Source organism: Pipistrellus kuhlii, unplaced genomic scaffold (genome assembly GCF_014108245.1).
Source record: "Pipistrellus kuhlii isolate mPipKuh1 unplaced genomic scaffold, mPipKuh1.p scaffold_m20_p_49, whole genome shotgun sequence".
NCBI classification, from domain to species: domain Eukaryota; kingdom Metazoa; phylum Chordata; class Mammalia; order Chiroptera; family Vespertilionidae; genus Pipistrellus; species Pipistrellus kuhlii.
The window spans coordinates 1,012,193-1,084,281 of record NW_023425550.1 but is presented as its reverse complement, the minus strand read 5'-3'; the positions used below and the strand labels follow the sequence as shown (position 1 = coordinate 1,084,281).

The following is a 72,089-nucleotide window of genomic DNA, read 5'->3' as shown; positions in this document are numbered from 1 at the left end:
AAAGAAGGGCATTACAAGACTGAATCAACTTTAGGGTTCCAGGAAAATCAAAGACAAACCCATTCTGGAGGAATTCTTTCTAAATCCAGTTTCCACTGAATTTTATCATATAAAGCACCACTGAAGATGACTTCATCATCCAAAATTAGTATTTATGTAAGGAAATAATTCACCATATATCAGTATTAGGAAACACACACACACACACACACACAGCCATAGGAGACCTCCAAGAACTTCAAATAACTAAAATATCTGAAATCCATCCTATTTAATAAAAGCATAGCATGCAAATTGTCCCCTAGACCAGGGGGTGGGGCTTGCCCTGGGGAAGGGAGGGAGGCCCCAGCCAGTAGCTGTGGTGGCAGGCAGCCAGGGGAAGGGAGGGAGTACCTGGGCAGCCACTAGAGATCCTACCAGTGTACAAATATCATGCACTGGGACTCTAGTTATAAAATAATTGTTTTAAAATAAAAAAGACAAACTAGATAAAATTTAAAATATGAGAAAAGACCAGGTAAACAAGAAAAAGAAAAAAAAAAAGAAATTCTATAAAGGCATATTCAATGAAAGTAATTTCAAAATGATGGATTAAGCAATGTATTAAGGCACAGAAGTTTGGCTCAGTGTATAGAACATAGGCCTGTAGACAAGAGTCCCAGGTTTGATTTTGGTCAAGGGCACATGCTCAGGTTGTGGGCTTGCTTAATCCCGAGTAGGGGTTGTGCAGGAGGCAGCCAATCAATAATTCTTTCTCAACACTGATGTTTCTATCTCTCTCTACCTCTCCCTTCTTCTCTGAAACCAATAAAAAACATTTAAAAAAAACATACACCAGATAAGAAAATTAGTAAAACAGATATGAGGAATTTTACCATATTACCTTTATAGCATGATAATAAAATGGAAAATATTTAATATGAAATGATGTTATAAAACATGAAGACAGCTCTGACCAGTGTGGCTCAGTTGGTTGGAGTGTTATCCCATCCATCAAAAAGTGGCAGGTTCAATACCTGGTTAGGACACATATTCAGGTTGCTGGTTCCCACTTGATGTTCTGCAAATAAATGTTTCTATCATCTATCTATCTATCTATCTATCTATCTATCTATCTATCTATCTATTATCTGTCTATCTCTATCTCTACCTCTCTCTCTCTCTCTATCTCTCATTCTCCCTCTTCCTCTCTCTCTAAAATCAATTAAAATAACAACATAACCTCAGGTGAGGATTAAAAAAATTTTTTAACATAAAGGACACATAGGAAGACCTAATACATATCTAATAGGAGTTCCAGATGAATAGAATAGCAAGAACGGAAGATAAGCAGTAAAGAGTTAATACTTAAATTTTTTCCAGAATAAAAATAATGTGACCAAATATAGATAAAATAAAATCACATCTAGTAATATCAGAACACAAAAGACAGCAAGACCATTGTAGGCAATCAAACAGATCAGAAATATCAAAGAACAATGTCATATAGACCATATGCCCTGGACCTAATGCAACTGAATTAGAAATCAAGAACAAAAAGACAAAATAAAACCTTTCTGTCTCGGATATTTAAAATAATAGCAACACCACCAACAAAATCTCCTAAATAGCTCTGGAAATCAGAAAATATTCAGAACTGAAGTATTGTAGGAATACTACATATTACAAACTATAATATGAAACTAAAGCAGTACTGAGAAAATTGCACTTTTAAATGCTTATTAGAAAAAAAGACAATAAGTGAGCTAAGAAATCAATAAAACAAATTATAAAAACAAGAGTGAAGCTAAAGAAAGGAAAAGCAAGGATATAATAAAGATAAGACCAGAAAACAATTTAATAAACAATAAAGATATGCCCAGCTGGCGTGGCTCAATCAGGTTGTCATGGTTCGATTCTTGGTCAGGGCACATGCTTGAGTTTCAGGCTTGATTCCCCACTAGGGGTTGTGCAGGAGGCAGCCAATTGATGTTTCTATATATCTCTCCCTCTCCCTAAAAATCAATTAAACACATTTTAAAAATAAAACAGCATTACTAGATTAATCAATAAATAAGGGAGAAGATATACTGTGGAATGAAAAGTGCATACTTATGAATAAAAGAGATGGAAAACAGCAGTATGATCAACTCTGAGTCCATAAATTTGAAAAGAGAGAAAACAGCATATTTCCCAGAAAAATGTATTTTACCCAAAGCTACATAAGAAAACAATGAAAATCTGAATAAAGCCTGCAAATGTAAAGAAATTAATTCAATAATTAGAAATTCATTAACAGATAGACAACCTAAGCAAACATAAACAAAACAGCCTCATTGTTTTTCACAAATGGATGTTTCCAAACATTTAAATAACAGGAATTTCATCTTTTTTTCAAATTATACCAGAAAACATATGAGAGAAGCCACCCACCCAACTTATTTTATTTTTTTAAATTTCTTTATTGATTATGGTATCACATAATTGTCCTCATCCACCATTTCCATCCCATCCCAAGTATTCCCCCACCTTCCTGTTGTCCATAACCACTGGTTAGGCTTATATACATGCATACAAGTCCTTTGGTTGATCTCTCCCTCTTTCCCCCACACTCCCCTACCTTCCCTCTGAGGTTTGACAGTCTGATCGATACTTCCCTGTCTCCTGTTCTGTTTTTGTTCATCAGTTTATGTTGTTCATTATTTCCCCTAGATGTGTGAGATCATGTGATACAAGAAATACAAAATGAGACAAGCCATAATGGTTATGCTGAGAGGCAAATGAATTAGTCTGTGGTAAGTGGTGGCCACCTCTACCTCGACCCTGCCACCTTCTGGACGTCATTCCAGATGTCCTTCTTGATGACCTTCCAGATGAAGCCACGGTGGCAGGGTCGAGGTAGAGGTGGCCACCATGGCTGCCGGGGGCCAAGGTAAAGGTGGTTAGGGGCGATCAGGCAGGCAAACAGAGTGGTTAGGAGCAATCAGGCAGGCAAGCAGTTAGGAGCCAGCGGTCCCAGATTGTAAGAGGGATGTCCGACTGCCAGTTTAGGCCTGATTCCACAGGGATTCCTGTGGGATCAGGATCACTATGGGATCAGGCTTAAACCAGCAGTCAGACACCCTTGAGGGGTCCTGGTTTGAGACAAAGTGCAGGCTGGGCTGAGGGGACCCCACCTCCACCCCACCCCATGTACAAATTTCATGCACCGGACCTCTAGTATATATATAATAGGACTATAACATGAAATGATTTCTGTAATTAATCATACAGATACTTTCAAGTGTGGCAATTATGACATAGGTCATCAGTGCTAAATTGAGATAAGATCCACAATCAAAAGAATCTTCACTCTTAATCTCTCAGTATCAAAATTGCCAATACCAATTAAGTTATCTGTTCAAGCTCCATGACAATACCAATCTTCTATAATAGTACAAGTGACTTGCAGAATCTGAATTATTACACTCTGCAGCTGGGGAAGGGGAGAAACTAGACAGAGGAGCAACAGTTAATCAAGATCATGACTTTCTCTGGATGCATAGCTAGGGTTGTAGAAAAGTCTTAGAATAAAAACTACAAAATTATAATCCAAGGAATTTACTTAACTATCTGAGGGCTGATGACTTTTCCAACAAATTCTTTCCAAATTCAGATAATTACTTGGACTCATCTACCCATGCCTGCCTGAGGATTTATAAAGTTAATGAAGTTCCACATGAAATGTCTATTCTTATCATATTCTTCAATTTGAAAAAGATGAACATTTATCTAGGACTGCGAATTCAAGCTCCCTTAATCCTTCCTCCGGAGAGTACATTTCTAATTTCACGGAAACTCTCAGCATTTATGACACTCCCCAATTGATTTTTCATGTTTTTTAATCAATGGAGGAAACTGAAAAGTATGTTTGCAAAGAATCTGCATTATGAAGAAATACCTGTTATATTAGCTAAGAACGGGGTCACAGTGTTGTATATGCTATATCAATCAGCCTAATCATATAAAACATGATACACAAATGAATAAATAAAGTATGATGTAGAAAGCAGAGCTAGAGAAATAAAACATTCAGAGGTGTCTTTGGGTGATGCAACTATGGGCAATTAAAAATATTTTTTTTGCATTTTTTTTCTTTTCTTTTATAGTTTTTGTTGTTGTTGTTGCACTTTCAAAGTTTGCTATAATTAGTATGTCTGACATTCAAAATTGAGAAACACCTCTCAAAAATATAGGAGACAGTATTGAACAGTGAAGAATATAGCCTTTAGAATCAACTGGACCTTGTTTCAAATTCCAACTCTACCTCTTTATAGTTGTGTGACTTTTGGTGAGTTCCTTCACCTTCATAAGTCTCAATTATCTCAACTGTAAAATCTTGGTTTTAATATCTACATGTGAAGGTTTTGTTAGAATTAAGTTAATGTATATAAAGTGGCTGGCACCGAATCAGGCACATAGTAGCCATTTAATAAATTGTAGCTTTAATTACAACTACTAATATTAATACCAGTACAAAATCTAAAAGACTGTAAGATGCACTCTAAGAGAGGGAAGCAATGGTAAATATTTGGAAATAGGTTTCTTTTTAAAAATGTATATATTTTCATTAATTTCAGAGAGAGAAAAAAAAGGGAGAGACAGAAACATCAATGATAAGAGAGTATCATTTATTGGTTGCCGCCTGCAAGACCCCTACTGGGGATTGAGCCATAAATCTGGGTATGTACCCTGATTAGGAATCGAACCATGACCTCCTAGTTCATAGGTTGAGTCAGGCCAGGCTGGCAAGAGGTTTCTTCATACCATTTGTGGCGAGAATGGGAGAACTGTGAAATCAATCTCCATGCAGTGAGCCAGCTGGGTAAATAACATGCATGAATAAGTGGTGTCTCAGGCCTACATACAGAGTCAGGTTATAATGATACCTAACATATGCCCTCAGCGTGGGTAACATGTGACAGAAGAGCATGACCCTATAGTAGTACTGAGCTGCGCAGAAGTGACATTCTTCTCCAGCAGCACTCAGTAGCCCATATACTATAGGAATGGAGGAGGAAGAAGCTCAGATGTACCCTTAGTCAGAGTTTTTCTGGGCATGAAGTAGAACAAGAAGCTCTAAGGATAATGGCCAGAAAAAGAAGATGAAATTTTGGACTATAATACAAAGATTAACTAAGTCAAGAAGTTGTGGACAATGATGGGAGAGGTTCATTGAGAAAAAAAGTACAGTAGTCAAGGAACTGGAATAAATTTGAGTTGGACAAAGAATAGGAATATTAAAAGTATCACAGAAATAGCAGTAGAAAAATAGAAGGCTCTGGCATAATTGGAGAGAATCAGTTGAAAATGATACTTGTAGTTTCTGGTGATACCAAATGCAACCATGAAAAATACTATTTCAAAGAGAGTGAGAGTAAGAAAGAGAGCACATCTTCACTCTTCCACACACAAAGAGGCTGAAGTTAACTAGTTAGTACTCTATAATCAGGAACAGCTATCCTTTCTGTGGGGTTGCCTGAATCCTAGGCAGTCACTGGCAGACATATGAGCTATTCAGCAGATTTAGTTCTATTTCAGCAGTAGCCAGAAACCAGAAAGGTCCTCTCCTGATCAGTCTGTGCTCCCCCAACCCACCCCCCAACCCGTCTATTAGTCAATTCAGCTTACTGACAGAGAAAAGGAAACCCTGTGGCCTTCACAGTGCAATAGTGGCCAGAAAGTGTTTGGCTCATGTAAACATCATTTAAAATGTTTATATAGAATTTTAAAGAAACCCAGAGAGGATCTGAAGAAAATTGGAATGTAGAGGTGAATATATCTTGGACCATTTTTTTTTTTGGTTACTTTATTTATTTATTTATTTATTTATTTATTTATTTATTTTAAAGTAAAAACCTCAAAGTATTTAAAATGCCATTGTGGAAGATAGTCGGCCACATATTTATAGTTATAAAATTTTCTGTGCATTATCAGGAATAAACACTCTCTATACAGAGATATACATCACATTTTATAAATAAGTAATTAAGAAAAGTGGTCTTTCAAATCTCAATATGATTCTGGGGATTTTTTAAAGCTATAAGATCATGTTATCTCACTCATATAAGGTGTACTAAATATGTTTAATCAGTGAGAAATAATAAACATTTATAATTCTCATGTAGACAGCAATGATATTAAATATGTATAGCATATCAACCAAGTCAGTGGAATTTTCGAATTTATTTTCAATCAAATCTTTCTTCAAAAATTGTAACTCATAAAACTGTATTTTATCAGTTACTCATCCATCTTAAGGAAACATAATTTTCCAATGAATAAAATCAAGAATGGAAATTAACCAGAATGGACTATGTAATATGTGTGCCATGTATCACACCAAATAAGCCAGGAAGGGGAAAGTGGCAAAGTCATCCTTCAAAAGATATCCAGAAGCATGACCAGGCTTCTGGATTCCTTTGGAGTATCCCTAGTGAGTGGCTTTTTTTTTTCACAAACCTGAATTCCTTCAGCAGGCTCACTGCACAGGCATGAGCCCTGGCCTGGGTGAGGGCGGTGATGGGGAAGCCAGGCAATGAAGGAAATGAGCCATCTGCACAGAAGCACACACACCTACACAGGTAAAATGTCCACTGTTTCCTAGACCAAAGCTGAGGCTCATTCTGTGGTCCCTTCAGAGAACAGGGTCAAGTCAGTTTTGTTCATTATTGTATTCCTAGCACCCCAAACTGTTCCTGGCAGAAAACCCATGCTGAATAAATGTTGGGTGAATGAATAAATGAAAGAAGAAACACTGAGTTCTACCTGGAAAAATGCTGATGAGCATCCAAAGATTAATAAATACCTCCCACCCATCTAATCCTATTCTTTAAAAGACAGACAGGCAAAAAAAAAAAAAAAAAAAAAAAAAAAAAAAAAAAAAAAAAAAAAAAAAAAAAAGACAAACCCATGTCATCTCCAAAGGGGGAAGGTCAATGGTCAATTGGGGAATAGAGGAATAGAGAAGACATTGTACTATTATTTGTAATACTTTAAACAATAATAAAAAATAAAATAAAAAGTGTTATCTCCTTTGTTTCACACTTTTGGGAATTCCATATGGCATGTTCTCCTAGCCTGAGGCAATAAGGACTATTATGAAGCAAAAAGTTTCTTACAACCTTCAACATTTTGGCCAAATATTTTATGTTTCTACAGGGCTACTAAAAACTGAACCTGACCCTGAAAGAGATCAGCAATCCAATAAATTCCTAATCCTCGTTTTATTCCTTTAAGTCTCTGGATCTTCTACAAAATCCTTCCGTAGTCCCACAGGCTCTAAAATTTCAGCAATTTATTCAATCCCTGTCCCCTCTACACCTGGGCAGCACACAAGTTTACAGGGAAGAATGACACCTATGTAAGTCCATTGATTCAAGGCAAGGGGTTCAGCACTACTGGACTAGAAACTTCACAGAAGTTGGCATCTAAGATAATTGCATAATGGATGCAGAAGACCTCAACTGGTGAATGGAGAGAAAAGGACACTGCAGCAATAAAATAGCCTGAGTAAGGACACCGAGGTGGAACATCACAATATGGTGATATCAAATTGTTCTTACTGCTTCCTAGTGAACTTTGACCTTTAAGGGCCCCTCATCTATAAAATGGGTATAATAAAGCACCATTCATTACACAAGGCTGTTGGGATGATTCACTGGAATAATGTATAGCAAAGTGCCTATCTTGGCCTAGTGGCAGATACAAAGTAAGGCCTCAACCAAACTTCAATAAGAGTCTGGAGTAAAATAGTGGTTACCAGGAAGAAATGCGGAGGTATCATTTAATGGAGACAGAGTTTCAGTTTGGAATGATAAAGTTTGGAGATGGAGAGTGTTGATGGTTGCACAGTACTGTTAATTAACTCAACTGTATGCTTTAAAATAGTTAAAATGGTAAATTTTATGTTATGTACGTTTTACCACAATAAAAATGCAAAATATAAAAAAAAATAAAGTGCAAGGTCTTCCTAGCAAGCAGCACATTGTGACTGAAATAAATATTGGGAAGGTATGCTGAGACCAGAAGCAAAGAGCTTTGAATGTCAGGCTGAGAAGTGTGAACCTGATCTACCTTAGTGCTCCCTGGAGACTCTTGGAAGGATTATGATTTGAATTGGATTTTAAAAAGATATCATTGATATTTATTTTTATAAATATAACCCTGTGGCTCTTGCTGATTTGGCTCATTGGATAAAGCATAGGCCCACAGACTGCAGGGTTCTGGGTTCAATTCTCGGTCAAGGGCACGTACCTAGGTTGCAGACTCGATCTCTGGCCCTGGCTCAGGGTGTTTGCAGGAGGCAACCAATAGATGTGTCTCCTTCACATTGATGTTTCTCTTTCTTCCCTATCTCTCTCCCTCTCTTCCATTCTCTCTACTAGTAAATATAAATGGAAAATATCCTTGGGTGAGGATTAACAAATAAATTTTAAAAAAATAACTCTGTGGATGGATTAAATGATTAGGAAATAAATTGAGGCTGAAAGTAGGGATGCCCATTAGACTTCCACTATTTTAAAGTGTGGTCCCCAGCTAAGCAGGGTTGATCTTACCTGACTGCAAATTCTCAGCCTGCCCAGATCTTCTGAATCAGAATCCTTGTGCTACAAAATTTTAAGTAATGCCCATGCACGTGAACCTTTGAGAAGCACTGAATTTAAAGACCAGGGGAGTCCAAATAGGAGAGGTTGAGTACTTGCAGTGGAACTTTGACAAAAATAGGTGGAACCATAATCATCAATATTTATGGAACTTACTATATGTAAGCTAGGTTCTGTGTATTTCAAACACCACCAGTCAACCCTCAAAACAGCCCTGTGCAATAGGTACTATTTATTCTCATTTCCCACGTGGAATGTTAATTTGCCATGAAAAAGAAGAAAATCGTGTCATTGGCAACAACTTGGTTATGCCTTGAGATTATTATGTTAGATGAAATAAGTCAAACAGAGAAAGACAAATACTGTGTGATATCAGTTATATGTGTAATAAAAAAAAGAAAGAATAGAAACAGAGCACATTGGTGGTTGCCAGAGGTGGGGTCTAAGAAGTGAGGAAAATGGATGAAGGTGTCAAAAGGTATAAACTTCCAGTTATAAAATAAATAAGTCTTAGGGATATGTATAGCATGGTAACTATAGTTAACAGTACTGTATTATATATTTGAAAGTTTCCAAGAGAGTAAATCTTAAAAGTTCTCATTACAAGGGTGGAAAAAGTGTATAACTATGTTTGGTGTAAACTTAGTGCGGTAATTATTTTATAAAATATACATATATCAAGTCATTATGTTGTGCACCTTTGGGGATGAACAGGGGCCACATGCTAAACCTGACAAGCTCAGAGAAGGCCTGCATGGTGGCCTTACAAACTCAGACCTAAAATAACCTAAAAGATGGTCTAAAATTAAAAACTGTTTAACATAAAGCAGTTCATTGTGGATATTCATGTCTTAGGCTAGAATCTTCCCTGACAAAGGTCAATTTTCACCTTAATTAAGCCTGTCTATTGTCTTATTACATCTGTAATAGCACACCTTTGGAATGTCAAAGTAATTTCCTTTTTCCAGATCCCTCAAAGCACAGGTACCACACCAGTGCAGAGTCCACAAATCCCCTCACTGTTATTGAGTTAATTGTTGACTATTAACTATCCTTCACCCACCTATGTAAAAGAAGTATGTGTCTATCATTTTACTTTTCATCCAATCCCAGAGGTTTCCCCAGAGTTGCTTTCTCCTGCCTCCCTAATCTTTCACCAGTGGATTTCATATAACCCACTTACATCTCCTATTTTGACTATAATGTATAAAATAAGATGCAAAACTGCCATTCTCTGAAGCATTTTCTCAATTCATTGAAATTTTGCTTCCCAGAAATTGTAGACAGTTTGGTTCAGATAAACTCACAAAAATTCTCTACAGGTCTGAATGTTTCTTACACTGATACCTTAAACTTACACACTGATATGCGTCCATTATACCTCAATAAAACTGGGAATTTTTTTGAATTAGAGTTGAAGTAATTTGTCTGAAGTTACACTGGTAGCAACTGACAGAACTAGGATTTGAAACAGTTTGTAAACGTTTGCTTCATCATATCCTCTGTACTGCTTTTCAAACCTTACTTTCTTTCTGTGTTATTAAACTCTGAGATGATTACACTAGAGGCTCTCTAAACTATTTTGCAGGTCTATCTGAGGTGGAAATAGCATATGAATAAATGGAAAACTTCTGAGCTTTCTAGCTTACCATCACTCAGATTCAATCTTCTACATCCTGTCTCTCAGCCTTTGCCTGGATTGTACATGAAGCCTCTAAAGAATCTGCTTCTTCATTTGTGATCAAATTCAGTATCTCTGCTGTAACCCTGTCCTCCATAATCCCAAGACTATGTAGGAATTTGACTGCTCGGTGGCAGGAAGGTATTTGATGAATGTTTCTGCTCCTTCCTTATTTATCAACAGGACTCAACATGTCCTTCCTTCGGTAGCAACAACAAAAGTTCAGAACTAAATTTCCACTGTATTGTACAATTACCCTCTAAAAGGAGTAAAAAATCAAATTTGTCAACTTTACCAAGGTATTAGCAGAGAAAAATCCCAGTTATAGGACAAAACTCCTCAAACATAAGTATCATCAACCTATTCTTGCAAATGAAGGTTGCCAAGTTATCGTTCATAATTTTCTCTTCCTTCTCTTCCCTTGTCTGGGCACATCTGATTGACACTCATGGCCTCTATGGATCCCGCCTCTGCACTGTGACTCATGCCTACTTGCTCCTGCTTATCCTCATAGACTGACCTCAAGCTCAGGCCTTTCACTTTAATTCCTGCAAACACCTCCACATCATGGGTCTTCCCTCTTGCCCTGCTCCAGTCCATCCTCACCTAGAGACCAACATGATCCAATTAACCTACCTAATCCTGTCCCTTCTCCTAACGTCCTCCCCTCGGTCCTCCACTATCTCAGACTTACTAGGAAGCCCTAATCTCTGCAGCAAGTAACTTATTTGATTTTCACATTTCTGTGATGTATATTCTGATGTTATCATCTCAGTTTCTCAGGAAACTCAGGCACAGAAAGATAGCTCAAGATCTCCCAACTAGTAAGTGTTACATCAGATATTTATTCTAGAAAGTCTGGTATTAGAGTTAAAAACTATACTAGACTGCCTTCCATCCCTATGTCACTATTTCCAAGAAGTCTTCCCAGATTTCCCCTGTCTTTCCTTTGAAGGCCTCTATATAAACTGTGCCCTGTGTGCATTAAAATGTAAAGTCCCTCATGGAAGAGACATTTTATTTACTTTCTACATTCTAAAGTATCTAAAATCATTCTCAATATACACAAATTATTGGATACTTGTTTAATCCAAATTAATGTGCATAAGTACAAAAGACAATATGGAGGATTTATTTCCTATCGTGAAAGTGCCAGGAGCAAATTATTTCACCTTAACATCTCTCTGTGCAAAGTTCATAGTGGCAGAATATGGTACCACACACCCAGATAACAGAAAAGAATGGGATTTAGAATGCCAAAAATCAAAGGATGTGGTCCCTGGGAGTCTAAGGATTTCAGAGAAGAAATGTTTCCAGAGAAGTCCAGCCTATTAAATGTCCAAAGTTAATTTTGTGTGAGGCTTACCAAATCTATCATGTCTTAAACCATTTTAAAGAGTTAGAGGATGGGTAATGGCCTATGAAAACATTTACAAGACCAAGGATTCCAAGTTTCTCACATCTAATGGTTAAAGTGCTGTTTAGCATTATCTGTAACTGTCTAGGGCTACCTACAATCCAGGCAGGAACAGATAAGGTCAGCATTGGGCTCATTTCCACTAAATGAATAAGGCATCTCTGCAGGACTTAACTTCTTAGAAATGTAGAATTGATCCAAAGTCTCTCCTGCTCTTATGTGCACGTTATATTTGCTAGCTGAAATAGCTAGACAATGACAAAACCTTATGCACAAACCCTATAGATATCTAGGTGACAAACAAGATTTTAAGTTGAATTCAGTCAGCCTGTAGAATTTAATGTTTTCTATTATTCCCAAAGTATGTCCTAGTATTAAACACAGACATCAATCCTCATAGAAGTATTATAGAAGCTCTAACCCCTGAGATGGAAAAAATAAGCTTCAATAATGGAAGAATGATGAGGACAATATTTCTGTTTTTCTTCTGGATGCCCTGTCTGACACTATCTTTCCCTGTTTCTTTCAATCTCTATTACTTGGGCTAGCTTTCATTTTGCAGTGAGAGTGCTCTACTATAACATCTGGAAGGGAATTCTATTTTTTCCAGCTATATTGAAGTATAACTGACAAATAAAATTATATTTATTTAAGGTGTACAACATGCTGATTTTATATACATGTACATTGTGAAATAATTACCACAATTAACATCCATCACCTCACATAATTATTTTTTTTATTATGAGAACACTTAAGATCTACTCTCTTAGCAAATTTCAAGTATATAATACTATATGATTAACTACAGTCACACTGGTGTACATTAGATCTCCAGAACTTATTCATTTTATAATTGAAATTTTGTGCTGTTAAAACTATTGCTCGCCAAGTCCTTGCATTTTTAGCTATGCCACTGTATACCAATCTTTATTTTCTATTAATCCACTGAATTTAAATATTCTCCTAATTGACATTTTTTTAAAATCTAAGAACTAACAGGAAGCATCTGTATATTTGTATCATACTTCTTTTAGATCTTTTGATTTCCTCTAGACTTAGTCTGAATTCTTTTAGGACTAGGATACATTTCATAACTTGAAAAGCTAAAGTCATTCACTTATTTCCAGTTCATTCATGGAGTGCCTACTCTGTTCTGGGCTTGGCAATGCCGAGCATGGGAATCTAAAGATGAAGCTGAAGTAGGTTCTGCCCTAATGAAATTCACTGTCATTAATGGGGAGTATTTAAACCAATAGTTATAACCCCTCACTTAAAAAGAAATTCATCAAGTTAAAATATTAATAGTCTGTGAATTTCTAAAGCCATGTCAAACTGAAAAATACTGCCAAGTTTTCCAATTTAATTACCAAGAGTATATTGCTGTCCTTCCCTTTGAAATCACAAAGAAACTAGGGTGGGACTTATTAGGAATTTGTCTTCAGGTCCCTTGCTATCAGTTTCTTGGACATGAAAACATCCTTATTATACTATTATTTTTATATTTAACCAATAAATCTCCTTTGGGGTGGGGTGCATACTCAAGCACCTTTACAGAATTTAGCTTTATAAGTAGTAAGAAGACAGATTTTTTAAATTAAACCTAGTTGTAACATTAGGTGACATTAATTAAGCACTTACTATATCCCAGGCTCTATTATTATCTTTCACATTTTACATATGAGGAAAATGGGATTTGAAGAGATTAAATAACTTTCCAGGCTGCCCTGAGAGTCAGTGACAGTTACCTGAATATTCACTCACTAATAAACTGTCTCTCCATGACTTACCATTGGCCTTTCAAAACCCTGGCCCATCTGTTAATGCATTGTGTCATCTCCCACCTACCCCCCCCCCCGCCTCCATTCTCCATCTGTGCCCTTCTAGATAACTGAGAATAAACACGAACACCTCATGTTTCTCTCAATTCTGGTTCCCCAGCCCATTGACCAACTACTTTGAAGTTCTGTAGCAATCATATTTATGGCCAATTACCTTTCTGCAATTGATCATGTCCTTGAAACTCACCAAATATTATAAATATGCTGACAGACTGTCTAAACACATCAATGTCCTTTACTGAAAAATGTATGGAAGTTCATTTTTTATCCCTGTGAGAGCCCAGTCCCTTGACAGTGATTTGTGAGACCTAAGATTGAGCACTTGAGAATCTCTGCTCTAAAGCAAAGAGTGACAGCCCAGTATATCAATACTTTGAAACTCTAGACAGCATCAAGGCCGAAGTGCAGCAGCCCTCAAGCTTGGTAGGTGGTAAGAATCTTGAGGTGCATTCCATAGACTCTTTCCCAATTCTCCTCCCTCCAGTGGTTAGAGAGGATGGGTTCCAAGCCCCTGCTACACTTCTCTCCAACCCAACAGCTCTCCCAGATCTTCAGAGTGTTTATTATTATCTTTATCCAAGTGGGCCATAGCATCAAATGAAGTTGAATACTCTGAGACTCTGCCGAAACTGGTTTGGCTCAGTGGATAGAGCATTGGCCTGCAGACTGAAAGGTCCCAGGTTCTTCTATTCCGGTCAAGGGCATGTACCTTGGTTGCGGGCACATCCCCAGTAGGGGGTGTGCAAGAGGCAGCTGATCAATGATTCTCTCTCATCGATGTTTCTCTCTATCCCTCTCTCTTCCTCTCTGTAAAAAATCAATAAAAATACTCTGAGACTCACTGAAGACTCAAGAACACATTGTCGAAAATACTGCCCCTGAAGTCTCCTCGTCATATATTTATTTAGACAGAAAAATGTTACTGTCTATCCTGAACATACGTCTCCAAGGACATAAACTCATAACTTTGTCCTATCTATTTTAGCTACTTATTGATACTGTGCAGAACTGACTGTGCACTGCTTTTCTTGCCAGGCTTAGTCAAAAGATACTTTCTTCCTCTACCCTGATCATTTACTCTCCCCTTTTTTCATCATTTAGCCACCGTGTTCCAATATCGTTTCATCTCTAAAGAATCAACCCAAGCCGAAACAGGTTTGGCTCAGTGGATAGAGCGTCAGCCTGAGGGATCCCAGGTTTGATTCCAGTCAGGGACATGTGCCTTGGTTGTGGGCACGTCCCTGGTGGGGGGTTTGCAGGAGGCAGCTGATCAATGTTTCTCTCTAACTTTCTATTCCTCTCCCTTCCTCTCTATAAAAAAATCAATAAAATAGCCGAGACCGGTTTGGCTCAGTGGATAGAGCATCGGCTTGGGGACTGAGGGGTCCCGGGTTCGATTCCGGTCAAGAGCATGTACCTTGGTTGTGGGCATATCCCCGGTGGGGGGTGTGCAAGAGGCAGCTGATCGATGACTCTCTCTCATCGATGTTTCTAACTATCTCTCTCCCTTCCTCTCTGTACAAAATCAATAAAAATATATTTTTAAAAAATCAATAAAATAAAATAAAAGAATCAACCCAAGAATTTACCAAAACTGAAGAACAAGAAACACAAAAGTGTAATTGATAGTTCATCTGTTCTTTAAAAAAAAAAAAATAGGAGTAAAGAGAACTGAGCATTCTGTGATAGTGGTGCATAAGGGCAGGCCAAGGCCACAGGCATGGATTTCTGAGATACAACCCAGGCTTCCAGGGATTATCCTAAACTGAGTTGCTAATCAAGAAGCACCTTACAAAAGCTTATTAATAATTTATTTTGACTTGAATTCTACAGATCTGCATAACAATTTAAAAACTCCTCTGCTGATCAACCAAAAGACTTGTGTGCATGTGTATAAGCCTAACGAGTGGTCATGGACAGCAGAGGTATGGGGGCATGCGTAGGGAGGGGTTTGGGATGGGAATGGGGAGGATGAGGACAAATATGTGATACCTTAATCAATAAATAAATTTTAAAAAATTAAAAAACTCCTCTGCTATAACTCATGTAGGGATAAAACTACATTGCACATTACATTAGAACTTATAGATCTTCTTGATCACAAATAGCTTGTCAATCTTATTCCTGGAGAGTTCAAGAATGCCAGGGACAGATGCTATTGCTCACTTATATGAAATGGCTTAATGCAAATAACCCAGACTTTCTTAAAAGTCATTGCTCCCACAAAACACTAACACCAAAGGAGGTTGATAGATATGAAGCATTCCTTAGTTGGATATATTTGGAAAATTCTGAGTTAAATATAGTGAAGTAGATTTCTTGACTATGAGACATATCAGGACTTTTTACAAGTTTAGGACCACTCCAAGACACCTTCACAGGGTCTTTTTTTTTTTTTTTTTTTTTTTTTTTGCTTTACCTCCCATCCTCAAGCACCTTCCATGGCAAGATGAATTTTAGCTTATAAATGACAGAAAGGACCTTTAAAAACTTAACAATAAATACTTGATATCGGGGATAAAAATAACAGTCTAGGATAACCCCAAAGATTATGAAGGGTCCAGGGAAAGGAAAAGTGATAACTGCAGAGGTCATTTTATTCTAGTTTACTGGTTTAATCTAAGGTGCTCCCAAAAAGGCCCCCAGCATAACCTGCTCAAACATCTGGGACACAACTCTGAGGATAAAGGACTCTCACCTAGCGTTATTAAAAAACAAACAAACAAACAACAAAAATAATTGAACCCTCTCTGGTTTGGCTCAGTGGATAGATAAAGTGTCAGATTGCGGACCGAAGAGTCCCGGGTTTGATTCTGGTCAAGGGCACGGATCTCGATTGCAAGCTCCTCTCCAGTCCAGGCCCTGCTTGCAGGAGGCAACCAATTGGTGTGTTCTCTTACATTGATATTTCTCTGTCTTCCCCTCTTTCTTCCAATCTTTCTAAAAATCAATAGAAAAATATCCTCAGAGAGGGTTAAAAAACAAAACCCACAATTGCAAGGAGTGCTCAACTCGGTAGTACATCTGCTAAAATTGGAACGATACAGAGATTAGCACGGCCACTGTGAAAGGATGACACACAAATTCATGAAATGTTCCATAATATTTTATATCAGCTGAGACCGGTTTGGCTCAATGGATAGAGCGTCGGCTTGGGGACTGAAGGATCCCGGATTCGATTCCGGTCAAGGGCATGTACCTTGGTTGCGGGCATATCCCCAGTAGGGGGTGTGCAAGAGGCAGCTGATCTATGACTCTCTCTCATCGATGTTTCTAACTCTCTATCTCTCTCCCTTCTTCTCTGTACAAAATCAATAAAATATATTTAAAAAAATATTTTATATCAGCTGTACTTCAACAAAACTGCAATAAAAAAAGAATATGTTCTTTCAGCATAAAAAATAACAAATGCAGCGATGTACATTAAAAATGTATATCAGAATTATATATGTAAGTTAATGTTCTCCTTTGTGCAAAAAAATATGAACCATAAATAAATATGCACTTAATTCCTAACATCTAAATAACTTTTGAAGCAAGAACAAGGTAAAATCTGTTCACTAGATGTACTACCACACTGAAATTTCTATACTAAGGAAATATTCCCATATGGAACTTCAAGGATCCACAAAGACAATTTGTGTTTCTATTGAGATATTTTTATAAAATGAGCAAATTGGCATGAGATACATATGAGTCTTAATCAATTTTTGAAAATATATTTGTGAATTGGCAATTACAAAATAATCATGGGGATATAAAGTACAGCACAGGGAAGTCAACAACATTGTATTAACTATGCATGGTGCCAGGTGGGTACTAGACTAAAGGGGGAGGAGGTCACTTTGTGAGTTATATAAATGTCTAACCACTATGCTATAAACCTGAAACTAATATAATATTAAATGTCAACTGTAATTGAAAAGTTAAAAATTACATATATTTGTGGAACTGATGAGTTGTATACCTGGGAAAATGCCCCCTTTGAAAAAATATGAGATAATGATTATAATTATTACATCCTAATATGTATATGCCCTTTATCCACATTTCTTCAGTTTTCACCACAGAGGTATCAAAGTTACCAGAGAATCTAAAAACCAAATTACATGCATTGCAATATATATGTGTTATATTTTATACACCAGAATTTAAAGGAAATATATAAATTTACTTTCATTTATGAGAATATGATCATATGCATAACTATATAAATATATAACTAGATGCAAAAATTAACATTCAATCAGTTCTATTTGCATTTGTTCTACATGCAACACTCAAACCTCAATGATCTAAAATGTCTAATTTATCATAACCAAAACATATTTTATTTCCTTCATTTGATTTTATAATTTTCTCAGGGAAATGGGTAGCGTGCTATATTTAGAGTGATCAAATAAAATCTCTTTGCATTTTCAATCTGAAGCTAGTGAAAATCAAAGATACCTGTAATCAGATATTTTTATTATTTATGCTACACAATTCCACATGTATTTAATTAACAAGTGTTAAGAGTAAACTGTGGCCATAGCCATTTTGGCTCAGTGGGTAGAGCATCACTCTGAAAACTGAAGGGTCCCAAGTCCATTTCAGTCAAGGGCACGTACCTCAGTTTCAGGCTCAATCCTGTGTGGGAGGCAACCAATCAATGTCTCTCTCTCTCTTTCTCTCTCTCTCTCTCTTTCCCTCTGATTCCCTCCCTTCTGCTCTCTCACTCTCTCTAAATATAATGGAAGAATATTCTCAGGTGTGGGGTTAAAAAAAAAGAGTAGACTGTGACTGCTGAATGATGTTATATATATATTTTAAATATATTTTATTGATTTTTACAGAGAAGAAGGGAGAGAGATAGAGAGCTAGAAACATCAATGAGAGAAGAACATCGACCAGCTGTCTCCTGCACACCTCCTACTGGGGATGTGCCCGCAGCCGGGGTAAGTGCTTGACCGGAATCGAACCTGGGACCTCCCAGTCCCAGGCCGACGCTCTATCCACTGAGCCAAACCAGCTTCGGCTGATGTTATATCTTGATATGTGCTTTAAACCTGACTGAGCATGTCTTCATTATATGAATTATTGACTAATTCAGTATTATTATTTTAAAGTGTAGCTCATTACTTAGATTTTCCCAAATCACTTACAACTTGTTGATCACTTTCAAAACACAGGAACTCTTACTTTCATTAAATTATTATAAGTGTACATTAAGATATAAAAGGTAAGCATAAAAGAAAAGTCTAAAAGATAAAAAATTTTCTCTTACCCAAGAACAAGAAATGAAGAAACTGATGAATGTTGTCTGGAGAGTCTATCCAGAAGACCTTAAAAGAAACAAATGTTTCCAAATCAAAAAACAGCCCTTGCAGAAATACAAGGGAAGTCAATTATCATGTAACTGCACATCTTATATAATAAAAGGCCAATATGCAAATTGATCAAACAGTGGAATGACTGGTTGCCATGATGCGCACTCTCACCAGGGGGCAGATGCTCAAATCAGGACCTGCCCTCTGATGGTCAGTGTACTCCCACAAGGGGAGTGCCTCTCAGCCAGAAACCCTGAGCTGGGTTCACACCTGGCAAGTGCAGCAGCAGTGGAGAGAACCTCTTCCACTTCCATGGCAGCACTAATGATGTCCGACTGATGGCTTAGGCCCTGGAGGAGCAGGCCTAAGCCATCAGTCAGACATTCCTGGAGGGTTCCCAGACTGCAAGAGGGTGCAGGCGGGCTGAGGGACTCCCTTAAGTGCACAAATTTCATGCACCAGACCTTTAGTTTAAAATAAAGCTAAGAGAACTCTTTTCAACTACCAAGACTTTCCAGGTTAGAGAAATTGGAATTGCTCTTCACCCAAGAATGTTCTTCAAGTACTTCTAGCTTCTGCATGAAGTTTAATTTCTTTAGTCTCCTAATTCTAGCCCCCTTCAATCACCATGGTAGCCTCCTTGACCAGAGAGTCTAAGCTTTCTGATGTTATCTTGCCCAGTGGACTTGATACAAGGCCTAGAGATGATGAGATCTGCCTCTGTAACAACTCTCCTTTTGTGCAATTAAAAAAAAACAACAACAAAACAAAACAAAAACAAAAAAACCCTCTTACTTGTGATCCTTAACTTGGTTTATAGATACAGAAGTGAATGTTGATATTCACGAACTTCTAACAGGTGCTATGGAGTTGCTTTGCATTAGGCAGGGAGTAGTCCTGCCTTCTCTAAGGGACACACAAACCTTGAAACAAAATGGCATGGTCCTAAAATAGAAATCTGTTTCTGATGTTTGGCAAACATACTCCACATCATCTATGAGGCCTAAAGGTATTTGGGGATCTCTATACATGGGATCCAAAATGACATCATTTTCCCCAGTTTTATCAGAATCATGTAGAATGCTCTCTTGTGCATGCTCTCCACAGATTTCTCCTTCCTGAGCCCTCCAGAGCTCTTTGTCTACCGCTATCTCAGGAGATGTCACTTCTAGGATGTGTTATTACTATCCAAGCTCTTCTCAGTCTCTGCCACTAGAACATGAGCATGAAGACAAAATCTGGTCTCATCATTCCCTGTTCTAAGCACCTGGCACAGAGTAGAAGCTTAAGAAGCATCCACTTGCCCTGCCAGGGGGCTCAGTTGTTTGAGAGTCATCCTGTGCACCAAAACGGTTGTGGATTTGATTCCTGAGCAGGGCACATACCTGGGTTGTCTCTTAGATTCCCAGTGAGGGCACATGCCTGGGTTGTGGGTTCGATTCCCAGTTAGGGTATATACCTGGGTTGCAGGTTTGATTCCCAGTCAGGGCACATACCTAGGCTGTGGGCTTGATTCCCAGTTGGTGCTCATATGGGAGGCAACTAATTAACGTTTTTCTCTGACATCAATGTTTCTCTCTCTGCCCCTTCTTCTCTCTCTAAAATTGGTGAAAATATCCTTGAGTGAGGATTTTAAAAAAGAAGAATAAGCATCCATTTAAGGAAATCATAGCCATTCCTCTACAGATGACCTTGGTTCACATTAACCCAAGAGCATCTGCAAGAACTCAGCTGGGTGCCTGTGGTAGCACTCATGCACAATGCTTATTCCACTGGTAACTGGCATCTAGGACTACTTGTTTGGTACCATTCTGACCTTGAGAAATATCTTCTGATAAGATTGTCACTTGATACCATTATGAAGCAAGTAATGATGTTTATACTTTAGAGCCCAAATGCTTCCATTTACTTATTCAGTTATTTATTGTCTCAAATAGTTATCTGCTATAGGCAAAGCACTGTGCCTGTTTTCATTGCTGTTGTTATCACTGTTGTTAGTAAAACTAAAAAACCTATAGAGAAATAATTATTATTATTTTAAAGAAGAGTTACATAACTGTAATTTTTTTTTTACACTGAGCAGCTGGAATGTTGAGAAGTATAGGAATCAAATGGAAAAATAAATGCAGTCAGATAGGCTGGGTGCTATTTAAATTGTAAGATAGCTGGTCACTACTGCAAATTTCTGTGAAGGAACTAACAAGATCAGATGAATTTTGAGAAAGATGATGCAAGAAGATCAAATAGACAGGCTGAGAAACGTTTAAGTTTAGAAAGTAGTTGGAGGGGAAAGAAGAAAAGAAAGTTGTAAGAGAAAATAGATATCAGACATGCTATATAGGAGACCTCCTAATATGAGAAGGGACAATGAGTAAGTTAAGAGGTGGATGTGATGCCATTATGGGCTTGGGGACAATAAGGGCTGAAGTGGCCGAGGGTCAAAAGGCCAGAGCTATTCTTCTTATTTTTCTTTTTTTCAAGTATTGGGCTTAATGTCACAGGAAAGTCACAGTATCCTGCCACCTGTGAAGAATAAGCTCAAGTTGCTGTTGGATGTGTTATTCACAGAGGAGCCATTCTTCAGGCACTCTGCTCTCTTCCCACCCACCAGAGCTATTCTTTATTAAAGGGAAGCTGGATAATAGAAGAGTCTGGAGAGAAAATCCACCAACTAAGGGCTATTCTACATATTGAGGCATCAATGAAACATTCAGGAAAACCTACCCTATATCTGACAATTATTAATTTGACCATAAAGACATGATAGATAGTTGGACAGATAACTTGAAAATCTCTTCCAGTTTGGAGAGTCCATTATTGGGGAATGTATGGTCCTCAAAATCATTTGATCTGGCCCTGCCAAGGCATTAGGGATAAGTTCATTAAATGTTTGACTAAATATAGCAGGCTAATTTTAAGTTGGTAATTTTGTATGGCCCACGAATGACATTATACATAACCAAATGGGCCCTTGGCAGAAAAAAGGCTTCCCATCCTTGCTATAAGACATGTGGACCAAGAATATATGAAATTCAAGTAATCACTAGAGTGCCCTATGATGAGAGTGGCCTGAGAATGAGAAGATAAAATCCTGGAAATATTCAGTTAGAAGGACAGAGGAGAAAAGCATTAGCGAAAGAGAGAAGGGAGCCAAAGCAAGTGAGGAGGTAAGCACAGAAAAACAGCTTCTCCACTCCAGATAAAAACAAGGAAGCCCAGCATCAGAAAGGAAACAGAGAGAATTGGAAACAACAGATAAAGATATACTTTGCATAACATCAAAGAACAATTTCAGCACTCCTGAACTCTGTGCCACTCCAATATGTTCCATTTGAGGAATAATTTGTTCTTGACCAAAAATATCTTAAGCACAAGAAGGTTTAGCCAGTGTTCAACTTATTAGCAATACCATTTACAAAACCATTTTATTCCACTTGTCCTCCTAGAAACATCTAACCCAGTTGATCTCCCTCCCAGCCCTGCAGCTTGGGGCACTGGGGCGGGGGAGGCTGGAAGGAGAGGCAAGACTCTGGACAAAGAAGAGGGATTTGCATAAAGGTGGCTGGCTGAGTAAAGCCCCTATTTGAGGCTGCACAGTGCTGAAAGGGCCATTCTTTAACCTGGCAGTTTAATCCTAAAGGAGAACTTTTGTCTTAGAGGCTGTGGTGGGCTGCTTTATTCAGCTGACAACCCATAGTAAAAGAATGAATGAACCACTTCCTTTTGGTAAAGCGAAGGCAGCTGGCAGCCCACAGGCCTCACAGCTTACCAAATAAGAGGCAGGACCCAAAAGGTGCTCCTTAAGGGAGTGCCCTCTGCTAGTGTTCCTGGCTGCATGCTGGGTGTTCACCACTCAAGACAAAGGTCCCAGAGCCCGACCTCCACAGAGGAAAGGGGCTTTGGGACCTGGGAACTCCCACAAAGCCCTTCTGTACAATACTTCCTAAAGAGATCAAAAACCTTTCATCACTATGTAGAACTATATAATCATTTCCTATTAGAATGCTTGGAAAGATCCAGGCTTCTTGCTTCTTTTGCAATTTTTAAAACAAATTTATTTTCATTTTCCTATTTTTGAGTGTTAAATTTACAAAATAGAACAGAGAAACAATTCTATATACTAATCCTATACAATAAAGGAGTAATATGCAAATTAACTGAAAGGTGGAATGACAGGAACACCTGCAGTCCCTAACCCCAGCTGGCCCCGCCCCCGAGGGGGCACCCCCACCCTGTTCAGGGGCAGGACCGGCCAGCAAACTGCCTGTGGCCCCTTGCCCCAGCCAGCCCAGCCCTGGGTTGGCTGCCATCAGTGTATGAATTCATGCACTGGGCTTCTGGTGTCAACATAATTCTACCTCTCAATTGTAAATATTACCATTTCAGATTATTCCTTCCCAATATTTTTTATGTAACTATGAAAACTGTAAACACAGTTAGTTCACAGGGCAAGTCTAATTGGTCCCTATTTTTCAACTGAGGAACAAGCCCTTTCAAAACTAGGTGGTTTCTCCTAACTTATTTTAGCCACCTTGTCCTCAGGTAATTCCTCAGCCTACATGCCAGTTTGCTTGAATCCTATTACATGGTTCCATATACCATAGGCTGCCTTATCCAAAAAAGCAGGGAAATCATCTCCAGAATATATTGAATATTTTTAAAAGGGGCCATGTCCACTAATAAAAATCCATATGCAACAATTCAATATATGAATTATGTGCGAATATCGCGTAAAAGATAAAAAATCTGATATCACCTTAGTGAAAAGCAAAAAGGTGCTCAATGTATTAGCCACACAATTCTCAAATTAGAATTAGGAGCAAAAGGAACCTTCCATTTCCTGAATGAAAAACTGGACCTCCTCACTTAAAATGATCCCCCTAATTGTTTCTGACTCCTGGCTACACTTATGGCAGATCCTCTCCTCCCTATCCCACTCCCAGCCCCCGCTCCCACACAAATCCTTTTCTCAATACTTATAGCCACATTAAAGCAAAGCTACTCAAATGCCTGACAACTACAATATTCTGCTCAATGCACTTCAGATACCTTGTGTGATCACATATGTTGGCACTTTACACAAAATGTTCCAGCTTGTTTCTTGTGGAATGCATAGAAAAAATGAAACAGCTTTTACTGAGAGTTTCCAGATTCTTCATGGTGATTAACGTTGTTTGAGAATTTCACCTCAAAGTACAATCATTTTGTACAGACAGACCTTTCAATTTCCTGGTCAAACTCCTGTCTGTTACTTTAAAGCTTTCTCATTTCAAAGTGCTGTGTGGTCCATGCCTTAACGCACAGCTCACAACCTGGGTTTCTTGAGAAGATCAGAAAATAGAACTGATACCAAAGAAGGCAAAAGAGTAAACAGCCTTTATTAAGTTCTGTCTGCAGAGTACCCAGGGATGTTTCAAAGTGGTCTTAACTCCGCTTCAGGAAGAGAGTGAAGCTCCCACAACTTATTGCCTATACTAAGAAGTACACTTATTGCTTTATTCAAGAAAACAACAGCCTTACAAGTTCATTCTCCCAAATGGAAGACACAGAGGCTAGCAAACCAATATATATCTTCATATACAAAAAGCCAGTGACCATAATGCCATAAAGTCTAGAACAATCAGTTGCTATGACACCCACTGCGGCCAGCCAACTGGCAGGATCAGGGGGTGGGGCCAGCTGGTCAACTGCCTACAGCCCCTCCCCCCAACCACCCTGCTCCTGATTGGCCTGATCAGGGGGCAGGGCTCAGGGATGGCAGACCAACCTCCTGCAGCCCCACCCCGTGGCTGGCCCCACCCCTGATTGTCAACCCCTACCCCAATAGGGAGCGGGGCCAGCTGGCCAATCTCCAGAAGCCCCTCTCCCTAGCAAGTTCCACCCCAGATCAGCCCCACCACTCCAATCAGGGCAGGACCAGCCAGCCCACCACCCACAGCTCCTCCCCACATACAGCTTCATCCTGATTAGCCCCCATCAACCTAATCAGCCCACAGCCCCTCTCCACAGCCAGCTCTGCCCCCAATCAGCCCCACACACACCAATTGGGGATGGGGGACACTGGCCAATCACTCACAGCCCCTCCCCCCAGCCAACCTGGCCATGATTGGACACCAATAGGGGGTGGCCTGCCAACTTCCCACCTTCTCCTCCTCCTGAAAGGCCTGGCCCTGATTTTACCCGATTGGAGCCAGGCTGGCTGGACCCTAACTATGCACAAATTTGTGCACTGGGAGATATATATATATATATATATATATATATATATATATATATATATATATATATATATTGTATTTACTTTAATTCACACTTTAAAAATTATTAACCCACTGGCTTATCTAGTGGAAGTTGCAAAACTGATGGAAATCAACATTATTGAAGGCAAAATGCTTGGGATTCTGTCCCAGCTCTGCAGTAGCTGTGAGACCTCGCCTCTCTGAGTACCTGTAAAATGGTTCTAATCCTTGACTGCCCAATCCCATAGTCACTTTCAGGAGGATCGGATACCATAAATAAGGGGAACTTCGATAGAAAGTCTAAAATGCATTGCACACCCATGTATTTTGTGAGTATCTCAAATAAGGTTTACCTTAACCTTGAATGTTAAGGTTTATATTAACAAGGAGACTAACAGCATGATAGCACACTCGGCGTTCAACAACTCTTAGGTGGCTTTCTCCTGGAAAACAATAGCATTCATGAATTCAACAAATACTGCAACCAGTAAAACATTGTCAAAAATTCAAACAAGAAGAAAATATCTTAGAACACTGAGTGCACACATATATTATAATCAAATATCAATGCAGGGAGAACACACTAATGAAATACAAGAATTAATTCTTTAATTTCCAAAGCTAAATTATTAGTTTGATGGTGTAATATTTAGTATATCTTGATCCCAGGTATTAGCATATGAAAGATCTGTCCTTAACTACCTGTCCTTCTAAAAGTACGACTTGTATATTTAAATATGGGGTATATTTATTGGTGGTCATGAACAAACTATAATCAAATAACAACCTGTTTCTTAAGCAATGTGTTTGTTAGAAACAGAAACAGAAAAAAACAACTCATCAACCTCCAAAACATCCTTCCCTAGTGGGACATTGGGTAGATTCAAGTCAGGACACATACTCCATAAATATGGATCAAATAACAAGAAGAATATTCTCTCTCTCTCATAAACAGTGTCTACCAGTTCATTTAATATTTATGCAGTCTTTGAGAAAAGACTGCATAAATATTAAATGAACTGACCTTAAGCTCTTTATAAAAGACAATGGGAAAACTATAGTTTCTTTATAGAGTGTAATCTGGGAGGCCTATGTTTACTTGTCTTATTTAAAAAACTAACAATTGTTTAGCTCTTTGTCTTTCCAGACTAACAATTGTTTAGCTCTTTGTCTTTCCAGAAAGTTCTAGGATTGTCACTTAAAAAAACCCATTGGGGGTCTGTGGCACACACAGCTTACAACTATCAACATCAGACATAGCACAAGTAACATGGGTATGACAGGAGACATAGCAGCTTTTTATGGCTGCAGTGGGTAGGTATGACTCAGTTTCCCCACACCAGAGTAATAAAAGGGGTACCAAAAATCCACAGAAACCTCTGACAAAGCAAAACCTCCATGACTCTGGATCTTTATTTTAAGCACAGGCTGTTCCCTTGCATTCTGTCCCTGCCTACACATCCAGTTTGTGTGTGTGTGTGTGTGTGTGTGTGTGTGTGTGTGTGTGTGTGTGTTTTCCCTAAATGTCTCACCCACACCTCACACTCAGGTTCAAAATGAAACTTGCCCAATCTTCTCATGCTTCTTTGGGTACCCCCATCTTAGTGAGTGGAACTACTAAGGTGACCAGACGTCCCGCTTTTGGCGGGACAGTAGTACTGATTTTTAACAATTTGTCTCGTGTTCCGCTGCATTTTTAAAAAGTCCCGATTCTACCGGGATCGGTTTGGCTCAATGGATAGAGCGTCGGCCTGCGGACTGAAAGATCCTGGGTTCGATTCCGGGCAAGGGCATGGTTGCGGGCACATCCCCAGTGGGGGGTGTGCAAGAGGCTGCTGATCGATGATTTTCTCTCATCGATGTTTCTAACTCTCTATCCCTCTCTCTTCCTCTCTGTGAAAAATCAATAAAATATATATATTTTTTTTAAGTCCCGATTCTTTCCAAAAATCAGGACGTTTTTGAAATGCCACGGGACTTGGGACAAATTGTTAAAAATCGGAACTGTCCCGCCAAAAGTGGGACGTCTGGTCACCTTAAACTAGACACACAAGTCAGAGAGCTGTGGCTTTATTCTTGGCAGCTCCCCTTCTTCATCACCCCAAATCCAACCATCTCAGCAAGTCCTGATGAGTCTACCTCCCATCACATATGGGATCTGTAATCTAATTTTTCCTTAAAATCCTGTCATGGCTCCCTATTGTCCAAGAAATGAAAGGCAACTCCTCAAAATGTCCCTTCCATTAGATGCTATATCTTCCTACAAAAGCTCCAGAACTGGCCACCCTCCAGTGATCACCTCCTGCTTTGGAAAATGTCATGCTTCTTCACTCCTCCTTGTTTCTGTTCATGCATGCCCTTCCCTCTGCCTTCTCCTTTTAGGGATATGGGAACTCATCCTTCAAAGCCCAATCTAAATCCCCCTCTTTAAGATGTGCTGAAGCCCATCCACCAGGATAAATCAGTCTCTCCCTCTTCTGCAACACCAAAGGTACTAAGTTACAAATTCAAGCACAACGTGAACACTTAGAAGATACAATGATTCATTTCCACCTCTTTCTGCCCCTTTAGCCTGTGGGCTCCCAGAAAGCAGTTTTTATTCCCACTGGCTTTTCCCTAATCCCCAACTCCAAGAGCACCTGTAACAATGGGAATGTGTGTTGAATAAAATCTGAGTAGAGGCTAAAACCAGAAGAATTAAACTATGCTTTTATCATATTTTTGTTTTTGTTTTACCACCATTAACCAATTGCTTTACCCGCAACTTTAATTACCACATAAACCTAAAATTCTTGCACTTAAGAAGAATGAGAGAATTTTAGTCCCTCTCATTCTTATCATCCAAAAATCTTGGTATTTATGAATTGCTCTGCAAGCATATTTGCACACAATGGTCCTGGCTGGGTGGGGCATGGAAGGCTAGGGCAGACCCTGCACCTGCTCTTGGCAGATTCTTAAGAAAGGTCTGATTCCTTTCCCTTCCCCCAAGTGCCAGACCTGTCAGAGCTGGCCATGCTCAGAGGCAGAGTTATCTGTTTAATGGAAAGGGTGATCCCTCTTTGCTGCCTTGGTGTGGCTTCATCTCAGTGCTTTTTTCCTGGAACGGGCAGAGAAATAAATAAGCAAAACAAACCTACGTACTTCAGACATAACTGGACTATTTCCTAGAGCAAATACTTTAGTGAAGTAGTCCCCAACCTTTCCGGCCTCGCGGACCAACCGGTGGTCAGCGGACCGATACTTATTTTCTGAATGTGATCATTGTTAATGCCTTCTGGAGTAATTATACTGTCTACCTATTTGACTGAAGAATTGCTTAATTTTATAAAACAGAAGGAATTTATGGTTACTCAAGTTATTATATTTTCTCCTTTGTACAGCTACAGCCCTGGCTGAGAGAAGAAGGACCCCATTAAGAGGTTCTAACATCACCTGAGATAGAATTTCAGCCTGAAAATCTCCCTCGGTCGTGATTTTCAGGGTCAAGTTGAGAATAAGAGGATCAAAGCAAGAATTCATTCCATTAAAAGCAACAAGGAATTTGGGTGGGAAACACACAATTTAATGTATATAGAATCTATTACAGAATTATACACTTGAAACCTACATAATTTTATTAACTAGTGTCACCAGATAAATTTAATTTTAAAAAATTTATCCTATCTTGCTTTCAAATATTTAAGAACTGACCACATTTCACAACCATGTCTTTTTCTTTTGCTTATTTCCATTTTAAAATCCCTAAGCACATGGCTTCGTGGTGGTTTTACTTTCAGAATTATAAATTATTAATTTTCAAGTGGAATTTGAATTTATAGGAGAAAGCTAGTACATGTTTGCCAAAAAAAAGAAAGAAAGAAAGAAAAGAAAAATTAAAGAACATTGATAAAATAATTCATTAAATTTTTCTAGCTATACATTTATTTCATCTGGTCCAATCATTAAATAAAAAACTAGATTTTTTTTAACTTCATAGAAGAGTTAAAAGCCACAACTGCCCTCCCCCAATCAGGTTCAGAACATGCTTTTTGCTGTTGTTGCTAATTCTCACAGAGGATATTTTTCCCATTGATGCTTTTTTTTTTTATATAAACCGGCAGGGGCGAGAGGGCAAGAAGGCAAGAACATGAGAGGGTTGAAAGGATGAGGGGGTTAAGGGACAAGAGGAGGGGGAAAGAGTATTAGAGGGCAGGGGCAAGAAGGTGAAGGAGCAAGGAGGGACAGGGCAAGGGAGCAAAAGGATGAGGCAAGAAGGCAAGAACATGAGAGGGCAAAGGGGTGAGGGCAAGAGAATGAGAGGGCGAGGGGGCAAGGGCAAGGGGGTGAGAGGGCGGGAGGATGAGGACAAGAAGGCAAAAACACGAGATGGCGAGGGAGTGAGAGCAAGAGCATAAGAGGGCAAGGGGGCAAGGGCGAGGGGGTGAGGGGATGAGGGCAAGGGGCAAGAACATGAGAGGGCGAGGGGGTGAGGATGAGGAGGCAAGAGGACGAGAGGGCAAGAGCATGAGTAGGCAAAGGGCAAGGGGGCAAGGAGATGAGGGTGAGAGGAGGTGAGAACTGGAGGCCAAAGGATCGATATGTCTACTCATTGATTGGTTGCTTCCCACACGACGCCACAATGGGGCGGGCGTGGGGGTTAGGTGGGCCTGGGGGTGGATGTGAGGGTGGGAGTGGGGGTGGAAGGGCGATGATATAACCGCAACCTGTGTTCTTACTTTTATTGACAAAAAAAAGAATTAAGAACGTAACCAATCCCTCTCCTCTCTCACCCAATTTGACTATATTCCTCAAAGAAAGAACAGTGTCAGAAATACCAACATAAACACAAGAAAAACATTTAACAAATTCTTCTACAGTAAGGTAACCAGACGCGGGACAAATTGTTAAAAATCGGGACTGTCCCACCAAAAGCGGGACGCCTGGTCACCTTATTCTGCAGACCACAAAGGCTTTTCCTCAACCTCTCAACATCACAACCGCTAATATTTATCATGTGAAACAAAAGAAACAAACAAAAAAGATCTCAAGTGGATCCTTTGAAAATCCCTCTTGCAGCGCGGCCTCCAAAACCGGACCGAGTCCGCAGTGACCAGCGGCCGCCGCGACAAGATGGCGGTGAAGCCTCAGCCGCTCCCTCGCTTTGCGAAAGGCACCTGCGCTACACGCTCCCTTCCCTTCAAATTCTGTTCTCCCAACAGAATCAAACAACTGTGGCACTGTAAATAATGACAGTGCCGGGTGCTACATTATAAAAAGATTTAGAGGCGGGGGGGGGGGGGGCAGAGCGTGTATACAAACTATCAAAAATTGAAACATTTTTATAAATAGTCTAAGGTGACCAGACGTCCCGCTTTTGGCGGGACAGTCCCGATGATTTTCAACAATTTGTCCCACATCCCGCGGCATTTTTAAAAAGTCCCGATTTTTGGAAAGATTCTTTTAAATCCTTTGGACTTTTTTAAAACGCCGGGGGGGAAACGGGACAAATTGTTAAATATCGGGACTCCTGGTCACCTTATCTACAGACCACAAAGGCTTTTCCTCAAACTCTCAGATACTCATCACAACCGCTAATATTTATCATGTGAAACAAAAGAAAACAGAAAAAAAATCTCAAGTGGATCCTTTGTAAATCCCTCTTGCAGCGCGGCCTCCAAAACCGGACCATGTGCGAGTTCAGTGACCAGCGGCCGCCGCGACAAGATGACGGCGAAGCCTCGGATTTAAAACGGCCGCCTGACGCCTCCGCCGCTCCCTTGAAATGGCACCTGCGCTACACACCCACTTCCCTCAAACTCTGTCCTTGCAACAGAATCAAACAATTGTGGCACTGTAAATAATGACAGTGCCAGGTGCTACATTATAAAAAGTTTTAGTGGCGGGGGGGGGGGGGGGGGCAGAGAGTGTATACAAAATATCAAAAATTGAAACATTTTTATAAATAGTCTAAGGTGACCAGACGACCCGTTCTTGGCGGGGCAGTCCCGATTTTTCACAATTTGTCCCGAGTCCCGCGGCGTTTTAAAAACGTCCTGGTTTTTGGAAAGATTATTTTAAATCTTTTGGACTTTTTCAAAACGCTGCGGGCCGCGGGACAAATTGTTAAAAATCGGGACTGTCTCACCAAAAGCGGGACGTCTGGTCACCTTAAAAGTTTAGACAAATAAACATAACGACTTCTGAAATAAAATCCGTTCTGGAGGTGGACGCGGATGCTAGGAACTTTCTCGAAATTTCCAGAGCCAAAGGACACCTCCTCCAGTGCCACCAGCGATGGCGGTCTTAGAGAGGCTTCCAAAGGAGGGATTCCCACTGGGCATGCCCCCCACGGTCCCCCCAACCGATTCTCCCCGCACCTGAGTGCTCAGGAGACGTCTCTCTGAGGGGATCCTTTGATCCTGACCCAGCGCTCAGGTATGAATAAAGTAAAGATTACTTTAACAACATTATTAATATTAGTATTAGTATTAATATTAATACTAAGGTGACCAGACCTCCCGCTTTTGGTGGGACAGTCCCGATTTTTGACAATTTGTCCCGCGTCCCAGGGCGTTTTAAAATAAAGTCCCGATTTTTGGAAAGAATCTTTAAAAAATCGGGGCTTTTTTAAAATGCCGCGGGACAAATTGTGAAAAATAGGGACTGTCCCGTCAAGAGTAGGACGTCTGTTCACCTTATATTAATATTAATATTAATTTTTATTCATAATCGTGACAACCCTCGCCTCTCAGACAAGGAGGATGTGTCACAGAAAGGGCTCCAAAGCTTTCTGTCCTCAGTTTCCATGCAGCAAAAAGGCAAAAATGGGTCCACGCCACCCAAGAAGGCCTATTACCTCAGAAAAGCTGCATCCCTGGCGGCCCTAACCGCGGTCACCCTCAACGAAGGTCCACCGTGAGCCTGGGACCTGGAATCAGCGAGAAGGGTGGTTTTAAAGGAAGCTCTTAAGCTCCTTCTTGTCCCCCTCCCACCCTCAAATCCGCACTGAAAGCCCTGAGGGTTTGAGGACCAACCATTGGTTCTGACTATCTCCTCAGAACCACTAACGGTCTAAACCGTCGAAGCTTCGACCAACGAATGAAGCGCTTCCACCGAGAACACCAGGTGTTAAGGTCCCCCGAGACCACTTCCGGCATCAAGGGGCACTGGTCCCCCGCAGCCCTGAGCTGGCCGAGCAACAAGGTTCCACTTTAATGCAGTTCCTCTGCCCTTCTTGGATGCCCGGACACTCGTGTCCATAGTTGAACAATACCTTAGGAGGGGTGCTGAGCCAGAAGTTGGGATTCTTTTGAGTCCAATCTGGGCTTCGTTGTGGAACTGGAAAAAGAAAAGCTCTGATCGCCAGTTTAAAACGGGGTTTGTGGCCGGAAGGGTGTTACATTGTTGTCTGCAATTAAGTAGCAAATTAAGTAGCAAGGTCCGCGGGCTGGTTGCAGCTAAGCGGTGCAAAATTCAGTTGTGCCCTGACCCCAAGAGATCTAAGGGAGAGGTGCCGCTGGGTGTTGCCCCTTCTTAATGCTATCTTCTTAAGGATGGCAACCCCAATAGAAATGCCATCTTTCTTTCATACTTGCCAGTGCTCCTGCTTTTTCCTGAAGACCTATTCACCAGAGCTTTGCAGGGTTGACTACATACACCCTTTGACTCCTTGAGCCTGTTTCTAAACACCCCCTGGGTCAAGACAGTTCTACAACATCCCTCAGCCACTCCAGAACTGAATAATCTTCATTATGGAATAGACTTAATTAAATGTTGTTTTCTCAAGGCAATCCTGTGACAAGTTAAAAAGACCTTCAATGAATTTAAAGATCTGAAACCAACGTTAATTCTGACACAGCACTCAGGAATGAATAAAGTGAATATTAATTTAACAAAATTATTAATATTAAATTTTATTCATAATAGTGACAACCCTCACCCCTTAGACAAGAGGATATGTCACAGAAAGGGCTCCAAAACTTTCTGTCAGCAGTTTTCATCTCATGTTGCACATAAAATAATTACTAAAATTCTTCAGCACACCATAAATATATTTTTCCAATTTGACCAAAAAAAATATAATTTTGACTCTGTCACATCAAACGGCTGTTGTGTTGGCTCTAGTCATTTTTTAATTTGGTAATTTAAGGGGAAAGAAGTCAATGCCTCTGACTAGTCAGGCATTAAATGTTTTAATAATTCTTGTGGCACACTGGTTGAAAATCACTGTCTTACACAATCCTTCTGATTTCAATAATGGACCATTCAATCATTTCACAATATATACTTATATCAAAACACTACATTATGCACCTTAAATATTTATAATTTTATTTGTCAATCACACCTCAACAAAGCTGGAGGGGTGTGGGCCAATCTGAGGAGTAGTCATTGGATGTATTCTTTTCTTCATGCTAAAATTAAAGATAAAATTCTAAACTTTTATGGAGTTTAAAATGAAGCTCTTAAACTCAATTTCAGGAGGGACTCATTTTAAAACATAATGATTTCTGTAGCAGAATTACAGCTGTCAGGCATCACAAAGTCTAATTATTACATGTAAAAGCTTCACCATGGTATGACATCTGAAATAACCAGGAAATGATAAAGCAAAACGTTTTTCAGTAAGGCAGGGATTTATGTAACACTTCCAAAATCCTAAAGCACAATTTTTCATAAGAGTCAGAGAAGCTAGATCCCATCTTCCCCAACTCTCAATTTCTTCTTGTCCTTAAATCAGTTCTTTCAATGCCATATTACCTACAAGGGAGTAGTGATATTATGTATATACAGGGTGGGGCAAGAGTAGGTTTACAGTTTTAAGTATGCAAAATAGAATTTTTATTGTATTATTATTTATTAATTATTGTATTATTTTCCATATAAACAACTGTAAATCTACTTTGTCTCACCCTGAATGTAATATTAGTTGTTCATAGAGCACAGCATCAGCATTAATTTTAAATATGTAATTTGCACTGAGTTGTCAGAAGCAATATTCAAGAGAGATTGATTAGTAAATGCATTAACACAAATAACTATTAATCAAGCTTCCTTAGAAACAAGGCTTGACTCACCCCCAAAAGCAGAAAGATTAGCAACAGTGAAGCAGAGCAAAAAGAGTTTGGGCTTAAGTATAAATCCTGGTCAGTTTTGAAGAATGTAATTAATGTCTCTGAAGCCAGGGTGCCCTCTGGACAATGCACCAAATAATAAATAATGCCTGCCTCCTAGATGTGGAAAGATTCAATGCGATGACGCCTACAAAGTGAATGACGCTGGAAGTGGCAGGTAGGAGGCCCTGGTTGGTGGGACAGTAATCACCATCAGGAACCATTATGAAATATTCAACAAAGGCAGGGAGGGCTTCCAGATGTTCATCCCCCTGGAACACAGAAGGCAGGACTCAAGGACTGCCACCTGAGACTTTCCTTGTCTTTCTTGGAGGTACCATCTTACCTCTGGTCTTTCATACAGAAGATAAGGAACTCCTCAGCAAAGGAAAGGCAGTTATGAGTCTCTACAGCAAGCCCCAAAATACCATGGAATTCTCCAAAGGAATTCCCTGGAAGAAAAAATCCTGAGATGTAAGGTTTTACCTCTGCATGGTCATCAGACTTCCAGTTGTTTGGTTAATTCCCAAAGGAGATAATTATCTCCTTTTCAAAATTCTTAAAGGAAAAGAGAACACACTTGCACAAAATCAACAACACGTCACTCACTATTGGTTTGTCCAGACACCCACAACTTCATTCATCTCCAGTTCATTCAGATGCCATTCTGTGGATGTATGGTAATATTTCTACTACATCTGAAATATACTGTTCAACATGTCATTTTTGTTTTCATTAAAAGCCCCAAAATTTTCCTGGTATAATATTAGTATACTAGAGGCCTGGTGCACAAAATTCATGCACAGAGAGGGTGTGTCCCTCAGCCCAGCCTGCATCATCTCCAATCTGGGTCCCCTCTATGGATGTCTCACTGCCCATTTAGGGCAGTCGGACATCCTTCTCACAATCCAGGACTGCTGGCTCCCAACTGCTCATCTGCCTGCCTTCCTGATTGCCACTAACCACTTCTGCCTGCCAGCCTGATCACTCCCTAACCACTGACCTGTCAGCCTAATTGATGTCTAACTGCTCCCCTGCCAGCCTGTTTGCTCCCAACTGCCCTCCTCTGCGGGCCTGATCCCTCCCAATTGCCCTCCCCTGCTAGCCATCTTGTGGTGGCCATCTTGTGTCCACATGGGAGCAGGATCTTTGACCACATGGGGCAGCTATCTTGATCTTGTGTGTTGGAATGATGGTCAACCTGCACATTACTCTTTTATTAGATAGGATAGAGGCCTGCAAAAGATAGGATAGAGGCCAGGACACTTTTCAAGGCAAACTAGCCAGCCCCCACCTGTGCACAGGTGGGGGCTGGCTAGTTTGCCTTGAAAAGTGTCCTGGATCAGGGTAGGGGTTCCCTTGGGGCATGGGGCAGCCTGGTCGAGGGGCCTGTGGTCCTTTGCAGGCCAGCCACACCCCTTGGCAACCCAAGTGGAGGCCCTGGTATCTGAGATATATTTATCTTCTACAATTGAAACTTTGTAGCCTGGAGTGGAGGCCTGGGCCGGCCAGGGTGAGTGGAAAGCTTGGCTTCCTCCATTGCCAGTGAAACCCAAGCCTCCCTCCTACTCTCTGTGGTGGCAGCCATCTTGGTTGGGCTAACTTGCATACTACTCTGATTGGCTGGTGGACATGGTTAGTGGGTGTGGCTTGTGGTATAGCAGAGTGATGGTTAATTTGCATATTACTCTTTTATTAGGTAGGATAGTGGTCTACCTGAATGAAATATAGTCTTTCTGCTATATCTCCAGTCTTGGCAGAGTGGTCTTATGTGGCAAGTGTCCTGTGGGTCCCAGTGGCACAGTCTTCCTGTTCACCTAAGCCAAGTGCACCAAGGGTGTCCTTGGTATGGGTTGTGTGTGTTCTGATGTTGTAGTTAAGCTTTGATTGCTGTTGGCAAGTTAGTGAATGGGACTGACCCTCAGGTTGACTGGTTGTGAGGACTGGCCATGACTAAAGCAGACAAGATATTGTGCGGGAGCTGACCCCGTGGAGTGGGATTCACTTTAACAGGGCTCTGGTGCCTGCACTGTCCACCCTTTTGGTGTGCTATTTGTGTGGTGGTCTTGTGTGATCTGATTCTGGCTACTAGGTATGTTGGTCCTGGGGCTTTTAGGGAGGGCCTGTTGTGCAGGTCAATGTCAGCTATGCCCTGTGTCTGGCCCCAGGGTAACCTGGTAGGAGCTACAAAGTGATCTGTGCTTGGTAGCTGCCTGTGCTGCACTCAGAAGTAACTGGGAGAGACTATGCTGTGAACTGAAACTATCTGCCAGTCTTAGGGCCAGCTAGCAAGAGGTACAGGACACACCCAGGCCAGACACTACTTATTAGGAGCTTGTGTATCTTTGAGAGATTTTAGGAAATTCCACAGTGTGTGTCCTAGGCTGGCCACTTGTGTGGATCAGCCTCTAAAGAGGTGCCGGCAGGCACATGACTTGGGTCCGGCAGGGTCTCAAGAATCACCAGAGCCTTAGCTGGTGTGGCTCTGTTAGTTGGGGCATTGTCCCATATAGGGCAACTACCTAGGTTTAGAATTTAATCCCCGGTCATGGTGCATATAGGAGGCAACCAGTAAATGTTTCTCTCTCACATTGTTCTCTCTCTCTCTCTCTCTTCCTTTCCTTCTCTCTCAAATCAATAAACATATCCTTGAATGAGGATTAAAAAAGAATTTAAAAAAGAATCACCAGGGGAGGGGGGAGAAGGGAGAGGGAGCAGTGTTAGCCAGGTTAATGTAACATATCACTTCCTAATTGAGGACACTGATGCCCAATGAATCCTGTGGGAAGGGTTGTTCAGGATTTGAGGGATAGATGAGAAGCCCTGGCTGCTCCCATTGTAACATGTCCATATGTTCTTTTCCCCAAAAAATTTTGCTTTGAAACAGAGAGTGAACAGGCTCCTAAAGCTCTTCTTAAATCTCCAACAAATAGGAAAATAGACTTAAACTAAAGCATATCAATGATTACATTAAATAAAAATAGCCTAAAGACCTGTTAACAGATAAGAATTGTCAGACTGGAGAAATAAAGCAAGCTGAACTTTACTAATGTCTACAGGAAATGCATTTAAATATAAATATGTAAAGAGGTTAAAAGCAAAAGGATGAAAAATTAGGTATCATGAAGATTCTAATCATAAGAAAGAAGGGTGGCTATATTAATATTAGACAAAATAGACTGCAGAGCAATAATATTGCCAGAGATAAAGAGTAACATTTCATAATAAAAAAAGAATCGATTAAAGAAGACATAACAGCCATAGCCGGTTTGGCTCAGTGGATGGAGCATCGGTCTGCGGACTGAAGGGTCCCAGGTTCGATTGCGGTCAAGGGCATGTACATTGGTTGCGGGCACATCCCTGGTGGGGGGTGTGCAGAAGGCAGCTGGTCAATGTTTCTCTTTCATCGATGTTTCTAGCTCTCTATCCCTCTCCCTTACTCTTTGTAAAAAATCAATAAAATATATATATTTTTAAAAAGACATAACAAAAAACAATTGCATTAAATAAAATTAATTAGAAATAAACATAGCCAAGGAGGTCCCCTTTCCCCATACCTTACCCTATGCATTACTTCTGTGTATGTGTGCGTGTGTGTGTGTGTGTGTGTGTGTGTGTGTGTGTGTGTTTAAGAAAAGAAAAGAAAGAACAGGAGGACATGCTCTTGAGGCATCTCAACAGGAAACATCCAGGTTCAAGTTGATCACAGTGTCCCCTGGCTCTGTGCCATTGAAGTCATCTTTTCCTCTTAGTAGAATCTAAGCCATCTCTCCCATGGATACTTGGTACGTGCATGCCCATGCATAGCCAGGTTATTAGGGTTTCTACCTCACAAACTATAAGCAATTCTCCAGCAAGTTCTTGATAAGGAAATAAATATAATAGGTACAAGAATCTTCCCATATAAACATGCATTCCAGTCAGTTTCAGTTGGAGTCCCTATTCTTGGCCTCTGGTATAGGCTTCTGGGCTTGACTGTGACAATGGTTTTTTAACTGTTCTGGCTTTATCTGACTTCTTCAGCCATCAAAACCAGGGGTGGGAGTGTTTCCCTTTGTCAGGCAAACAGTGGACTTGAAACATGTTAGTTCCTCTTTGCCTCCCCAGTCTAACCCAAGGTCTCCTTTCCAGCTTTATGTCTCTTGTCTCCTGTGATGGTACTGCCTCTATGCTAGCCATGACCTATTTCTCACTTTTCCAAAGTTTGCTTGGCCCTAAGAGTGCCTGCTCTTCCATGCCTCTCCTTGCTGGGTGCAGAATTATGTCAACTGTCTGGCAGCTCACAGACGGTAAGGACCATACAGGGTTTTTCAGCATCAGACTCAAGTATTGGGGGGAACAGGACAGAACAGGGTATGGGAGTGAATTTAATTTTGTGATTTGATACTACGATAGGTCAGGTAAATTTCTCCTCTGAGCTGCCTCAGCATTCTACCTTTCATATTCCCAAACAGGCCATATATATATATATATATATATATATATATATATATATATATATATATATATAATTGATTTTCCACAGAGAGGAAGGGAGAGGGATAGAGAGCTAGAAATGTCGATGAGAGAGAAACATCGACCAGCCGCCTCTCACACACACCCTATCGGGGATGTGCCTGCAACCAATGCACATGCTCTTGACCGGAATCGAACCTGGGACCTTTCAGTCCGTAGACCGATGCTCTATCCACTGAGCCAAACCGGTTTCAGCCAGGCCATGTACTTTTGCTTGGCCCCAAGAGTACCTCCTTAAATGTTGTGCCCTAGGTACTTCACTTGCACCACCCAAGTTCCAGTCTTGTTTGTCAATTCTCTTCTACGTGAGAGCTCAGGCAATTTGGGCCATCCCTGATCTTTTCCATCTCTTTAGACTGGTTGTTATAAGACCCTACACCTGACTTCACCACACCAAGAAAAGAGCCCCCTTTCCATTCTGAAATAGTTATTATTGCCCCATCCATCTTGGGGCAGCTGAAATCAAAATTACACAGAACCCAAAGATGCTTTTATAGGAAAAAAAATATCTTCACCTTTTAAAGACTGTGAACAAGCAATTTTTTCTCTCTGGTCATTTTTTTTTTCCAGCATTTGTGCAATTTGTGGCTTCAGTTGTCTTGGAAAGAAAACATCACTTACCATGAGAGCTGCAATAGTTTAGAGTGTAGAGTTTGGCTCAGGCTGTGAAGTTTCAAAAACACTGAAATATGTAAGGCTTTAAATTCCTTCCTTTTTAAAAATAAAATCAACCAAATGTTCTTCTTAGTAAAACCACTTGAGTATTCTTTACATTCTCCATGTTATCTGCCATGAAAGCCAGCAGATCTCAATAAGAAATACTCAAGGACTGAAATCAAAGGCAATTTTAGTAAAAATTATACTTTGAAAAGATTTGTAAGAATCAAAGAACAAATAAATGAAGAGGCACTGTGTATTTATTCTGCACTGGATATGTGTAGATTCTTTTACACATATTTCATCTGATTGTGGTTTTTCCTTGGTTTACAAGAGAAAGAAAAAGACCCGGTGCAGACACCTGATTATTGTAACCAGTCAACAACTGGGGGTTCAGAAAGACTTTTTTTTTTTTTTTTTTGAAAAAAAAGAAAATTGAAAACAAACAGTTCTTGTTTCAATGTGGTTTCTTTTTTTATTATTATTATTATTTAGTTACTGGACTTCTTGTCAGTATACCTTGCAAATAGTTATAGTTCCCTCTCATCTGGCTCACTCTGACCTGAGTCAGATCAGAAATTATGAGATGAGCAGTGGTAGGGAATCTTTGCTGCAACCCACTAAGATGACTTTCCAAATGACAGATAATAAGAACTACTGTCGAAAATGTAGTGCAATTGAAACCTTCATACACCACTGGTGGGAGTGTAAAGTGGTGCTGCCACAATGGAAAACAGTCTGGTAGTTCCTAAAAAGGTTAAGCATAGCTACCATAGGACTCAGAAAGTCCACTCCTTAGGTGTATGCCCCAGAGAATTTAAAATATATGCCCACACAAAAATTGTCTCAGGAATGCCATACAGCATTATTCATAAAAGCCAAAAAGTGGAAAAAATACAAATGTGTTCTAATGAATGGATGGATAGACAAAGTATGGTATATCAATACAATGGAATATCTATAATAATCTATAATAATAAAAGCATAATATGCTAATTAGACTGGACATTCTTCCAGACGTCCTTTCAGATGACCTTCTGGACAAAGCTGGCACTGCAGGGGAAGCCCAGATCCCAGGTGCCAGAGGGAAGCCAGTGCCAACAGTTGGCGGGAAGAAAGGCCTACTCTTACATGAATTTTGTGCACCAGGCTTCTTAGTTCAACCATAAAAATGAACAAAGTACTACTGAAGCTATAATATGGATAAAGCTTGAAAGCCTTAGGCTAAGTTAAATAACCTGGATACAAAAAGACACATATTGTATGATTTCACTTACATAAGGTACCTAGAGTAATCAAACTCATACATAGAAAGTGGAATGTTGGGCTAGTTTCCAGGGGCTAAAGGAGAAGAGAAATAGAAAATTGTCTTGAATACAGAGTTTTACAATAGTTTTGCTAGATGAAAAGAATTCTGGAGATTTCGTTGCACAACTATGTAAATGCACTTAACATGACTGAACTGTACACTTAAAAATAGTTAAGATAGTACATTTTATGTTATGTGTATTTAACCACAAGAAAAACATTTTTTCCTTTATAATGAAATGTTCAAAAAAAGCCAATCCATAGAGACAGAAAGTAGATTAGTGTTTGCTTGGAACTGGAGAAAGGGAGAATGTGCAATGCTTACTAATGGGTGCAGGAATGAAAATGTTCTAGAATTAGCTTGTGAAGAGTCTCTGAATTAAAATCTTCTAAGGGGGAAATTTTATGGTATGTAAGTTATATGATAAATAAAAGTTTGATAGGAAAATATGAGTCTAGGAGTTGGAGCTGGTGTGTATGACAGAAATGAAAAGGAGAGGAAGGACAGGAAAATCACAATTATGAGAAGCCATGCAAAGGCAGTGCACTGACCTGCCTGACCACAAACATCTCATTGTATTGCAGATGCAGACAATCATGTGTTAGTTGTTTCAAACCAAGGGTGGACTTCATGGTTGGAGATCAAATATTTGAACAAAAAATATACATCCATCCATATGATTATTTTTAATGTGGCACTAAATTACTCTAAAACACAGTTTTTAAGGAGTCATAATGGATAGCTAGAGGATACAAAGGAACAATTATGAGCATATGCTAATAATATATTTGAATACTACCTGAAAGTAATTATATATCCTAACTCCATGTCTTTTGAATAAGATCCACCTCATTATCACTACTGATGTTGGATAATATAAATCTCTGTAGAAAACTATGGGATGCTATGGTAAATTAATAATAAGCATCATTTAATTAAGCTATTTGGGAAAGTCTGATTCATACTGGATTTATTAGCAGTGCAACAAAATGCTTGATGTATGGCAGTTTATGTCATGATATTCTGGCTTCTCCACAGGACAAGGAATTGTCACCAATCTTTTCGAATGAAGAAAATTGAGGAGATTTCCTGGAAACTAAACTGAGCCTTCAACTCTGCAAGCAACCTTTGGTATTCAAGGTACATTAAAGTTAATGTTCTTCACAAAGTAGCCACTTACCATCAGAAGATGCTGTCCACTCTGAATCCAAAAGGTGAGTCTCTTCTCTGATTTGTCCTGCAATGTTGAATTTTCTTTTCTTTTTTGAGGAAAGTTATTATTTTACTAGCACTGAAGAAAATGACCAAAGTGAATGCATGTGGAGCCATCCTAAAATCATTCTAGAGACACTATCAAATTTAAATAAACCATGGGACAGAATAGACAGTTAGAGGGATATTTAGGTATATTTGGGATCTTAGGATACAACAAAAGTGGTACCAAAAATTATGAGAAAGGATAGATTATTTAGTAGATGGTGTTAGAAAAATGATCTCATTCTGGGCAGAAAAAAATCAAACTAGGTTCCCATGTAACAACACGTATAAAAGTGTTTTCCTGGTGGCTTCAGGAACAATTATGAAAGGAAAACATAACAAATTGTAAAAATATGTTTCTGTCTTGGAATAGGGAATACTTTCTTAAATAAAGCTCAAAAATCAAAGATATGAGGGGAAAGTTAATGTGATTATACTAAAATTAAAGATTGCTATTCAATGAAAGACACTATGCATAAAATTAAAGACAGATGGTAGGATAATAAGAAATGTTTGCAATATCTAAAACCAAAAAATTAGTTTAAAGGCATTACAAAAAAATATAGAAAGTCTAATTTTAAAAATGGGCAAAGGATAAAGGAACAGGACATTCATAAAAGAGGAAGCCTAAAAAGAAAACATAAGAAGATGCCCAAAGCATTGATTAATGCAAATTAAAACATTTAGCCCTAACCAGTTTTGCTCAGTGGATAGAGCATAGGCCTCCGAACTGAAGAGTCCCAAGTTTGATTCCAGCAAGGGCGTGTACCTTGGTTGCAGGCTCCTCTTCAGCCTGGGTGTTGGTCCGGGCATGTTCAGAAGGCAACCAATCAATGTGTTTCTCTCTCATCAATATTTCTTTCTGTCTTTCCCTCTCTCTAAAATAAATCAATGGGCCGAAACAGGTTTGGTTCAGTGGATAGAGCATCGGCCTGTGGACTGAAAGGTCCCAGGTTCGATTCTGGTCAAGGGCATGTACCTTGGTTGCGGGCACATCCCCAGTGGGGGATGTGCAAGAGGCAGCTGATCGATGATTCTCTCTCATTGATGTTTCTAACTCTCTATCCCTCTCTCTTCCTCTCTGTAAAAAATCAATAAAATATATATTTAAAATAAATCAATGGAAAAATATCCTCAGGTGAGGATTAAAAAAAAAATCTATGTGACATCTGCTTACATCTGTTATCCTGGAAAAATTAGACAGCTAAAGATTACAAAGTGTTGACAGAGCTGAGGTATTTTAGGAATCCTCATATTTTGCTTTAGGAGTATAGACAGGGCCAGCCATTTGGAGAATAGTCAAGTAATATGCAGTTAAATTAAGTATATACAAAATTTGCTTGTGTGTGTGTGTGTGTGTGTGTGTGTGTGTGTGTGTGTAGGATTAGACAAAATTAGGTTGACAGTTGTGAATTAAATTAATGCATGCCCAATGGTTCTATATATAATGGGGGTACAAATGAGGGAGGACCAAAACAAAAACAGGAAAGGTAGCGAAAGAAAATTCTGTAACTAGAGTAACTATTTGGGAGTCTCAGAAATGCAATGTTGAGAAATACTGGTAAATCATCTTGCTTCTCTGTTTTGTAGCTAACCCTTGGATGTCTCATTCTTTTATATATATATATATATATATATATATATATATATATATATATATATTATTTATTTTTTTTACAGAGAGGAAGGGAGAGGGATAGAGAGCTAGAAACATAGATGAGAGAGAAACATCTATCACCCTCCTCCTGCACACCCTCCACAGGGGATGTGCCCGCAACCAAGGTACATGCCCTTGACCAGAATCAAACCTGGGACCCAAGTCTGCAGGCCAAATCAAACCGGTTAGGACCATACATTTATGCTCTTCTCTCATTTATTGGATATTTGTGAAGCAGAGTCCCTTTCTTCTCTACTAATTTATTCATAACCATACAAATTAAGCTAGTGACTTTAATTCTCAAGTAAGTTTAAGTCTATAAACACTTATTGACTACCTACTATACACAAAGCAACACATTTATCAGGAATATTTCATCAGAAATATTTTGGCAGCAATATTTCAGAGCTATTTTCTCAGAGAAATGGCTTTTAAGCATTAGAATTGCTACTTTACATACAATTGTATTTAGGTTGGGTAAGTTGATATTTACATATTAATCAAATGAAATGCACCATTCTACAACAACTCCCCCCTCTTCTTGTATATGTCAAAAGAAACCATTTTCTATTTTTAAACTGGAGGGAGCATCATTTTTCCAGATGCTTGTTATAACTGTGTTCTTTTTATGTCCATATTCTCAATTTCCTTTAAATTCTCTCATTTTACCTTCTTAATTAACTCCCCATCAATTTTATCCAGCATTGATTTTTGCTTTTCTCTGGCTACATTAAATATTGATCATCTGTCATATATATGTGTTTACATTGACTATTTATGATTATAAACTTGAAGACTTACTTTTCCAGCCAGATGATGATTTTCCAAGAAATGGAAATCAGGCATGCTATTTCAATTTTTTTTTATTACTGTTGGGCATGCCATGATAGTGCATGTGGCCCAATGGTTGAGTGTTGACCTATGAACCAGGAGGTCACTGTTCCATTCTCTGTAGGGGTTAGGAGACATGAAGGAGGTAGCCAATCAATGAGTTTCTTATCCGTGATGTTTCTATCTCTCTCTCTGTCTCCCCTTCCTCTCTGAAATTGATTATATATATATATATATATATATATATATATATATATATATATATATATATATAAATGTGAATTGATTGCTTGATAACCCTGCAGCAGTATTATCTACAAATAAACTGTAAGCAACTAATACCCATATTAATTCCTTAAACCTTGGGAATAGCTATAATCAGTCATTCAAAAATGCAGTAAAGTCTCAGAAATTCTAGCAGAATCCAGGAGTTATCCTAAAATATTTAAAAATTGAGCTTAAAAATATTTTTAAAGGTACTTTCCTTATTTCTACGTTTACCAGCAAAACACATGAATGTGGGAAAATTATTACCAGGTGCCTGCACCAAGAAAGAGAGAGAAATGAAATGCAAACAGGATGCTACTCACTTGCAATGTTTAATTTTTTAAAAATATATTTTATTGATTTTTTTTTTTTAGAGAGAGGAAAGGAGATAGTTAGAAACATCGATCAGCTGCCTCTTGCACATCCCCTGCTGGGGATGTGCCTGCAAGCAAGGTACATGCCCTTGACCTTGACCGGAATCAAACCTGGGACCTTTCAGTCTGCAGGCTGACACTCTATCCACCAAGCCAACCCGGTTAGGGAGGCAATGTTTAATTTTTTATTTACCTACACATTCCCTCAAATTCATGCACACATATTAGTTAGCAAGCTACTAAATATGAAACCTAAGTATTTTGGCCCAATTTATCACATATTCAGAATGTCTAAATTAAGAACTTGTAATGTCTGACTATGGAGGAAACTCATGGTCAAATAAAAAAAAAAAATCTCCTGGGAAGCTTAACTTAGAATTTCTCCCCTGAAGGAAAATGACAAAATCCTGCCCAATGTCTGCTCCAGGGAAAGATTTCAGAACCAGGAAGAAGGATTTACATATTCTTTTTGTTTTCTTTCACATTTTTTATTTTTTTATTTATTGATTAATTTTAATCCTCACCCAAGGATATTTTTCCAGTGATTTTTAGGGAGAGTGGAAGAGAAAGGGAAAGATAGAAACATCAATGTGAGAGAAAACACATCAATTGGTTGCCTCCTGCAGGAGACCCGACCAGGACCCACACCAGGGAAAAGCTTGCAACCAAGGTACATGCCCTTGACCAGAATGGAACCCAGGGCCCTTTGGTTCGCAGGCCAACGCTCCGTCTGCTGAACAAAAGCAGCTAGGATTATTTATTGATTGATTTTACAGAGGAAGGGAGAAAAAGAGAGAAACACTGATTTGTTGTTCCATCTATGTATGCATTCACTGGGTGTTTCTTGTATGTGCCTTGATCAGGGATCCAACACTCAAAGTTCACATATTGGAATAATGCTCTAATCAACTAAGCTACCTGGCCAGGGCCAAAAAATTGAATTATTTTTACTTTTTTGTTTTCTTTGATGCAAAAGCTTTATATTGTTTCCATTTGGTCTAATGCATGGAAGAGGGCTTCAGGGTGGTTAAAAGAATGGTAAGTGGTTTCAGGCAGAGGCTCAGGGAAAAGCCAGACACCAGGGGAATACAGAGGGGCCCCTCAAAGGCCTCTGGGCTCCAAAGACCCCTTGTTATGCTTGAGGCTGAGCCTTTCAAAGAGATACTCGCCCAGCCCAGCCTGGGAGCCGCCCAGCTCAGCCTCGGGGCCGCCCAGCCCAGTTTGGGGGTCACCCAGCCCAGTTTGGGGGTCATCTGGCCCAGCCTTGGTGCTGGTCACTCTGCGGAAGTTAGTCAGCTGGTCTCCCATCTTCTTGATGAGATTCACTTACTCATTCAGGAAGTGTTTCTCTAGGAAGTAACTGAGCTGAGGGTCTTTATGGGCAGAACCCAGGGCATGCAGCTTCAAAAGAGATTGGTTCAGGTTCTTCTCTAAGGCCAGGGCAGCTTCCATGGAATCCTGAGTTTTGTCCCACTCATTGTGGGAAGGCTTTTGCACATAATGGAGAACAATGCGGCCACCTCGCTGGTTTTGCATCTTAAAAAGAAGCTCAGTGCCCTTGAACTTCTTATCCTCCAACGCTCGGAAGAAGTGGCCCACACCCTGGAGAACCACATCATCACGGTTGGAATAGAAGCCCAGAGAGAAGTAAGTGTAAGAGGCATGCAGATACAGGTTGGCCAGACGGTTGTTCTCAGCCTCCACTTCGGTGGAATAATTCTGACGAATCTGGGAGCTCATGGTTGTTCAGTAAAAGGAGTTAAGGTTAAAAACAACAACAACAACAACAAAAGCAGTGTTGGCTGGTCTCAAATGCTGAGGATGGCTGAGGTGGTTCCGAAGGTGATGACTAGATGCACAGGCTGGGGCCTCGCTTTCCCTCGGGTCTTCCACTGATGGCTCCGCCGCCGTCGCGCTCTCCTCACTGGCTCTCGGATTTACAAATTCTTAAAATTGCTCTCTGTTTACACATGAATTTTGGAGACTCAACAATTCCTTTAAATTTTGCTCAATGTCTTAACCAAAGTGTTTCCATATTGAAAGCGTTAGTGGAATAGCTTCTGGCTGGAAAATACAAACAAGTTTCAGTTATCTCAATTACTAAGAACCAGAGAATAAGGCCCACCCCACCTGGTAAACAAGCAATTAGTCCTAAGAGTTGTGCATTAGTTGAAAATGGTTAATGAACTTGCTAATCTTCACTGCCTGTTGAGGAATTAGCTGATTTTCCAGCTCCACAGATACATTATGAGAGGTGGAGAACTCTCAGTCAGGTTGTTTCAGCACTTCAGGATCTCACGAGTAAAAATAAAATATATATCACTAAATGGTCTACAAGATACACACAGAAAGAACATGCAATATTAAGCTTCTCAAAAACTATAAGCTTCCCAGTACATATAAACAATAGGGCCCTTCAAAACAGTGTTTTAACAAAAGTGTTTAAATTTTCTCTGGGAGCTGATTTCTTAAAACTTCATGGCTTTACAAATTCCATAGGATGCCATAAGCTTCACCCCACAGGACACTGAGTTTTGCTTAGATGAATTCACTACTCATACCTAATACTTTAAAATGGGTTCATCTGCAACATTGGACTAGGAGACTGGATAATGTTTGGTGTCAGGCAAAAGAGTGGAAAATGATTCCCCTTAAGTGTTTTCAAGTTGTATACTTCCTTACCAATGGTAAAATAAGCTCTCACTTAGATGGATAATGTTGCATGTAGGTTTGTTGTTGAACTTCCACATATCTCTTTTCAACTCCAATTATTTGTTTATTTGAACTAGGCTTAGCTATGGTCAGTGGTGAAATGTGAAGGGCCAATTTCAACAGATGTTTGAAGCCAGCTCTATTGAGAGCTGCGCATGGACACCTATATAGGATGAGGGGTAAGAGGCAGGGTTTTGTCCTTGGAATTGAGAAAGAAAGATGTCACAGAGAAGACTAAAATACAGATGGAGGAGATGATGATGCAGGGAGGTAAGGACCGAGTAGCTGAGGGCAAGGAGCAAGCAGACACTAAAACAAAAAGTAAGATAGACTAAGAAGAGGGTCAGACCAAGTTTGATGGTTGATTGGTACCGTTTATGAGAATGAAATACAGGAAGTAGAATGTGGGTACTATTTTCCTGCTAATTATTATACCCAGACATTGTAAACTTACATTTTGGAAATGCATTTCCTCAATCACAAAAACAAGTTGAGAAGAGAATGGATAAGGCTTAATGTACTTCCATCTTTCCAGTTCACCTAGCGCTAGCAGAATCAAATACTAGACACCAAGAATTGTAGTGGAGAAATATTTGCTTATTTTATTATGAATGGTATCACCCAGAAGAATGGAAAGCAAAACTCCTTGATGGGGGGAGGGGTTTCTTGATTAAAAATTTGGTCTATATGGAGCAACAAAAATTTTCATAGAACGCAAAAATAGTATTATAATATATATTTTTAATTTCAACATAAGTACAATTTACAAATACAATAAATAAATAAAAATTATGTAGAGCCGTGAGTGTCACTTTCAAGGCCGGTGCTAGACTTTTCGTCGCCACTATTAAATATAAATAATATGAGTACTGTCTGCTAGATTCAAGAAAATTTATGTATTTATGAAATAAATAAATAAATTACTTACCTAAAGTATCTGAATAGCTGACTTGTAATGACATCACTTGTTTAACTAGCTTACTAGCACCCAGGACGATGTGTATCATCTGGGAGACAGTTACAAAATGTTTTCATTGTTGCCAATCCCCAAAAATGCCATTGTTCATTAAGTCCAAACAATGGTGGTCGAATTCTAACAACTGATCAACAATGCGAACTTTGATAAGCAGTTCTCAATAATCAGTTCTCAACAATTATTTGTTATTATTAAAGTTTAACATTATAAAATTAACAAAAATAGTATAAAACTCATATCCTAGCTAAATAGCCACATGGCCGCCGAAAACCGTATATTTTCTTCCCATTCTCCCGCAGTTCCCTAGCTTGTTGTGCATTCTTTCCAAAAAATCAGGACTTTTTAAAAAAATGCTGCGGGACGAGGGACAAATTGTTAAAAATTGGGACTGTCCCGCCAAAAGCAGGACATCTGGTCACCTTAGATTACATAGGACAAAATCAAAAGACACCAGGGGTTAGGGGTTTGGTGTTGTGATGGGAGCTAATTAGTCAGAGGTTAGGTAAGGGTGGTAAATCATTTCTTCTTGTCTTGAGGTCTTTTCTGGAATCCCTCTATCCAGCCTCATGGAAAAATAGCCAGAGATTGTTCCACCTTAGAGCTCAGTAACTAAAACATAAACAAGTCCAGCCTACTGTCTTCTACTGCCTTGGGGGTTGCTGATTATCATGGAAAAAGGTTGGGTCTCTGAGGGGTATAGTGAGAGAGAGACAGTATTTCTAGAACTAGGATTTTAAATTAAACGTAATCAAAGTTATAAGGACCTCTGATTTCATTCTCGCAGCTAGACAAATATCACCTACTGCCTGTAAGTCAGCAGCACCTCAGTGCATAAAAGACCCTGTAAGCATTCATTTCCTTGCTTATTTATGGAATAGCTCAAAAAGGACCCTTGCCTCTTTGTTCATTTCAAAATAGGTTAATTTGCATCTGAGAGATGTATTTATCAAATGGGTACAGATGATCCATCAGCTGATTCATGAGCTATTCAGGCAGCTAGGACCACATAAATACAGAGAATATTCAAATGAAGGTGACCTTTCTGTGCAGAAAGGTCCCTGTCCATTAAAACTTGTAGAAGTTGTCTATGTCCCTTGATGGAATAACATGGTTGTTAAATAAGTGCTAGTCCATTATGTTGAACTTTAAATTGAATATTGAAAATATTTACATAATGCATCTTCACACTAAATTGAAATTTTCAAGGTACATATATATTTAAATTACACCCATTGTGTGAAATTAGAGGACATGGACAAAATGTTATTTTTGCTGGAGAGTAAATGTAGTAATTTCATGCAGTAATTTCAAGGTGTCACAATCAACAGATATCTCTGAGGTTACCTTTTGTGCTTTTTACCAATGTTTCCCTGGCATTGTATTGGCAACCGTGTGAAGAGTATACATTATTCTTTTTGAAAACAGGGAGTAATAGAAATTATTTTCCCTATAAATAATGCATTACAAAGAAAACATAGTCCTTTTCATTATTACTTGACAAGTACTTTATCCTAATCATTTTGGAACAATTGAACATACGTCATCTTTGTCTCTTTTTATTATTATAAAAGCAATGTGTGTTTTTGTAAAAAAATAAAAAGTTGAAGAACAAGTTTTAAAAAACAATCTCATTAGGCAGAAGCAATCATACTATTTTGGTACATTTCCTTTCACATATATATTTTACATAATTAAGATCATACTGTGCATATAATTTTTATATTCTGCTCTTTAAAATTAACATTGTAGGGTGTGGAAGGATTGAACAAAAAAGGAAAAGAAAAGAAAAGAAAAGAAAGAACTCATGTTTGTGGCGGTTAAGAGGGTAGAGATTGAAGAGGGTATAGGGGGGATAAATGGTGATGGGAAAAAATAAAATAAAGATAAAAAAAATTTACATTATAATGTTTTTTCTTCATTCTACTCCTGATTTTAAAGTCTTCAAAAAACATATTATATGGGATACCATGATTTATTTAAACATAACCTACTATGGACATTTAGATTGTTTCTGCTTTTTCCTATTATAATATGACTAGGGGACTGGTGCACAAAATTCGACAGGCCTAAATGGGCAGTTGGACATCCCTTTCACAATCCAGGACTGCTGGTTCCAACTGCTCACCTGCCGGCCTTCCTGATTGCCCTTAACTGCTTCTGCCTGCCAGACTGATCACCCCCTAACCACTCCCCTGCCAGACTGATTGTTGCCTAACTGTGGGAACCCCTTTCATGTACCACATGGTTCAGGGTTTCTGTTCAGGGTTCGGGTTCTGGAGGAGGCCACACACAAATGAAAAGAGACTAGAAAAGTATTAATTTGGGAATATTGGGGGCCAGGCGGGAGCCCACCTCTAGTGGGAGGACTACCCTTTGATTTGGCCTTGCTATCACTTTTATTGAGACTATGGGATACACCCATAGCTCTGGGGCAGGAAATTCCAAAAACAGAAATTTAGTAAGACTAACAGAGGTTGAGGCTGATTCAGCTAACAATGTTTCAACTAAGCAGTGAGTGAACTAGCTCTGACCTTTCATAACAATGAGCTAATAATGTTTTAACTAAACAGTGAGGGAACTAACTGTGACCTTTCAGAGCAATGAAGGTTGTTGACAATGATCAATTTCTGGCATGTCCCCTATTTCTTTCCTTTAAAAAATCTTGCATCTGCATACTAGAAATAAACGTACAAGAACAAAAAATGTTTGAGTCCCAATTTCAATGTCCAACAGTTTTGAATCCCAGTTTCAATGTCAAACAGTTCCTTATGTGTACATGTCAGCAATGGTATCTGGATGGTGGACAAATGGTGGCAATGTAGGTTTGACCCTCTCTGGTTTGGTCCTGGGCAACCTGCAGTGACGTACAGCTGCTGACTGCTACCATGTTTCCCCGAAAATAAGACATCCTCCAAAAATAAGACCTACTTACAGGTTTCCTTCTGAGTAAAATATAAGGCACCCCCCCGAAAATAAGGCCCCCCCTAGGCTAAACATGAGAGATTTGGTCCACTGATTCTGAAAGAAATGGAGTCACAAGAAATTCACCAGGAAATTCAGGACTTGGATTGTTGTGATGATGTTCCAGAAGATGATGACATGATTGTCATTGAATAAATGAGTAAATTCTTGATACTGTAGGATTCACAGTTTGTCTGGTTTGTGTTGACAACTACCATACTACCGTACCGTATACAGGTAATAAATTTCCTTTATTTTCATTTAACAATAAATGTGTACCGTATTCTTCTTCATGGAAAAATAAGACATCCCCTGAAAATAAGACCTAGTGCATCTTTGGGAGAAAAAATTAATATGAGACACTGTCTTATTTTCGGGGAACCAGGATAGCATGGCAAGGCGTTGTCAGAGTCTTCCATCTTTGGACTGTTTCTCCTATTGTTGTCATGGTTGGAGCAGACCTGTCAATTCCTCTCTGTTGCAGGAATCCACATGGTCTTGGAGTTGTTTTCTGAAAATATACAAACATATTCTCAACCAAAAGTTAATAAAGGAATCTTTTCTATAAATTTTACTTGGGATCCTTTTTATTTTTTGCCCAAACAATTTCCTTTTTGGCTTATTTGGCACCATGTGTGTTTTTCATGGGTGTCTTGTCAACTTATTTTTAATTCCTAATTATTAGAGAAAACAGATTTTATTTTCTCAAAAATAAGTCCTTATATTTTAGGCATTTAGTTACCACAACTATATAATTTCTCCTAATTTAATTTGCACTTTGAACTTGTAAAGCTGGCAAGTCAAATATTTAGTTTTTTTTGTCATTTCAAAATATCTAAACCTTTAACTTTATTATTTATATAATTAAGCAAACTTCCAAAAAAATGTTTTGCTGACAAAGGAGTTTAGAGGAAGTTTATAGCCAATCAAATGCAAATTACCACATTCCTTAGCATTCTGGGAGAGTGGGCTTCTGTATTGGATCTCCATGTTTCTCCCTTCCCCCACATGCTGTTTGCTCCGGGGAAGTTTTAGTAATAGATATGGCCAAATTTATTTTCATGCTTAAAAGATAGACAAATCTTAAATTTTTTCTTTTTTTCTTCCCCCCCCCCCCCCCCCCCCCCCCCGCTTTCCAAAGTAATAACTAACACACAATTTGGCCAAGATTTTAATTTCTCTGTGAGTTCTTTTATAATTTTTAAACAAAGCATTGAGTAATCTCATTGTGGGAGACCAGATAACCCTGCCCTCTCCTGCCACCTTTGAATTTCTCTACACTAGAGGTGGTTTTGGCAGTGGAGTTTCACTTATTACAGATTTTAAATTCCAAATACAAACTAAGATTTTAATTTAAACAAGAAACCACATTCTTTAGGCATGCAAACCAAAAGTCTATAATAAAGTTTACTTTATATTTATAACCTAATTCTTCCCCATTAATCTGGCTAAAAAAGACATTCCCACCCTACTTACAGATTGCAACTCTGCAGTTAGTCCATGGGCTTTTTGTGTGGTGAATCTCCCTCACCTTTTTTTGCTGAATTTTCCACACCTTTTCTTGGTGTATTTTTTCCCTCCTTTACTCTAGGAAAAAATATCATATCCTCCAGAAGTCCCATATGAGCGCCCGATGTGGGAACCCCTTTCACATCCCGCATGGTTCAGGGTTCTGGTTCAGGGTTCGGGTTCTGGAGGAGGCCACACACAAATGAAAAGAGACTAGAAAAGTATTAATTTGGGAATATGGGGAGCCAGACGGGAGCCCACCTCTAGTGAGAGGACAACCTTTTGCTTTGGCCTTGCCATCCCTTTTATTGAGACTATGGGATACACCCATAGCTCTTGGGCAGGAAATTCCAAAAACAGAAATTTACATAAGACAAACAGAGGTTGAGGATGATTCAGCTAACAATGTTTCAACTAAGCAGTGAGTGAACTAGCTCTGATCTTTCAGAAAAATTAATAATGTTTTAACTAAACAGTGAGCAAACTAGCTCTGACCTTTCAGAGCAATAAAGGTTGTTGACAATGATCAGTTTCTGGCACCTAACTGCTCCCTTGCCAGCTTGTTTGCCCCCAACTTCCCTCCACTGTTGGCCTGGTCAACCCTAACTGCCCACCCCTTGCAGGCCTGGTCCCTCTCAACTGCCCTCCCCTGTTGACCTGATCACCCACAACTGCCCTCCCTTGCAAACCTGGTCCCTCTCAACTACCCTCTCCTGATAGCCATCTTGTGGTGGCCTCTTGTGTCCACATGAGGGCAGTCATCTTTGACCACATGGGGGCAGCCATCTTGTGTGTTTGAGTGATGGTCAATCAATCTGCAGATTACTCTTTTATTAGATAAGAGAGAAGCCTGGTGCATGGGTAGGGGCCAGCTGGTTTACCCTGAAGGGTGTCCTGGATCGGGTGTGAGTTCCCTTGGGGTGTGGGGCAGCCTGGATGAGGGGCCTGTGGTGGTTTTCAGGTCAGCCACACCCCCCGGTGACCCAAGCATTGACCCTGGTATCTGGGATTTATTAATCTTTTATAATTGAAATTTTGTAGCCTTGAACGTAAGCCTAGGTCAGCCAGGAAGCTTGGCTTCCTCAATCACTGGGGGCAACTCAAGCCTCCTGCTCTCTCTAGTTCCATGGCTGTAGCCATTTTGGTTGGGATTTATTTGTCTTCTATAACTGAAACTTTGTGGCCTTGAGTAGAGGCCTGGACCTGACAGGGTGTGCAGAAAGCTTGGCTTCCTCCATTGCTGGGAAAACACAAGCCTCCTGCTCTCAGTGGCCCAGCCATTGTGGTTGGGTTAACTTGCATACTGGCTCCTGACTGGGTGGTGGGTGTAGCTTGAGGGTATAGCAGAGGTATGGTCAATTTGCATATTACTTTTTTCTTAGATAGGATAATCATCTTTGTGCATAAAACCATGGACAAAAAAATGCTAACCTAACAAACTCAGGTAAGGCCTGCATGGTGGTCTTGCAAACAAAGTCCTAAAGTAACCACAAAGGATAGTCTGAAATTAAAACTTTAACTAAAAGCAGTTATAGTGGGTAGTCACATCCTAGGCTAGTATCTTTCCTGACAAAGGATACTTTAACTTAAAGTTTGCTTAACTGAGCCTATTGTCTTTTTGTGTCTAATAACATACCATTGAAATGTCAAAGTAATTTTCCTTTTTCCAGATGCCTCAAAGCATAGGCATCCTTCTGTGGAGACCACAAATCCCCTCATTGTTATTGAGTAAATTGTTGACTGTTAACTATCATGCACCCATCCAAGTAAAAGAAGTATCTTTTATTTTACTTTTTATCCAATCCCAGAGGTTTCCCCTCTTTGCTTTCCCTAATCTATATATATATATATATATATATATATATATATATATATATATATATATATATCTCTAATATGCAAATAGACTGAATGGTGGAACAACTAAACAAATGAACAGCTAGTTGCTATGATGTGTGTTGACCACCATGGGGTGCATGCAGAACATGGTGGGTGTTAGCCACAGCGGGATGGTGGAGCAGGTGAGCAGGAGTGCCAGATTAAGGTGGGGCGCTGTCCACTGTCATTGGGGCAAGCCTCTGGTGGTTACTGAAAATTCTTTGCTCCTGCATGCCATGGTCCTGCCTGGTGCTCAGGGCGCTAGCCCTGTTTGCACCCACTACTGGTGCCAGTGCCCAACACAGGTCTCAATCACACCATGCTGTCAGTGGGTGCGAACTACTGCCTGCCCAGACCACCCTTGAGGGCTTCTCCACTCCCCTGCTCCTGAGGGGGACAATTGGAGCCAGCAGTCAATGTTCACACCAGTGACAGCACCAGCCCTGCTTGCAACCACTGCTGGCACCAGCCCCAATACTTCCATCATGGCTGGTTTTGCTCAGTGGATAGAGCTTCAGCTTGCAGACTGAAGGTCTTGGGTTCATTCTGGTCAAGTGCAAATACCTAGTCTGTGTGTGTGAGAGAGACAATGAATGTGTCTTTCTCACTTGATGTTTCTCTCTCTCTCTCCCACCCTTTCCACTTACTCTATAAATCAGTGGGAAAAGGATTGAAATAAATAAATAAATAAATAAATAAATAAATAAATAACCAATAACCTAATACATATCAAAGAATAGAATTCTAAATGGTCAGGGCTTGGAGGCATTTTGGTGAGCATCTTGGTTCAACTCCTTTTTTTCAGAAGGGTGCTTGAGGAGCAAAGAGAGCATGGTACATGCCCCAAGTTGATGCAAGAAATCTTGGCAAAACTGAAACCAAACTGTAAGTCTCCTAAATCACAACCCAACATTCTTCTCATTGCATTGTACTGTGTTGCAGGGTTTAAAAAATGTGAAAAATCCCTATAATTTTATTTTAAACCTTAAACAAAGCCAGCCCATTTTACATCACTGTATTTCAATATAGCAAGCTAGATACTTTTATTACTATTAACCAAATATTTTATACAGCAAGAGATCTGAAATGGATATACATGATTGTTCATTTTATGATATTTTGAGCTGTACCTTGTGCTTTGTGCACTTTCCTCTAAGTATGCTATACTTGAAAACATTTAAAAATCATATACAATATGAAAGTAAGAAATCTCCAACTCAGTAAATCAGATATAGTACAAAAATTATTCTCTAATTTGCATGCCTGTAAAACTATCTATATACTTGTTGGAAAATAAAATGTTGCATGTTTTATATTTAATTAAAAAATAATTGCATCCACATTAAAATTGAAGGAGTAAAAAGATATCACAAACAATAAGATTGAAGAGGCAATAAATGAGAAATTATAGACTGTAAATAAATAAAACCAATATAAGTCATAATGAATCTATGAAATGGATCTGAAGATGTATTCAGAAGTAAGTGCCTTTTAATACTTTTATCATTTAAAAAGTGTAAATAAGATAAAATTACTGATATATTAAGGGGGGAAAAAACGTTAAATCCAGAGGACCATTGTGAGAGTGGTGAGGTAAAACAAAGCACTCTGAGATCATGAGGCAGTATGATATAAGTTATTACATAGGCCCTAGTATCAAGTGACCTGTATCCAAATCTTAAGTCTATCATATTCATGGCAGTATGAAGTAAGGCAGGCTATTGAACTTCTTGGAAATTTAATATTCTGGTCTAGATAATATCAACTTAGTAAATATTTTTTGTAAAGGGCCAAATTGACAATATTTTAGGTTTTCTGGGCTGCATATACAGTAGCCCCCCTCCTTATCTGAAGTTTTACTTTCTATTGTTTTAGTTACCCATGGTCCACCATGATTTGAAAATATTAAAAGGAAAATTCTAAATATTTGAGATAAATAATTCATAAGTTTTAAATTGTGCACTGTTCAGAGTAGCATGATGAAAACCTGCTCCATGCCATCTTGGGCAATTAATAACTTTTACCACTTTCAAGTCTCATTCTTCATGATTCTGCAAATAAATCTGTTGTTTGTCCAACAAATATTTAAATGAGCACCATGAGCCAAACAGGTGCTTCTGTTACAAAAGTGTGTTTGTTATTCCATCTAAAAAAAAAAAAAAAAAAAATGATTCAGGCCCAGAGAATGGAGTATGTGTGGGAAAGGGGGTTTTGATTCCTTTAAAACTGCTGGGTGTTCTCCTACTGTGGTTTCCTTAAAACTTGGCTCTTAATTCCTCTTTACCGTGAATGTAGCCTTTCCTTAATTGGATGTCCCTGGGAGTCTCTGTTCTTTGTTACAAATAAATACCAGTTCCCCTTGTGACTTGACCCATCCTTGGCTTTTGACCACAGAAAACTTTCTGCATAACAAGGATGAGCTGTTAGTCCATCTGGGTCACCCCTGGATCCATTATAAGCATGCTGCCATTGAAACAATAAGTTGTGGCCTCAAAATATCCTATCCTCTGTTAAACTGCTATAATTTAGCATTTCAAATAAGGAAAAAGTATAATCTACTCCAGGAGATTGGGTTGGTATGATACATATGCTTTCTCTAACGAGCGTCTCTTTTGGCTGTGCAGGAAACAATAACTCACTTTAGAGCCCAGAGAATTGCACATGCTTGATTGGTTGATGTTGGGGAGCCTTGACCAAATCTTTGCTGGGAATAACAGTGACAACTGAGATGTGACATTAATAGCAATAGCCATTCTTTACATATGCACATTGTTTTCAAATGTGCCATCTGTCTCAATTATCACCACAGTACTGTAAGGTAGGCAGGATAAACATTACTATTCACATTTATCATAGGAGGAAATTTAAGCAAAATGTTTGTTTAGTATCAGAAAACTAGTAAGGAAAAGAACTGAAAAAAGAATCTAGGATTTCTGACTTCTGAGTCACAACTCAGTGGGAGGAAGTCTTCCTGTGATCTTGCTTTTGGCTAAAATGGAACTACAAGAGTCCTGAGTACCTAGGGTGTCTGAGTAAGTACATTGGGTTCATTCTGGTCAAGGTAGGGATAAGTCTATATGGTTGCTGTTTGGTTCTCTACCTCCAGGATTGACATTTCTGCCTGAACTCTCAGGTACTTATTAATTCATTCAATAAATATATTGTATATTGAGCCTCTAGTATGCTCCAGGTACTGGGAATACAGCAGAGAAAAAACAAACAGAAACTTACTCACTTCCTAGAGCTATAGCCTAATGTAGAAAAGATCCATTTGAATAGAAAATTTCCAAAATAATTTAAAAATTTGATAGGCGCTATGAAGGAAAAGCATAAGGTATTATGAAACAGAATAAAAAGGGGACCTATTCCAGTTTGGCAAGGTCAGAGAAGGCCTCTCTAACAAAAGCATATTTAACACATTGAAACCTAAAGAATGGATTAGAAGTTACTCTAAGATTTGGTTGAAGATGGTCTACCAGTGAGGGGTATACTAAGCAAATTGAACAGCATGGGTAAAGGACCTAAGATAAGACCAAGCTTGGTGCATAAGATAAAGAAAGAAAAGACACATATGTCCAGAGTGAAATGAGTGAAGGGGAAATTGTCCCTCCATGTGTTCAGGATAACCAGGAAGGTAAAAAGACCTGAGAGGACAATTTGAATACTAGGCTTTTATTATACAGGATGGTATCCTCAACAACTAGTATTTCACCTTGCACATAGTAGGTACTCCAGAAATCACAAGAAGGTGAACTAATCAGTGTTGGGTTTGTAGCCTCCAAACACTAATATTCAGTCCTTGGGATTGCTGTCATTGACTTTTATAAGGGTGATTTTTTTTGTCCTTTTGGGGGCCTTTCATTGCTTACAGCATAGGGCAGGATGCAACAAACACCACTATGAGGTAGATGGCATAGAGGTAGTTTATTTGATGTATTTGTCTGCCTTTTGGAGGGGGCTAGCACTATTATTCCACACACTTCACCCAATATAGGTTCCTGTAATCTACACCCTGATGTTGCTACCCCTTACCAAATCACCTGCAAAGACAAGAAGAAACACCAGAAGTTTTCCCTCCTTGCCTATAGGATAGTGTTAAGGAAGAAATTTGTCTTTACTTCTCAGACTTCATCCAGTCCTTACTCCCATTAGTTTGACCCCTAAACCTCAAAAAACTCAGCTCTCTTTCTTCTTACACATCTGCCTCTTCCCTTCTTACCATCAGAGAACTCACAACCCCCCCCCCTCTCTCTCTCACACACACACACACACACACACACACACACACACACACACAGCAGGTTTATTTTATTCACCACCACAGGTGTACTCTGTTAGTGCATGGTTTAGTCTCTAAGTAGTTGGCCATTTCTTATTAGCTAAACCTTGGAGATTTTGTAGATTGTTCTGAGGTCTCTTGTCTCCCTCTGAAGTTCTGGCTGCCCAGATAGTCACTTGAAGTACTTACTGGGTTAATTCTCTACTTTCTTAATCCTGTTGTGGCACATCTCCCTTTTGAATCAGTGCCTTACTCAGCCTGTGATAAAGGCCAAATAGTGTTGGCCTTCTAGACTTAACTGAAGGACTGGGAGTTTTTGGAGAGGCTTTTATTCTTGAAATTCCTGGAAAGGATCTTTTTACCTTCCTGGTTATCTTGAACACATGGAGGGACAAGAGGATGAGCAAAGCATGGCATTGATTTGGGAGAAAAGGGTGGGGGGTTGATGGGAACAGGGGCTTCAGGGAAAAGGGTACAGTTCAAGGAGAAGGTATATACCAGACAAAGACCGGGATGTAGTTTAAAGGGTAGAGAGCCAAAGGGAAAGAAGAAAGAGCTTGGATAAGGTCATCTCAATTTGCACCTCCCTCAGGATCTGCATGGACAGGTGGCCTTCCTCTTCTTCCTCCCTTTGGTACTTAAGGTTGGGTTTTCCATAGCTGCTAGGTGCTTGTGGTTTCCTGGTCACCCTTGCCATCTTAGTGCCTTCCAGTGATCTACCCCAGGTCTTCCAAACTTTCTACATATTCCCCTCCCCAGGAAAATTAGGAGCCACACCCTTCAGTTTTGTTTGTTCAGCAAGGCTCTACTTTAGGCAATAGTAACACTGGAGGGGCTCAGATCACACATAGCATCATCCTGACATCTCCATGGGGGAGGAGACAATCTGGCAAGGCCAAGATGCTCTGGCGAAAGGAAGGGTGACTTTTCTTAGCACCCCTAAAGAACCTTCCAAACTGACCTGCCACCCTCCTTATCTCCCCGTGTAGGTTACATGGCAGAGAGAGAAGGTGTCTCCTCCAAACCTTCCCCCACAACCATTAAATTCAGAGGCACATTCTGTTTCCTCTCACCTTTCACCATTATCAAATTCTTTGTATGTCTTATCTTCAGTATATCCATGGTAATGTGATCATATTTGAGTCTATGTGGAGATATAGATCATCTCATTCCCCTCCCACAAATCCCCACACACAGTTTGAAGACCATTTAATTATTGGCCACTACCAGGGATCTTTTCCATTTCACCTCCTTTTTCCAGTGCCCACATAGCTCTCCTCGGTTTTCTCTTTTTTTCCAGTCTGATATCACTGCCTTCAGTCAATAACCTTGCTCTGATAGATACCCTAGTCTTGTTTGAAATGTGGGGTTCTTGCTCGTGTTAGTAGGTGTACTCCACAGGCTTGGGTTTTTTACAGTGTATGATAGATGAGACAGATACACAAATGCTGCAAGTTGTGCTCGGTATGTTCATGTAGAAAACTACAACCTAGCCGAAACCGGTTTGGCTCAATGGATAGAGCGTCGGCTTGGGGACTGAAAGGTCCCGGGTTCGATTCCGGTCAAGGGCATGTACCTCGGTTGCGGGCACGTCCCCGGTAGGGGGTGTGCAAGAGGCAGCTGATCAATGACTCTCTCTCTCATCGATGTTTCTAACTCTCTATCTCTTTCCCTTCCTCTCTGTACAAAATCAATAAAATATTAAAAATAAATAAATAAATAAATAAAGGCATTTATGGCTCCATGTTCAAAAAAAAAACAAAAAAAAACTACAACCTAAACCTGATGAATGCGCCCAGGAAGGAACTTGGCTTAACCTCTTCTCAACAAGTATCCTCACCCACAAGATACTTTTACTACTTATTTTACTGCTGGCACTGTTAGCATCCCAACTCTTTTCCTTCCCTGAGGTCTTCTGGAGAAACATACCTTACCCTTCAAAAGAGAAATCATATTTTTCAGGCAGTTCTCACTGATACCTGTTCTGTAATGTATTTGTAATTTTTATATGTTTATGAGAATAGAGGAGCTCAACATTTTCCTACAATATCTTGATTGAAAGTCTCCAATAGGTCTTTTTCACACATTTGATTACACTGAATTTTAGCTCAAACAAAAGAGAAATCATATTTTTCAGCATTGGAAGAAAAAATTCTCATTGCTTTATAATGATCAATTTCACTTCCCAAAGTTTTCTTTTAATCCTGTGAAGACATGAAGATAAAAATATTGCATAAAAGTACAGGGAGGTAATGGTCTTTGAATGAGGAGGGAAATGAACTTAGTTCTAAACTTGCCTATTCAAGAGATGGTTGCTACAGAAAAGAAGTCGAATGATGACAGAGAGTTGCTACTTTGCTTTGAAAATGTGAATGCAAAGTAATGTTATGGTACTATCGATGCTATTACTTTTGTCATTGAATCCATCAAATATTTGAATTGATTGTTTTATTGGTCTGCCACTATATCAGCCTTAAAAAGTAGGCAAACTTGGAGGAGGGATCCAAGATGGCAGCATGGATAAACACCTGTACTCGCTGCCTCCCACAACCACATCAAAATTACAACTAAAATATAGGATGACCATCATCCAGACCTGAGGTCTGTAACTATGGGCTGTAAAAACCAGTGTGGATTGGAGCTCAGTGACACAGAGGCTGCTGGAGACCCAGCTGTTCCTCTTAAAAGGCCAGCACCATGAATTGAACTTACAAGGTCCTGCTTTGAGCTCTAGCACCAGGCCTAGGCTCTGGGGGACACATTTGTCTGGCATCGGGGCAGGAACTTGGGGACAGCTTTCTCCCAGATGGAAGTAATCGCAGGGATAATTGTGCTGGGGCCTCCCTGTTCTCAGGGCCCACTGGCAGCCATTTCTGTTTGCTCCGCCCAGGTGATTCCCTGAGGGCCCACCTCATTCAATTTACAACTCCACCCAAACTGCCTGCAGTGGCTTTACATAGCAATGGCCTATCCTTGAAAATATCAAATTACCTGCAGCTGGGTCAGGGAGCCCCAAACCTATCAATAAAACACCTTACACTTGTTAGAGTGGACATTATCAACAAGACAAGCAATAACAAGTGTTGGAGAGGTTGTGGAATAAAGGGAACCCTCATTCACTGCTGGTGGGAATGTAGACTAGCACAACCACTATGTAGCTTTCCAGTTTTCCCAGCATTATTTATTGAAGAGGCTTTCTTCTAATTAGCATATTATGCTCTTATTATTATATATTGAACTGTAGGTGCAAATGAAAAATGAGGAAGTTAAGCTAAGAGATGTTGCTTTAATATAATAGGTCCAATGGTATTTTTTCATAGTAAAGTGAGGAAACTGACAGATTTTAACATTTTCTTGTTTGACTTTAACATTGAGTCATCACAATGATGAGGTTAATGCATCCAGAGATATGAAATGCCAGAGGTAATAAAAAATATTGACATTATGATCAGTCTTTTACATTGTTTTGTGTGTGTTTTTAATATATTTTATTGATTTTTACAGAGAGGGAGAGGAATAGAGAGTTAGAAATATCGTTGAGAGAGACATCGATCAGCTGCCTCTTGCACACCCCCACCAGGGATGTGCCCACAACCCAAGTACATGCCCTTGACCGGTATCGAACCTGGGACCTTCCAGTCCACAGGCCAACACTCTATCCACTGAGCCAAACCTGTTTCAGCAGTCTTTTACATTGTTAAGCATTCTTAAAAACTATAGGGATTGGTTGCAATAAACTAAATAATGACCAATGACATAAAACACTGGGAGAACTGCAACTTAACTATCTTTACTTCATTACCCATGGTTCATTGAAAGAAAATGAAACCATAATTCAATTGTCTCTAGCTGTAGAAACTAAGATCCGGGGAGGAGAAGGGGCTTGCCCAAGTCAATAGCAGAAATGAGACTGCAACCCAGACTTTTTTGGGCCCTAAGCCAGTACTTCGTAAGCCCTGCTGTATCCATAAGTCATCAAGGAGCACCTTCTCTTATTAAGGGTGAATGAATTCTAGCATATGGCTAATCAAAATTTATTGAGCCATCAATGTCTGAAATAAAAAGCTCAGCTATATTTTCTTTTTAATGAAACTATTAAAAACACCATTTGAGAGAGTTTTGTTTATTTGCAATATCTCCTACTGCTAAACTTGATTTAGTGTTAAAACAGAGAGATCTAATCTTACATAAATCTCAACAGTAAATAATTCAAGTTTCAAATCAGATAAGGCATGAATTCAACTTCTAGATTTGTGTTTCTTTCTGTAATTGACAATGTAGGATTTACTTCCATTTATACAGGGAATAAATAAATAAATGTTTGAATTAAATACTTCTCAGTTCTCTTCTGCTTTGAATCTTTTTTAAACAATCAGAATCCACAACTTTCTCAAATTCAAGCAGACATTTCTTTTTGTTTGCTGAAGTTTGTTTTTTTAATTTCTATGTGCAGGTGGAAGAAATCCATAGAGTTTTGAAGTCTGAACTGTAAGTGAAGTTTTATATATTGAAATTCTAAACACTTAAAGATAATATTAGATATTTGGATGCTGCATGGTATATGCTCAAAACTTGTATGATTTCCCAGGAGCTAATGTAAAGAGAAAATTTCAATCATTTTTCTCATTCTTGCTTCTGGCTTTTCATGTCAGCAAACATTTTCTGATTGCCCATTGTGAGCAAGGCACAATTATAGATCCAGAGATGAGATGTGGAGTTTGGTGGTAGGGGGAGGGTGTTACAGGAGCAGGGATGAACAGGTACAGGAATGACTAAACACTGCGTTTGCCCTCCTATCACTCTTGATCTATAAAGAGTATTAAGACAGGGACATGTGTATCACTCAGGATGATCAATGGAGGGTGGAAGTATTCCAGGGCAGAGTTTCAAGAGGGCCTCCCAGAGGATAGGGGATGAAAAATGGCCTTATAAGAATGGGAGAATTTCAGCAGGCATACCTGAGAGAGCTGGGAGCAAGAGAGTGTGTGGAGGGACCAGCAGCAATGGTACAGAGGTAGAAAAGGGCAGATAAGACTGGGGACTGAATGGAAACAAGGCTATACATCATTGAGCGACTGTATTTGATAGGTTCATGTATGTAGCAAAGCCATATGGCTAGCTAATTATAGTCACTCATTTCCATGTCCCTGTAGCATTAAGATAAGCTATAGGCAGCTCGCAGTGCAAGACTGATTTTTGTTACTGTAATCCATCTAGTAGTAATGGCTTATGAACTATTGTCTAACTAAGCCCCATTGGAAGTTTTTATCAAAGTTAATAATGAGAACTGGGAGCTACAGTGACCTGGGGCAGGTGTAGAGCCTTCCTCTGTGTCTGATAAGGTACCATTATCCGTGTTTGCTTGGAACTTTGAAAATTCAAGACAGAGCAGGCCAAGACAATTTGTTTCATTTTGATGGGCCCCATAAGAGTGCTGGAGACCCTCAAGCTGCAAGCCTCTAAAATAACATTGACTGAAAATAAAATAAAATAAAATAAAATAAAATAAAATAAAATAACATTGATTTCATTCAGAATGTGCAAAGATAGAATCTGGAAGTCTGAGGCTGGGAGCTGTAATTCTCTACAGTTGCTTTCTAATCAAACCCACAGATGCACACTATAGAAAAAGCAAGAAAAGTCTGTTTGATAAATCTGTATAATAGGCAATTTTTAAAAATCGATCCTTCCAGAAATTTTTATCTTTCATTTCCCACTAAGTAATTTTTAGAGGTAATGAAATTGTTCTGAAAGCTGCTCTCTTCTCCACGTGAAACACAGCTACAAACCCACAGCAGGAAGGAACAGACCCAAGAAACTGCTTTCATCCACATGCTATTTCCTCACCAATACCCACAGAGTCTATGATAATCACACATTTTGCATTTGACAGTAGTGGTCCAGATTGATCACCACTTTCAGACCCTTGCACTTGGAATCAAAATAAAGGACCTAGGAGCAGAAACTTGATTCACAAAAGACAATTGCTCTTCCTTACTATAAATATTGCCTCATGTTCATTGATTCCTTTATTTTCATTCAACTAGTATGTGTTCTACCCCAGCAACATGAAGAATGGGCTATATAATACTTTAACTTTGATTTATTGAAGTATTATATAATTTACATACCATAAAAGTCATCCTTAGGATATAGTTCTATGAGATTTGATGAATATGTAAATTGTGTAACTGTTACTACAATCAAGATATATTGTAGAACATTTTCAGTAACTCTAAAAATTCCCTAGTGCCTCTATAGTCAACCCCTACCAACATTCCCATTCCTTCACAACTATTGATTTGTTTTTTGCTTCTTGTAGAATGTTATGTAAATGGAATTATGCAGTATATAGTCAGTTGACTGGCTTTTTTCACTTGGTATAATGCATTTGAGATTCATCAGTGTGATTCTGTGTATCAATAGTTCATTCCTGTTCATTGCCGAATAGTATTTCATTGTATGAATGTACCAGACGTGTTTATCCTTTTATCTGGTAAATATCATTTGAGTTTTATCTAGTTTTGAAAGTTGTGAATAAAGCCTTTACAAGCATTCACACACAGGGCTTTCTGTGAATGCAAGATATCTCAAACTCAACATGTCTAAAACTAAAAATTATTGATCTTTTTTCTCCAATCTGCACATCCATCCAAGACTTTCCTTTTCTTGTTAGATGGAAATACTATCATTCCAGTTGGTCATGTCAAAAATATCTATATCAAACTTGTCACTTCTCTCATGCCACAATAATCTTTCAGCAAATTCTAATGGCTTTACCTTCAGAATATATCCAAATTCCTATCACTGTTCACTACTTCCACTGCTACCAACCTAATCCAATTCACCTAGACCAAAGTTGTTGTCATTGGAGCAAGCCTCTGGTGGTTACTGAAAATTCTTTGCTCCTGCATGTTGCAGTCCTGCCCTGCACTCACACCTGCTGCCAGCGTTGGGCCTGCTTACACCCAGAGCTGGTGCTAGAGCCACTGCTCATACCCACTGCTGGTGCCTGGAGCCAGTGCTGATCACTAGGCACCATCAGTGGGTGTGAGCAGTGGCTGCTGGCCCTAATTGCCCCTGAGGGATTCCCTACCTCCACCTGCTCCTGAGAGCAATCAGGGCATCAGCCACCACTCACATCCACTGACAGCTTCAACCCTGCTCACACCCACTGCTGGCACTGGCCTCAATTGCTCCACACTGTCTGCGGGTACAAGCAAGGCCGGCACCATCAGTGCATGGGAGTGGCAGTGGCAGTGGGAACGGGGCTCCTGGCAGACAGGATAAGGGGCCACAGCAGGAGGGGCCAGGCAGGGTTGCAGAGGATGAGCTGAGATCCACCCCTGTGCCTACCACAGCCTCATGGCACACAGTTCCTTTTAAGGTGCACAAATTCATGCACTGGGCCCCTAGAGTGTGTGTGTGTGTGTGTGTGTGTGTGTGTGTGTGTGTGTGTGTGTATCAAAACTTTGCAATAAGAAAACAACCAATTTAAAAATGGGCTAGGGACCTTAACAGATACCTCACCAAAGAAGATATACAGGTGGCAAATAAGCACATGAAAAGATGTTCTACATCATATGCCATTAGAGTACTGCAAATTAAGACAACAATGAGGTACTAGTACACACCTATTAGAATGACCAAAATCAAAAGCACTGGGAAGACCAAATGCTGGTAAGGATATGAAGCAAAAGGAACTCTCATTCACTGTAGTAGAGAGCAAAATGATACAGCAAGTTTCGAAGACAATTTGGCAGTTTCTCACAAAACTAAACATACTCTTACCATTCAATCCAGCAATCACACTCCTTGGAATTTATCCAAAGGAGCTGAAAATTTATGTCCACACAAAAACTTGCAAATGGCTGTTTATAGCAGCTTTATTATGCTCTGGTTTCTCTTCAGACCGCATAAATCTTTCGCCTTTTATAGCAGCTTTATTGATAATTGCCAAAAACATAGAAGCAACCCCTATGTCCTTCTATAGGTGAATGGATCAACTACAGTAGCACATCCAAACAGTGGTACAATGAAATATTACTCAATGCTAAAAAGCAATGAGCTATCAAGCTCTGAAAAGAAAAGGAGGAATCTTAAATGCATAGTGATAAGTGGGGGGGGGGGGGAATCCAATCTCTAAAGGCCACATACTGGAAAAGGCAAAACAATGGAGACAGAAAAGGATCAGTGATTACCAGAGGTTCACGGGGGAGGGAGTAATTAGTAGGTGAAGCACATGGGATATTAAGGGCAGTGAAATTATTTTGTATAGTACTGTAATGGTAAACACATATCATTATACATTTGTCAAAATTCATAGAATGTACAACCCTAAGTGTAAACCCTAATATAAGATATGGCCTTTATTTAATGATAATGTTTTAATATTGGCTTATCATTCATAACAAATGTACCATGCTAATGCAAGATGTTAATAATAATAAAAATTGTAAGGGGTAGGAGATAGTTAAGATACATACATACTCTTTGTACTTTGCATTCAATTTTCTATAAACCTAAATCTGCTCTAAAAATAAAGTCCATTATGTTAAAAATGCCACTTGTTATTTAAAAAATAAAACTCTTAGTAATAAGTTTAACAAATTATGAGCTACCCCTTTATGAAGAAAACTAGTGGCCCGGTGCATGGATTCATGCACATTGAAAGGAAATTAATTATAAATATTTTAATATCACTATTTGCCCTTTCTCTATAATAGAAGTGTCAGAGATGAAAAAAATAGTAAAATGTATATGAAGATAATACATAAATTTATTAATAAACAATAACAACATGATATAACAACAACAAAGACATGATATAAAAACATGATATAAAAATAATAAAAACATGATATAAAAACATGATATTAAAACAACATTGATAAAAATAATGACTGATAAATTGATTTATCTTATTCTAATATCTCCTTGGATATCACATGAAGAGTGAAAACACTTTCAGAGCGCTGGACTAATTTCCCTTGTGATGAAGTATTTACAACTTTAACTTTAATGTCACACACTCTTCAAACTCGAGAGAAAGCTACATATAACTGACAAAGTCCAAACACGGGGTCAGGTAGGAATATTCCTACTGTGTCTAGAGTTTGTCCTTGTGATTTACTAATAGTCATTGCAAATGCTGGCATCATGGAAAACTATTTTCAAATTAATTTTAATGGGAGGCCAGTGTCAGATGGGGACAAATCAATTCTTGGAAACAGAACAAACTCTCCTTCTACAGATCCTGTTAATACTTCAGATTTGATAATGTTAGGTCGCAATCTTTTGATAATAAATCTAGTACCATTACAAAGACCCCCATTTACTATTAAGTATCAAGATAAGTGCACCTACTTTGAATTTTAATTTATGACACGGCATTCCCGAAGGAGTAATAATATTAACCTGTTAACCGGGGAGTTCCCTTTTTAATTACGCAACGTACAACGGGCGTATACTCTTTCACTAGAACGTGTCAGTACGTCACGCCCAGCGGACGTAATTTTATATTATTATTTTTTTATTTATACTTAATTAAAATAAATGAAATATATATTTTTTAGTTTATTTATATATAAAGCACAAAGGAAAATACAAAATTACAAACAAATAGAAAAGAATACCAACAAAGAAATGGAAACATCGAATTAAAAAATTATAAATTTTACAAACAATTATAAAGATTACAAAAAATATATACCGTCTCTCTCAGGGTGCAACATATATTTCAAGGACGTATTCATATGTCCTACCCGTTCCTGATAGTGTTTATGTTTGATGTATTTATATTTATAGGTCCCACTCGGTTAACAGGTTAAGAAATTTAATGGGAGTTTTATATGCATCATACATGACAGAGTCAATGTTTATTTTTAAACTAGAGGCCTAGAGCACAGGATTCATGAACTGGTGGGGGGAAGGGCCTATGGGGATCAGCCTGCTGCAGGAGTACCACTCATCCTGGTCAGCTGAGCAGCTGTGGACCTGCCCTCTGAGTGGCTGCTCCCTGGTCCAGCATCTTTCATGGAGTCGGAGCACTCGCCTCTCCAGGGGACCTGGTCAGGCTGGGCCCAGGGACAGTAGCACTAAGAAGCAGTGGAGCCGAAACCGGTTTGGCTCAGTGGATAGACCATCGGCCTGCGGACTGAAAGGTCCCAGGTTCGATTCTGGTCAAGGGCATGTACCTTAGTTGCGGGCATGTCCTCAGTAGGGGGTGTGCAAGAGGCAGCTAATCAATGTTTCTCTCTCATCAGTGTTTCTAACACTCTATCCCTCTCTCTTCCTCTGTGAAAAATCAATAAAATATATTTATTTTTTTAAAAAGAAGCAGTGGAGTAGGCCTCAGTCCCACGGTGGCCACAAACCCGCCTCTGGGGTCAGCTCTGCGAGCACAGCAATGGCGCTGCTCAGCCTGCGAGCATCTGGAGGAGGCAGCAGCAAACAAGGAGGAGCTTGGGGTTAGGAGGCGACAATTGCAGTCTAGGTTCCTGCCCATTGGCCTGGAATTCACAGCCGCTAAGTGGCACTCCCACTGTGGTAGCATACTGACCACCAGGGGCAGCTCCTACATTGAGTGTCTGCCCCCTGATGGTCAATGCATGTCATAGCAACTGGTTGACTGGTCATACTGGTTGTTCTGCCATTCAGTCACTGGGCTTTTATTATTAGGATTGCCAGTGTGGTCATATGTACCAGTCGGTTGGTCATATGGTTGGTTGGTGAGATGGTCCACTATATATAGACTAGTGGCCTGATACACATATTTGTGCACATTGAAAGGAAATTAATTAGAATAAATGTTTTAATATTGCTATTAGTCCTTTATAATAGAAGTGTCAACCAAATTCATGATTGACAATGACAGATCAAAACACATGCGTGCAATTGGCACCAGCAAGAGCTTTATATGTATCATGCATGCACCAGTCAACATTTATTTTTAAATTGCCAGTGCATGTCATATGTCCTGGATGGTCAATCTGTCAGATGGACATACAGTTGGTCACTTAGCCTTCTATATAATCAAAGCCTAATATGCTAAGTGTCTGGTCAACCGGTCAGCTGTTCAACCATTCAAAGCATGATATGCTAATGATATGCTAAGGCCACTCAACTGCTCACTATGATGTGCACTGACCACCAGGGGGCAGACAGTCAACTGGTCAACCAGTCGCTATGACATGCACTGACCACCAGGGGCCAGAAGCTCCAACTGGTAGGTTAGTTTTCTGCTGGGGTCTGGCCCATCAGGACTGAGTGAGATGTGCCAGACACATCTTGGAGCCTTCCCATGGTCCCTCCCTGGCTGGCCAACCTCTCAGGTCCCTCCCCAGCCCTGATTGTGCATCTGTGGGGTCCCGAGGCCTGGCCTGTACTGTCTTGCACTCCGGGACCCCTTAGGGGGTTTTGGAGAGCTGGTTTCAGCAAGAGAGAGAGAGAGAGAAAGAGAGAGGGAGAGAGAGAGAGAGAGAGAGAGAGAGAGAGAGAGAGAGAGAGAGAGAGAGAGAGAGAGAGAGAGGAAGAAAAAAAGAAAGAAGGAAAGAAAGATTTAAGGAATTATAAGATGAGAAAATTACTACCTGATATGACATTAATACCTAAAAATAATTATATTTTTGTGTTTCTTTTTTTAAAATATATTTTATTGACTTTTTATAGAGAGGAAGGGAGAGAGAGAGAGACAGAAACATGAACAGGAGAGAAACATCAATCGGCTGCCCCCTGCACACCCTCCACTGGGGATGTACCTGCAACCAAGGTACATGCCCACAACAGGAATCGAACCCAGGATCCCCATGAAGCCAAACCGATTAGGGCTTTTTTATGTTTCTTTTGCATTACATATTCCTAATAGCAGTGGTTGGCAAACTGTGGCTCATGAGCCACATGCAGCTCTTTGGCCCCGTGAGTGTGGCTCTTCAACAAAATATCACGTGCAGGCATGCGATCGAAACTTCGTGGCCCATGTGCAGAAGTCAGTTTTCAGGTCTCAAAAGTAATTTCAATCATTGTACTACTGTTGATACTTGGCTCTGTTGACTAATGAGTTTGCTGACCACTGCTAATAGGAATAATTCAAGGAGGGGGAAAACTATAGTAAATAAGCCCTGACTAGTTTAGCTCAGTGGATAGAACATCAGCCTGTGGACTCAGTGGTCCCAGGTTCAATTCCCATCAAGTGCATGTACTTTGATTGCAGGCATATCCCCAGTAGGGGTTGTGCAGGAGGCAGCTGATCAATGTTTCTCTCTCATCGATGTTTCTAACTCTCTTTCCCTCTTTCCCTTCCTTTCTGTAAAAAAACAATAAAATATATGTTTTTAAAAACTATAGTAATTAATACCCTGTGGTGTTAGTTCATGAGTAGATGAATAATCCATTAGAATAGAGTCCAAAATGCACACATACAAGGTATCTTGACTGAAGGTAGGGAAGGAATTACAGATCATTGAAGACGATGGACTAGAATACAAATGGTTCTTGAAGTATGGTTTACATTGGAAAAAGGAAAGAAATGCCTACCTCACACCATATGAAAATCACAGATGGAGTAAAAACTTAAATGTAAAATTCAAAAAAAACTATAAAATATTTAGAAGACCCCATACAGGGGTACAACTTTATCACCTCAGATTAGAGAAGCAAGTGCAAAGCAATAAGAAAAATAATAATCTCAATTACATTAAAATTAA

The 72,089-nt window shown here is 39.5% G+C and overlaps 2 non-coding genes and 1 pseudogene across 2 annotated transcripts; 1 reads left to right on the top strand and 2 right to left on the bottom strand.

The window, feature by feature from the left end:
* The first annotated feature begins 16,566 nt into the window (after positions 1-16,566).
* On the top strand, positions 16,567-16,670 carry LOC118705025. The gene has a single exon (XR_004983569.1). It is a non-coding gene; the product is annotated as a U6 spliceosomal RNA (small nuclear RNA).
* A 4,681-nt stretch (positions 16,671-21,351) lies between these two features.
* Positions 21,352-21,479, bottom strand: LOC118705027. The gene has a single exon (XR_004983571.1). It is a non-coding gene; the product is annotated as a small nucleolar RNA SNORA11 (small nucleolar RNA).
* A 24,607-nt stretch (positions 21,480-46,086) lies between these two features.
* Positions 46,087-46,996, bottom strand: LOC118705003 (annotated as a pseudogene).
* Between the last annotated feature and the right edge of the window lie 25,093 nt (positions 46,997-72,089).